Source organism: Eretmochelys imbricata, chromosome 13 (assembly GCF_965152235.1).
Source record: "Eretmochelys imbricata isolate rEreImb1 chromosome 13, rEreImb1.hap1, whole genome shotgun sequence".
Classification (NCBI taxonomy): Eukaryota; Metazoa; Chordata; order Testudines; family Cheloniidae; genus Eretmochelys; species Eretmochelys imbricata.
In genome coordinates this window covers 25004981-25076797 of record NC_135584.1, presented here as the reverse complement: position 1 = coordinate 25076797, position 71817 = coordinate 25004981, and the positions used below count along the sequence as shown (strand labels likewise).

Here is a 71817-nt window from a genome sequence, read left to right as displayed (position 1 = left end):
TTCATCTGTCTCTGCCTAATATTTGCTATAAACCCATGTATTCAACAGAGAAATAGAAAATAGGTTAGCCTCAGTGCAGCAGCTTTGATGCCTCAGCCTGCTGGCTGGCTGGAGTAATTACTTTCTTTGCAAGTGTATCACAGCCCTTTGTCTCATGCCAATAATGGTAGGGTTCTCCGTTTCCATTTCTCATTGTGAAATTAATCCTGCAGTAGAGCAGTTTTTCTATGGTAGTCAGAGCAGCTAGTCTCTCAGCCTTTACTTACAATGGGGAGGGCTAGTCAATGCTTTTTTTCTGAATGCCATGGCTGCATTTGCTTCCTTTCCATCTCAGTTTGGGAGTTGCCATTTGCTTCCATATTAATAACCAGCTTTGAAAGTGATTGGATTTTGCAGCAATTTTTTGCTGTCTTGATAAGTTACCTAAGAAGATTCTGCATTTCTATAATGACTTCCCCCGCTCACCCAAAGAGGTGCGCGCATGCTGTCTGTACAAAGGAATCGGTGCACCGACCACTGGGATAGGAGAGCAGCAGCTGGCAGACCGAAATATTACGCAGCTGTGGGGCAAAGGGAAAATATTGACACTGCAGATCTCTACTCTTAGGGAAAGTGTCATGAGATCCTGAGGGCCAAATGTTTTAGGGCCTGCTCCATCTCCATTGAAGTCAATGGGAGCTGCCGTGGACTTGAATGGGAGTTGGAGCAGACTCTCAAAAAGGGGGCCTGAGATCCAATGCAGAATGATGTACCCTGATTTGAGTACTTAGCTACTGTAAATGCACACACAGACTGGCTGCCTCATTACCCGTGTGTGTGTGTGTGTAATCACCCAAACTGCACATGCACACACAGTAAGTGCTTGTGCAAATATGGGCACGCAGAGTCTTCAGGCTGACTTTTCCTTTAAGAGTGTGGCCCTTAACAGGCACAGACAAAAGATATTTGCTTTTTAAAATCTTGACAAGAAGCGTGCTACCCCAAACAGTTGAATTGAGCTCTAGTTATGAAGACAGGCCGCGTGGGGCAGATGGGATTTGAAGCAGTGGTTCTAGCTCCAGTGCTGGAGAATGGACAGTCCAAGCCCTTGGCCACCAGGCACGGTAGGAGAAGGGTGACAATCTGCACTAATGTAAGTATAATCCAGTACCTTGCTGGAGTAAGCCATACTTTACATTGGTGCAGGAGATCATGGGGGTTAATTTTGAGCTTGCATAAGTGTAGTTACATCAGTGCAAATTTCCCCGATGTAGAAAGGACCTAAAAGTGACTTACAAGAAAAGAATATTGGAGTTGTGCCTTTTTTTTTCTTCTTTTTTTGGCTGCTTTACGAGGGATAAAAAGGCCGAATGATTTTGTATTTTAAAAAGGTTTATTCTCTGCTTATTTTTTACATTAGAAATTCATGTCTGCCTCATGCCTCCAGAAAGTCTCCTTGGACAACTGGAGAACTGCTAAGGCTATGGCATCACACACACCAAAGAAAAGAAAGCCAAGCAGCTGGGAGAAGGAAGCGATTTTTAGGCTTTTTCTATACTAGTACTTTGGTCAGCAAAACTTATATTAGTCAGGGGTGTGAAAAAAAACACATCCCGCCCGACATAAGTTTCACCGATAAAAGAGTTGGTGTGGACAGCGCTATATTGGCGGGAGAGCGTCTGCCACCGAAATAGCTACTGCCACTTGTTGGGAGTGGTTTAATTATGCCAGTGGGAGAGCTCTATCTTGCTGGCATAGAGTGGCTACACAGGTTTCAGAGTAACAGCCGTGTTAGTCTGTATTCGCAAAAAGTAAAGGAGTACTTGTGGCACCTTAGAGACTAACCAATTTATTTGAGCATGAGCTTTCATGAGCTACAGCTCACTTGAAAGCTCATGCTCAAATAAATTGGTTAGTCTCTAAGGTGCCACAAGTACTCCTTTACTTTTTAGTGGCTACACAGGAGACCTTACAGCGGCACAGCTGTGCTGCTGTTAGGTCCGTAGTGCAGACATAGGGCATAGCTACACTTGCAGACATAGAGCGCGGGGAGTTAAATCGGCCTTCGGAGACTGCAGCAGGGAAAACGCTGCTGAGTGTTTACACTTTCAGCTGGAAGCGCACTGGTGTGGCCACATTAGCAGCTCTTGCAACGCACAAAGAGTAGTGCATTGTGGAGCTATCCCAGCATTCAAGTGGCTGCAGTGTGCTTTCCAAATGCAGGGGGTGGGGTGGAGTGTGACAGGGAGTGTGTTGTGTGTATGTGGGGGGAGAGAGAGTGGGTTTTTGGGGTGCTGAGAGTGTGTCAGCATGCTGTCTTGTAAATTCAGACCCCTCTCCCCCGCCTCTCTCTCATACACTCACAGCACGCAAATTCCACACTAATGGCTTGCTTTGTCCCAGAGCAGATAAGCATGCAGGCTGTCAGAAACGGAGCTTTGAAAGGGCATATCCGCATTCCAAAGCAATGACAAGAGTGGCCACTTGACTTAAGGAGATTATGGGACATTTTCAGAGGCCAATCAAAGCACAATACTGCAACACCTCGTTCACACTGACGCTGGGGCATTTCAGCCAAGACGCAACAAGCGTTATGCTTCTCGTGGAGGTGGAATACCAGGAGCGCTCCAGCTGCAGAGTCCAGGATCTCTAAGTGCCTTGCCAGTGTGGACGGATTGGGAGTTAGGGCGCCTGGGGATGCTTTAATGCACGCTAACTTCCAAGTGTAGCCAAGCCCATAGTCAGTCTCTTTAAAGCTCTTTGTTTTCATTAACACTTACTTAACTCAAACACCCAGGAAACAGTGGAAAAGAAAGGTCTCTTTGTTAAAGAGGCAGTACTGCCGCCCTCAGCGATGGACTGAGAAATCTCCCTGGCCACTTCTTTGGTCGCCAAGGCAACGTCCAGTAAAAAAAAAAAAGAGAGAGAGAGACTCAGACTTGGTATTGCTGATACTTGTATGTTAAAAAAACCCAAAGCTGGTTTTGAAGGAGTAAAGCCCCCTTTTCAGGTCTTTTAAAATCTATCCTAAAGAAGCAACGCAGGGGGCAACCCAATTTTTTAAAGCTTTTGGAAGTCACCTTTCAAAGAGGCTGGGTGCGAAAGGCCCCAGAACTCTGTAGGGTAGAGGTTCCAGAAGGGGCTCTGTGTATCAGACAGACAATGCAAGATTCAGAATGTGGCACCATTGACAAGGGTACACCTGGGAACCAGAGCATCCACAGTGGCCAGGCATCCCAATGGGACATGGCAGCTGCAGCCAGGGGGAGAAAGGGGCCTTTGCTCTCATTCCTAAGCAGCTCGGTGGCAGGTGCCGCACACATCTTGGTCCCTACCCTGTTTTCTGTGGAAGACAAAAGCCCGCAACAAAGCACTAATTAAACAACCATGAGGCAAAAAGCCCAGCTAAATGCTTTTCCACTGCAGAACAAAGGCCGCTCCTCTGCCTAATTACGCAGAAAAAATGAAAAGAACTTAACAAGAATTATAAATCATCACACAAGCAAATTAAAAGGAGTGGGGGCGAGAGCCGATGGAAACTTGAATGTACATTTGAATACAGAAAAGGAGAACTTGTGGCACCTTAGAGACTAACAAATTTATTTGAGCGTAAGGTTTTGTGAGCTACAGCTCACTTCATCAGATGCATTCAGTAGAAAAATACAGTGGGGAGATTTATATACAAAGAGAACATGAAACAATTGTGGAAAAATACAGTGGGGAGATTTATATACATAGATGTATATAAATATATGTATATAAACAATGGGGTACCCATTGTTTCATGTTCTCTATGTATATAAATCTCCCCATTGTATTTTTCCACTGAATGCATCCGATGAAGTGGGCTGTAGCTCATGAAAGCTTATGCCCAAATAAATTTATTAGTCTCTAAGGTGCCACAAGTCCTCCTTTTCTTTTTGCGGATACAGACAAACACGGCTGCTACTCTGAAACCCATCTGAATACAGCAACTCAGGCAGCAGCTATAAAAAGGTAAAGATAATGGAAGGTATTTACGGTGACTTCCCAGCCTCAGCCCATAAAGAGAAAACTCTGCTCCTCTGACACCTTCCTCTGAGGGTCTCCAAGCACTGTGGACCTTGGAACTCATACTGAACAGGGTGTGGATCGCTTGATGATTGCCTGTTCAGTTCATTCCCTCTAAAGCACCTCACACTGGCCCCTGTCGGAAGACAGGATATTGGGCTACATGGAGTATTGGTCTGACCCAGTATGGCTGTTTTTATGTTCTTATGGCAGAGCGAACATAGCCTACAACCCCCAAGGAGGTCCCATAGGTCAGCACCATCATCCCCATTTAACAACTGGGCAAAATGAGGCACAGGGAAGGTAAATGACTTACTTACCCAAGCTGGCAGGGGCAGGAAGGAGTGAGAACCCAGGAGTCCTGAGTCCCAGTTCCCTGTTGCAGTCCCAAGACAATTCTCCTGTTCCTTTCAAGTGAGCTGTGGTCCCACACACTCTGTAGGGTTGAACTGTAAGACAAATTCACCTGTACAGTACAGATAGAAGCAACGCCTCCCCGTCGCAAAGGGACAGTGGGGAGATCCTATGGGATAGGCAAAGGACAGCCCCTCGTGTGGGTGCGGGTCTCAGGACTGGGGATGGGAGATCAAGTCCTTCACATCTACATTAGCATTGTCCCAATCCTGTGACTGTTCAGTGGCCTGTGGGAAATAAGTGGGTTGCCTCATGCTTTCTAGTACACCTCTGCCCGTGTCACCAAAGCACCATCTCAGCTAACAGCAGCTGCCAGCCCGGTAGCTGGATTGGTATGTCTGGTGACTGCCAACCCAGGCTGGATCCCTACATTCATGTTAATGGGAGCAGGGTATAAGTGAAGACTCAGGGGAGCTGAGCTTTCTCCTCTCTGTTTGCCAACGGGAATCTTAAACATGCCCCAAAGTGCACAGAGAGGACCCTAATTTCCTCTTGCATCGCTCAGTCATGCCAGCTGCCCCACTGAGTGAGGCTGTGCCATTAACGCAGTGCTGATAGTCATGGCCCCAGAGACAGACACATCACCTTCATGCCTCTGCAATATAGTTATTTTTGACACAGAAATTATAGGCTATTTATTAAGTGGGCTCTGTCTGGACAGAGCTTGTCTTGGTGAGAAGAAACACTTCAGCTGGAGAATAACCAATGGCGAAGGGAAGAGATTTGAGTGAGGGATGAACCAGCAGTGTTCACGATGGGAGACCCCATCTCATGCTACAAGAACAAAAATGGGGAGACTGCCACTATGTGAAACTAATGGCTGGGAAACAGAGAAACAATGAAGGTTAAATGCTTCTTTGCACAGCATAGAGTCAACCTGTGTAACTCCCTGCAGCAGGAGGTCACTGAGTCAAACACTGTGGCTGGATTTCAAAAGGGGCTGGCTACCCTGTGACAGAAAAGAGAAGAGGTGTGGCCACAGTCTCTGCATGGCTTTGAACATCTCAACCAGATAATTTATGGGAGTAAGGAATGCGGCAAGCAGCGGTGCCAACATCTTGGGTCACAGTGGAGAGCAAATTATACATGTGTCTGCAATGTAATGTGGGAGCAAATAGCTAATGCAATTTGGGGAATGAGTATGGAGAAGCACCACATCATGGAGCAACAAGGTTTCTTTCTATACAGCAGTGGTTCCCAAACTAGGGGTGCCGCTTGTTCAGGGAAACCCCTGGTGGGCCGGGCCAGTTTGTTTACCTGCTGCGTCCGCAGCTTCGGCTGATCGCGGCTCCCACTGGCCGCGGTTCACCACTCCAGGCCAATGGGGGCTGTGGGAAGGGCAGCCAGCACATCCCTTGGCCCACGCTGCTTCCCGCAGCCCCCACTGGGCAAGAACGGTGAACTGCGGCCAGTGGGAGCTGCGATCGGCCGAACCTGCGGACGCAGCAGGTAAACAAACCGGCCCGGCCCACCAGGGGCTTTCCCTGCACAAGTGTCGCCCCTAGTTTGGGAACCACTGCTGTACAGCCTCACTGAGACCATTCCTAATGCCTGACCCAAAGCCCACTGAAGTCAGTGGAAAGACTCCCAAGGGTTCTGGATTGGGTCCCTAGAGCGTTGCATTCATTTCTAGGTGCCACACTTTTTGGAAGACACTGACAAATTGGGAATTTTTTGGCAAAAGGGCAGCCGAGAGTGTTTTGTCTAATGGTTAAAGCACAGAATTTGGACAAGTTGTTTAACTGCTTCTTGCCTCCCTCGAGTTCCCTAATTCTCACTGGAGTAGTTTAGCACACTTCCAGATTCTGGAATGAATATGTGGGCTCAGACTACGGAACACACTCAAACAAGCATGATTGGGAAACTGCTGCTCAGCCTAAATGATCCCTGTTCAGTTCCAGACATGCCCCACATGCTCATTGTCAATCATGTCATTTAAGTCTGATTACTTCTGCTAGCTGTACAGAATCGGAGAGGGCCTCTCCTTAGAAATGTTATGAGCTCTGCATGGGACTCAGTATTTCATTTCTCTCCCTTATCAGCAGGGATTGGGGAGTGAAAGAGAAGTGACGTGAAGGAATTAAAGAAAATGGAAATGATACGGGAACCAAGCTGAAGTCGGAGTGAAGTCTGTGACATCGGTTGGGGGTCACTGAAGTGAGAGCACAGCCACACTTCAGAAAGCATGCTGAAGGGACTGGCGGGGCTCTGTCAGAGTTAGAGACGCAGGGAGATATGAAAGTAAAAAGCCTTCGGATGCCTGTTTTTGTAAATGTGCCTTTATTGTTCCAGTGAGTTAAGTGGGGACGTAGTAGCTAGTTCAGCTCTTGGTAGCTGGGGATAAGATGAACAGGCACCTGGAGACCCTTCAAAGGGGAGAGAGAAAACATCTGGCATCTTAGACTGTCTCCTGGCAGTTGTGGCAGAGCACCAGCCCCACGCAGAGGCACCCGACTGCCACCAGGAAAAGGGCAGATGTTAACACCCCAGGGGAATTGTATAGCCACTTGCTTGCTTTATTGGTGAACAGATAGTCCTGTGGTTAGGTTAAGGCACTGGAATAGACTTTAGGAGAGCTGACTTCTGCCCACAAGCTCTGCCACAGATTCCTCAGGTGATATTGGGTAAGTCTCTTAGGGCCAGATTTTCAAAAGAGCTAAACACCTATAATTGATCTCTCTGAGTCTGAGTTCCCCATCTGTCAGATGGACATCATAACACTTCCTTGGGCCTTTGAGATGCTCAATGAATGGAAATTTGTGAGACACTGTCTAATAAGGGGATGAGCCCTATAGAATAGCCTACTATACTGTTCCCCTTTTTGATCTGAGCCGTTAGACAAAATTCAGGGTCCTGCAGGTTACAGCCAATATTCAAGGTCCTGCGGACTGTTTCCGTTGGGAAGGGAAACTGAGGATGAGACAGGTATCTTTGATGCAATCCTGATAATTTACAAAGAATGTACAAAGTCCTGTTTTCCTCAACACACAGGGATGGAACAACAGGACATAGTCATAGTTCTTTGGCCATAGTTCCAAGCCTCTTTCAGCCAGCACTCAGCCCCAAAAGCTCTATCTCAAGGCTCCTTCTCAGGCTCACGCTCCCAGTTCTTGCTCTGACCGTGTCCTTGGCTTTTTGTTCCTTCTCTTTCAATCTGTTTCTGTGGTCTTTTCTCCCTGCTTCACTCTCTCTCACACACACTCCTGTAAAACTCTTTTGCCCACATGTGTCTTGCATGTGCCTTTTGGGTGGAATCTGATATTGTTTCAGTTTTCTGATTCCAAAAAGGAACTAATGGCTTCTTACAACTACCTTAAATGAAGGGCAAAGATTACATTCACCAGTTTAAATGAGGTTTAACCCAACCTATAACAATAGCAATCTTTAGTATTTTCCAGTGTCCTGGTCCATACAAGACAGCACAGGACCTTGGGTGTTACATACGTGTAATCACCTGTATGCACCTGCTGTACATACTCTGCAGGCATAAGTTAGGGGTATATGTTGACAAATTTTGCCAATTTATATTTGCAATCATTTTTTGCTTCAAGAATAATTACACTGGGCCAAATTCTCCCACCCTGACTCACACTGAGTAGCACCTTGCTCCACAAGTGGTCCCATTAAAGTCAGAACTGTGGTGAAGTGAGGTACTACAGATTGTGAATAAGGGGATTAAACTGTGACCTATTGGGCTGACCTGGGCTGATGGAGAGGGAAGGATCGTTCATACTGGCAATGAGCTGATGGGAGATTTGCGTGTGTTTTACAAATGATTTTTACGTAGGCCTCAGCCTTTGGAGGAGAGCTTTATAAAAATCTAAATAAGTCTGAGCTAATGACGGATCGCTCCAGAGTCAAAACACCTACAAATTACACTGTGCTGAGAAGCAGGCAGCATTGCAGATTCTGTCAATGGTAATTATGTGGCTCCCATCACCACCGAATCTTTGCACCCTACAATTATGAGCGTATTTAGCCTCCCCACATCCCTTGTGAGATAGGGAAATGCTGTCATCCCCATTTTACAGATGGAGAATGTAGGCCTGGATCCACAACGGTATTTAGGCTCCTCACTTGGGCGTAAGGGACTTGCCGGTACGGCGTACCGGTAAAAAGTGGCTGCCGGTACCCTCCTGTACAGCTGACTTTAAAGCGCTGCCGCGGCACGGCTTTAAAGGATCCCGCTTAAAGCGCTGCCATGGCAGCACTTTAACGTCGCTGCCTTTTCTCACCCCCCCGCCATCGGCAGCCCTGCCAGGTCCCTAGCAGCAGGGCCACTGACGGGGGGGGGGGGGCACAAAAGGGGCAGCGACATGAAAGTACTGCCGCGGCAAAGGACCCTGCTTAAAGCACTGCCGTGGTAGCACTTTTATTTTGTTGCCTCTTTTCCACCCCACTGGGCCGCCAACGGGGGGGGGAGGGAGAGGGGGAGGGGCAAAAGGAGCAGCTGCCCCGGGGCCGGCGATTTAAAAGGGAACCGCACCCCCTGTACTGGTAAGAGATCAATTTTACTTTCACCCCGACCCAAGGCCTCCTGGGGCCCATGTGGGTGTCGTAAGAACCGCTGGATCATCCTTCCTCTCTCAAGAGTTTCAAATGCCAGCTCGGACACCGGGGGTGCTGTGTGGCCCACTGCCACACCTCAGCTACGTGCAGGCAAGCGGCCTATGTGCACACCAACTAGATGGCGGTAGACCTGCCTATCTGATCCACGTGTGCTCGTGCAGCTTGGGAGACACGCGCCCCTGTGCAGCGGGCCAGCATAGGTCCTGTGCACCACTGAAACCTGACTAAGAGCTCTCTTTTGAGGGCCTAAGCCGAACTTTGCAGTTTCTATCTATGGTACCTATATGGCCCCCCATCACCGTAGTATGTGGGCACCTCACAGCAGTCATTGATGTATTTAACCTCACCCCAGCCCTGTGAGGCAGCGTAATGCTCCGTTGTCCAGTAACTCCTCACTGAAAGTTGTCCCGGTTAAAGTTGTTTAGTTATTAAGTCGCTGATCTATTAGAGAACACGATCATTGAAAATTGTGCAATGTTCTCTTATAGCACCCCCCACACCCTCCCAGCACCTCCTGCCCGCTGGCGGGCTCTGCGGATCAGCGCCTCCCCCCGCACCTCCCGCCCGCTGCAATCAGCTGTTTCGCGGCATGCTGGGAGGGAGTGGAGAGGAGCGAGGATGCGGTGCGCTCGGGGGAGGGGGCAGAACTGGGCAGGAAGAGGTGGGGCATGGGTGGGGCCTTGGGGGAAGGGGTGAAGTGGGGGCAGGCCGTGGGGCAGACACAGAGATCGAGCATCCCCCGGCAGTTTGAAAAGTCGACGCCCACGGCCCCAGAAGCCTATCGCTATCTCCAGCTCTACAGGGATCTAGATCCAGTGCCTCTGCGTTGTGTGTCCTAAGCATATCATGCAATCTGGCAGACTGGTTCCCTTAGGAGACGACTGCTCTCCCCAGCGCCCCGGGAGGTGGGGGGGCATTCAGTGACTAACTGGAGCAGGCATTTGTGTGATCTGCTACTCAGGGACCAGCAGAGACATCCCCATCGGGTGCTGGGGAAGGATGCAGCAGTGTCCCTTCCTATGTGCTGCCGCTTGCCTGCTCTGCCTGGCTCCCGTGTAGAGCCCAAACTTGCAGAGCTTGCACGGGGAAAACTCAGCAGGCCTAGGAGTGAGGGTGTTGTTGGCCCTGCTGTATCCTTTAACCCGCTATGAAAGATCTGCAGGGCACCTTTATTCAGCAATTTTAAAGGGCCCCAATTTTAAAGGGCCCCAACATTTAATTTAAGACTATTGTTGGCTGGAGCATTTGGCCTTTGGAGGAAGGTTTAATGAGCTTTTGAGTTATATAAATCCATGTCCCTTTTGCTACCTATTTAGCCACTCTGGTGGCTGATAAAGTCCATCTGGATGTTACATTTATCGCCCCCAGCCTGCGGTGGTGAACTGACTCTGTTATGCAAAGGCACAAATTACCTCAGGCCAGTGGTGGTTCTACTGCAGGGGAAGTCCCTCCTTCCCCAGTCTTTCACCCTGGTTTAGCAGGGCTTTCTCCCTCCCAGACATTTCTGTCTGGAGGGCTGGTAGGAGTAGTCTCTGTGCCCCCTTTTTAATCAGGGCTCTCTCTCCCAGACCTCTCTGTCTGGACAGCCCCAGCAGTCTCTGCCCTGAGAAGGGAGGTGTGTGATAGGGTGTGCCCAGCCCCCTGAGGCCCCTTACTGGAGGCCTCAGGGTCCTAAAAGAACAGTGGAAATAAGTCCTCCAAGCAGCCTAGAGAGGCTGTGTGGGACGCAGCCAATCAGAGCAGGACTGCAGGGAGCAGCCAATCTGGGCCCAGCAGGCCCACATAAAAGGAGCTGTTGTGCAAAGTGGAGAGTAGTTGCAGCCTAAAGCTAGAGAGGGGAAAAGGGTGCTCCTGGCTGGCTGAATGACCTGATAGAGCAGTTGCTGGAAGGGATTGGGGGCAAGAAGGAGCTGTTGGGACTCAACCAGGACAAGCCCTGAGACTGTGTGTGACTCACCTGGAGGACTAAGTTGCTGAGGGCTCATTGCACAGCAGAGAGAAAGTGTAGGCCCATGCAATCAGTCAGTAGATGTGCTATTCAGGAAATCTGGTATGTTGTGTTACGATGGAGCAGTAGATGTGCTCTAGTTAATATGCTATTTTTCTAAGCACTTCTTAAAAACTACATGCTGACTTGAATGATTTGGAAATTGCTGTGTTTCATCAGGGGCTGGAGTAGGGTTAGTGGTGCAAATTTGGGGTTGTTTGAGTATGAAGTCCTGAAGATACTGATTGGGGGTGGGGAGGGGCTGTGACAATGTTTTATACTTCATATGTACACAAATAGTGCCTGACTTCTTTTTAGCCTTGCTTCCCATACTGACTCCTTCCCAACACTCCCCCTAGTGTTCTTAGATATCAACTACACTCACTCATACCCGGTGCTAATTGAGCAGAAAACATTTCCCCAAACAAGTGGAAGGGACAATAAAACCTTTCTGACCGGCTGTGCTATCGCGTAATTTGTTTTTATGTGCTTCTTTGTTTTATGGGTTTGGACTTTTTTCTTTGTCTCTCTAATTCTTACCTTATGAAGTGCATTAGTTACTATGGAAACAAATATTTGGTTGATACGAGTGAACATAGTGACAGCCACAAAAGCTGCAAAAAAGTCAGTTTATTTACCGTTACATTCCATGTAGTTCGGTCTTTGGCTAACTGGATTTTCCATGGAATGTGATCAAAAACTCTGCAACTCTCGATGCAAAATAACACAACTTCCTTCCATCCATTATTTTGATCACTTTGTACAGGTCTTATTGGCTAATTCAGTCCCTAGCTAGAGGCAAGCTGAGTGCTTCATAAACATTAAGTTTATTTTCCCAGCGCCATTGTGAGATGAGGGGGTATAATCATCCCCAGTTTTCAGACAGGGAGCTGAGGCTGTGCGTATGTGTGATGAGTGCATCTTTAATTACATGATCGCATACTCTTTTTCCACAGGCCTCCTGTCTCATTCGGTGAACAGGGTGGACCAACTCTGGGGATGAATCAGGATAATGTAGTGAAGAAAGATGTTGGCTGTAGGACCCCTGCTTCATTTGTTCCAGACATTGGAAGGTGTGTGGCAAATGAGGCAAGGGACGTCAGAAAGAGCAAGCAAGGAATCTATCCTGGTCCACAGAGTTCCTGTGTAATGCTGGGTGAGTCACTTGAACTATAATTTTCATAGCTGGGCACCCAGAAAATGGGAACATACAATTACTGGCCAACTTGAGATCCTGGTATCCAGTTTGTGGAAATGCAGCGCACTTACATCTGCAACTGAAGTCAGTGCGAGCTGTTTGAATGTATAATGGCTAAGTATTCTGAAAGTCAGGTCTCAGGTGTCTCCAGTTGGGCATCCAAAACTAGCATGGACACTTCTGACTGTCTCTCTGTGCCTCGCTTCCCCAGCTGTAAAATGGGAATAATACCTCCCTCACCTCTCTCAGGTGTTGTGAACATACATTCATTCTTGTGATGTGTGTGAAGCACTCAGATACTATAGTGATGAGCACCGTAGTAAAGCCCATGAGGGGAAATTAATCATTCAGAGTAGGTTGGAATACTGAGCGGTAAATGAAGGCTGGGGCCACACCTTCACCAATGGATAAAAAGCAAAATATTGAAGAGCTCATTAAATGAGCACCATCCAGCCTGTACACTGAATGAGGCCAAGGTCCTATGGAAAAAATAGTATGTGATCATGTAATTAAGCTTGTATCCTAATGTAACTGCAAGAAAGGGCTGAATTAAGATTTGACTTTATAGCCTTAATTTAATAATGTTGTTTTATTAGGGGGGGAGTTAGTGAGAGTGTAATGAATATTTTTGTAGATTTAGGGATCAGATAATAAAATTTTGAAAAATGGCTTGTCAATATCCTATTTCTACACCGATGTGGTCTATCTGTTCCTAGCACAGCAGTGGTCTCAAGTGTCTGTTAAATCTGAAATGTCAGATATTTCAGGTGACTGGGTACTTCAGATCCCTGTTAATAATCCACAGTACACAGTCTGCCCTGGCTATGGTCACCAGGAAAACCTCCTCAGCATGAAAAGAGAACCAAACAAAACAGTTTCGAGGGAAATGACCTGATCTTGATTCAGTTCAGAATCAGGCCTAATCATCCAGTGATCCATCAGGCTGGAATTAGCAGAATTAAAATGCAGAGCCGCTCTGTTGCAAGCATAGACCTGGAATTCACTAGACTGTAATGTGCCCATGAAACAAAGCCTGAGGATGTGGCCGTTGGGGGTGAATATAACAATGGGATAGGTTGGGCCAGGCCTTTGTTTTTGTTTCCCATGTTTGTTGTCATATAGTGAAATTTCTTGCAGCACAGGAGATGATGACCCAGTCATCTCAATTACTTTCTGTCTGCTTTCTCATTCTGGAGACATGACGGTATCCATATCAGCCCTTTGCAAGGTTATGAATGATAACTTCCCCTCCCCCCCCATTGTCATCTCACCAAAAGAGCACAAGCACATGGAGAACCTATTCTTTATCTGTCTGTCCATCCATCTATGGTATGTGTACTGCTCCCATTGGTATCCTGGTGCTGCCAGGTAGGGGTGTTAATGGAACACTCCACTGATCTTATTTTCTTCTGCTCTGAATGTTCGCCCTGGCGAATGGTGTCAGCCTGACAGCCCTGGAGCCTAAAGGCCATTATCCATAGAGCAGGTTCCGTACGAGCAACAGCCCAGGATTCACCCCCCACACTGCATCATCAGTGCCCTGACCTGATGGAACTCCATTTTTAAGAGTGGGTAAAGTAGTTCAGCCTCCCTAGCCTACTTAGTCCATGATCTCTGTGCAGAGGCCCCTGGAAAGGGGGCTGGCTTGTTGATGTGAGCAGTCATCCACCAGGAACAGGATGGAGACATTCCCTCCTATGGAACTGGCCACCAAATAACAATCACCTGGTGGGAATGTTCCGTCACTAGCACTCTGGGCGCATTCTGAACCAATACCATAGAGGTGAGAGGCAACCCATAACCAATCCACTGTCTTCTGTCAGTGCCAGCTGTAATTATTTCTAGTGGGTAAAATTCACCCCTCTGCAGAGAACCGGTATCTGGCTTATGCATCCGTGAGAGAGTAGGTGAGAGATAAGTGGTGCATAGTCATAGAGTTGAAGGCTTGAGGGCCCATCAGATCATATGGTCTGACCTGCTGTATATCACAGGCCATCCAGCCACATGCATGCCATGCTAAACCTAACAACCAGAATTAGACCAATGTACTATAGCCCTCGGGAGACTAAACTACTGTATGGCACAGGGAAAGAACAGAAGGGACAAAGGTGCACTGAGATGGTGAAAATTACTTGGATCCTTTGCACAGGAGTGAATTTCATCCCGTGCCTTTGATTGTGCTGCTGTATTCTGGGAAATGCCCCTTGTTCAGCTTGGTGGCCTCTTGGTAACAGGCTGGGGTGGGGGGAGGGGCAGGGTCCTGTTATGTTTATAAAGGGAACTAATGGGAGTGGAACTTGGGGGATATGGTTTGCATGAAGTAGCACATGAATTCTCTCACTAAAAGGCGAATGGCAAAGGAAAGCCACAAGACTTTGGCCATTATGAAATGGCATGGCTTCACTGCCCCAATGCATGAACCCATTGTCCCACATCTGTGACAAGATTAGGGTGAACTAGCAACTTCTGCTGCAGGAATGTATAGGGTTGAGTTAGCACAAGGCCTGTGTTGAGACCCAAATGAGAATAAGGGGTCTCATCAGGCTGTGAGAGCTGATCCTGCAGACCACGCTCCCCGTGAATCAGTCTAAGACTTCAGCTTTCAGTGTGGTTAAGATAGGATCCCCTGGTTGACTGGGGAAGGACCAGTTTGCAGCAGAGTTGCTAGGCATTGCCAGGCCTTCTGTGGACTGTGCAGCCCCCTGTGAATCAGGTCAAAGCCCCATGGGAGTTATCTGTCCGGATGCTCAGAGCAGGGGCAATGTGTGGACTGGTAAGTGGCAGGGGAGAGGCCAGGGAGTCGGCCAACTGCCTGGATCATGTATGCTGCCTAGAGGGGAAGCACAAGCAAGGAGTGGATGTTGCAGCAGTCTCTAGATTGTAGCTGCAGCCTCTGCCTAACTTCATAGGTGCCCCTCACCTGGCTAACATCTAATCCATCTCTTGCACTTATACAGCACGTGAGAGCCTAAGAAAATTATCACAGTCCAAATGCAAAGGGTCTGAGTCCCTTTCTACTGCACACCATGCAGGATTCTTCTGTCAGCTCCACATGCATCTGTGTATGGGCAAGAGGGATGATTTCACCCCACAGTACCAAGTGGGAAGCTCACTTTTCCCCCTCATGACAAATCCTCACCTGCTTTGCTCTCCCAGCCAGTAATGTCCCTTCTTGTCAGCGGCAGGACTCTACAGCAATAACATACTGCACTTATATAGAATCTTCTGTCAGGGAGCTCAAAGCACTTCATATGCATTCATGAATTAAGTCTTATAATCTCCCCGGGAGGAAGGGAAGTGTTTATTATCCCTGTTTCACAGCTGGTGAAAGGCACAGAGAGATTACCTGACTTGTTCCCGATGTGAATCAGTGTCAGTGCAGGGAATCGAAACGCAGAGTCCTGATTCACACTTCTTTGATTCAACTACTTGATGTTCTTCCTCTCTTGTAAGGAACACACCACAAAGGATATCCACCAAGGGGCTGTGGTGTCAATCCGGTAATCACAAAAACACACTTAATTCTGCTTCCAGCTCTCAGTAGCAAGGGTGAGCCTAGTGTACACCTATGAAACTGGATCCTCATTGCTGAGAGGTTGACCATACAAATGAATGGAATGCAATGAGGCACCTGGTATTTCTGGCTCCCCTGAAAGATATTGGCAGGCCCCTTGGTGGGTGTATAACACACACATTGACCATTGAGTTATGTGTCCCTCTTTGTGCCCAATCCACAGAGTAGGCAAACCCCTTAAAGCTCTTAGCTACAGCGCCTGAAGCTTTAGCTCAGGCTGTAGAGACCTGGGATTCTTTTTACTCTAGAGGCCCCAGTTCAGTCCTTGGTGTCTTGGCCAAGATGGCGGCCATCAAATGTTCACAAGGAGGAAGTGCACAAAGAAAAGCTACAGTCAGTCCTCATATTCCCTGAGCACAAAAGCTGCTCTAAGCTAGTGCCCAGGTAAGGCAGGCCCATAGCTGGCTGAGCCAAACCAGCGTGGTACAGAGTGTGTTGTACCTTTCCAGTGGATAGCAGGATTCTCTTTCCAGTGGGCTCTCCTTGGCCACAGGAGTAGTGGCACTTGCAGCCATACACAATTACAGCCAGTGTGTAACATTGTCTGGGGCAGGGCTGCCAGGGACCGGGGGGGAAGCATAAAGGGGCAGTTTTCACCAGACCCCTATTTAAGAGGGCCTCCAAACGGAGTGGGCATTGCAACCTGGCATATGGGGAATGCCACTCACTTAAATTTGGCCCTGTGGCCCCTCATGACGGAGGGCCACTGGGCCAAACCTGAGTGATGCTGCAACATCTACAGTGGGCATGGTTCAATTGTGCGTCCCATGTGAAAAATTTCAGGAGGTGCCCCTGTCCAGGAGGGATTCTTGTAGAGTCAGCTGGAATTTCTCTGGGGCTCCAGTTGCAGCACATGGCCTGTGCTTTCCCTCCAACACAAGCTGGGGTTAAAGCCAGGATTTAGCTTTTAACAAAATATTGAATTCAAGGTCTCAAACCAGCCCTGCTGCCCAACCATGACTATGCATTATCGTTTCCTGAGTGCACTGTACAACTTGATGATTTGCTTGGGCAGCTACAGTGGTTAGCAGAGAGCTGCACAGCTTGCAGAAATGGCTCTGACTAAGCGCTGCCGTGCTGGCTGTTGGTTTGGCTGGAGTTTCAAATATCCTAGCCTAATCTTCCCATTGCTGCTGCTAGGTCTCTGTAGCGCTTGTATCAGCTGCCAGCTGATGTGTCCCATTGGCATTCCGATGCATGCTGAGATTCTGTGCTCCAGCCCGGCTCTGGTTAGCATGAGGAGCCCTGGTTTTCCTGGAAGTGGTGCAATTTTTATTTTTATTTATTTTTTTTAAATGAAAGTGGAAACTAACATTCAGCAGACTCCTCAGGCTCTGACTCATGTTCTGGAGTGATTAATTGCACTGCCTGGGCTGGGAGTATCTTTGACACATTCAGGTTGTGCAAAAATGAAACACACTAACTAAAATTTTGTGGGATGCAGTGTTTCTAGCAGGAGATTTTTATTAGTCTCATGATTCTCAATTTGTTTCCTAAAGTCGCTGTTCCTGGAGTCATGTGAATAAGGGAGAATTTCCGCTTTCACTAGAAAGAAAAAGTAAACTTCTAGCCCTTATGGTTGCAGAGAAAATCTTGAAAATATGCCCCTTGTGCACCCTAAAGGCTGAGAAATCCAAGGCAAATAAAACACTCAATGTATTAATTTTTTAATCTCCTGACTTTTATGCCAATATCACGATTTTTGCAGCCTAACTCATGACTTGGGTTTGGCAATACTAGGGCAGGGTGAGATGGCTCTGTTTCATCTGTTGCTTTGGGAGAGCGATTTTGGGGATGTGGAGATATTGCAGATTTTGGGCTAGTCTACACTTAAGAGTTTTACTCATATAAATATGTTGGTTGGGGTGTGTTTTTTTTTTTTTTAACCAATATAGTTATACCAGTACAATCCCTAGTGTGGACATAGTTATATCTATATAAAAGTGCCTTATATTGGGATAGTTTTTCCCCTTCCCTTATGGGAATAGTGGTATCAATTTAAAGCACCTAATTAATTATATAACTGTATCTGCTGTAGGGGCTTGTACTGCTTTAATTATCCTCTTTGAAATGATAAATACTTATAATGTAGGTGCCATTCGGCCCTTGAGGGTGCAGTTTTTGCCGTCTGTGTCAGAGTTGCCTGTGTATGTCTGAGCTTTGCCTTGTTACTCTATTTGCCTTTTCTTTAATGACTGAAATTGGTTCATCCTATCTGGTTCTTTGGGACTTGACACGCTGTATTAGCGCCACTGTAGTTAGAGAGTGGAGGTTGTTCAGTGTTTCCTGTTCAAGGCTGACTCTTCTAAGGGGACTAAAATCCCTGTGCTTATTCAGAATGTCTTGAAATTTGCTCTGCCTCCTGGGGATACTGAGTCATGGTAGTGGTAGTGACCAAATATGGGGTCAACTGAGCCAGGGGTTCCTGAGATATAGGCCCCCCCCCCAAAAAACAGCATTTTACACTCAACAGGTTCTTACGTTGGTGCTCAAACTCTGGTTCTAATTGTCTCCAACTGATCTCAGTTGGCCAACGTTTATCTCAGCTAGTGCATGGCGCCCGCTCCCCCTTTGGGGAAGCAATACTGAAACAGCTGATGTTGTCCTTTACTCACTGTTCCACACCCACCTTTTCAGGCAGTACCCTGTGCCCAGGTAGCTTTCTCTCAGGGCTGCATTAGCAGCACATCTGTCATTGTCTGCTTGTCTTTTTTGCTGCTTCTCCCACAAAAGCAGTTCTACTTATCCAAGCCCTAGCCCCCGCATTCGAAACGCCTTGGGCCACAAGGTTCAGCTTCTTCTCCAACTTTTCCATGTGCCTGTGGTTTTGGTACTAGTACTATTGTTTCAGTCACTTGATGTTTATCTGGCATGAAAGATCATTGTTACACCCAACCCTTTTAGCAATGAATTTTAACCAGCCCACAGCATTACTAAAGGAAGAGATTAGCGCTCTGCGATGGTTCATGCTAAACCTCATGAGCCAAAGAGATTGAAATGCACACGTGCAGCAAGCCTAGGCAAGGATTTTTTCCTGGCAGCCTATTGTCACAGTAGCTGGGTGGCTGAAGGGGGTACAACAAAGTCATTGAACTTAAGCTAGGCCCATGCACTGAGTCTGAACCCTGGCCCTGGCAGAAATTTACAAATGATCTGTAAACATGTTGCTACAGATCAAGGGTGAGGTTTGTTTTGTACTTTTGGCAAATGTGACCTGCTAATTTGAACGGCTCATTTAGAAAGGGCTCTAACTCTTTTCTAAAAGCTAATAAATTGCACATGGTCTGTGCCTATTTGTGAGTGGGACTTCTGGGCATGTTGCTACTTTTCCACCTGGGGGATTATCATAGCAGAGTGCTTGCACTGGTTAATCAATAAGCATTGGTTAACTAGGAGGAAGATGAACAACAATTTGGATAAAATAGTCAGCCTCCTGAACAATGGAGCTCAGTGTGATCTAAAGAGCAATTGGCTCCTGCTGCACAGCACGTGAAGTGCTCGTAACATTTTTAGATTCTTATAACCTTTTGTGGTGCAGAGATGGGGAACATGGGTGGGGAGCTTGGAACAGTCAGGAGGAATAGGGGGGCAGGGGAGTGAGCTGTGCTGTGTTAGTGGGGGTTGAGAGAGTGCAAGGAGCAGTGGGGGAATAGGGGGAGAGGAGTTTGGGGCTGTGGCAAGAGGAGGAGGACATCTGGGGGTGGGTAGCAGGGAAGGGAAGATGGGTGTGGGCCGGTGGGAAGGAGAGGGCAGAAAACGGAGAGAGGGGTGTGGGGGGGGGAGGTGGGGTGGCAGGCAGAGGTACTCGGAGGAGCCTGTCAAGGGGCCTGTTATACCCACATTCTCTCCTCCATGCATGTGCTGGGATGCAGGGGGTCTGAGCCCCTTTCCCTATTCCCCATGTGTGTGCCAGGATCTGGGGGCCCACCCCCTCTGGAGGGATCTGAGCCCCCTGTCTGTCCCCCTGTGTTTGTGCTGGGATCTGGTGGACTTGTGCTTCTGGGGTGTCTGAAACCCCCTCTTTCCATGTGAACCAATATTTGGGGAAGCCCTGCTCTGGCAGGCTGGAGAGCTGAAAACTGGCCTGCTCTGAGGGAGCATGTACCAAGCACACAGTGCTGAGACCAGGGCGAGGAACTGAGGGTGGGCATGCCTGGTGCACAGCACAAGCCCCCAAGCGCTGACACGTGGGGGATGGGGGAGCTTGAGTAAACCCACTGAAATGAGGGGAGCAATTCCTGTTTCAGGCTGTGTTCATCTACAGGCAGCATTTGCACTCAACTGAGAACGGCCCATTGAAGACGAATGGGCTGTGGGTAGATCCCATTCCCCATATGCTAGGCCCAAGGACTCTGCAACTCCACTCTCCTGTCTCTCCCTGCCTCCAGCTGGTACGTGCACTCTTCACAGTGCCACTGGAGACAATTGTTTGTGATTTTTTTTTTCTTTAAAGACCAACTCCATTAAATGTCCCCAATCTCTGCTGATGCAGAGTTCAGGTTGTCCTGTGTTGCCTTCCCAGTGTGGAGAGTGGCTACGCTTAAACCTCTGAAAACCAAGACATGAAGTTAAGGTCTATGCCACCCTGGCGATGCAGCTGTCATGCCCTCTTTGAGCCGTGCCCCAGTACACTAGTCTCACACACACACTCGCACTCTCCAGTATAGGTGCTATAGAAAACTTGGGGAACAGAGCACACGAGTGCCACAGGACAAGGTCTGACGCCTTCTCTTGGCTATGGCTGAATTCAGGTTTAGGTGTGGCATAGCAAACAGGAGCTGCTCCACACAAACCGCCCCAGACTTGCTAACTGGGACCACTCCTTCAGCCTTGTCCTGAGATTCCTCCTGAAATGTTGTCTTCACTCACCCTCCCTAAGCCCGAGAATCCACAGCCATGTCTTCCACCAGGCTGCTGGCAATTCCCAGGGCAAGCAGACACCCGCGTCCACTTCAGGAGACCCAGCCTACAAAACTTGAGGCTGATCGTTTGAAGTACACATGCCCCTCTCATCCTATCACAGTTGCAGCCTTGCCAAGATGCGCCAACTCATCCCTCCACCATTCAATTCACCGTTCCGCTCCACCTCAGACAGGAAAGGCAGCAGGAGTGTATGCAGATAAATGCGGCGATACAGATCTGCAGAGCACAACACAAACACGTTCTCAAAGAACATTTCATCCTTCTTATTAGGGCATGCCCCTTCCTGAACCATTCCTAGTGGCTATGGCCACCAGCTCAAGGCTCAGAGGTAAGGTTGCATTGTGAGGCTGGTGTGTACCTTAACTTTGTATTTCCCGATTTTTAGGGTTTTTCTTTTGTATTCCTTTAACGCTTTGCTTTCTAGTTTCAGTTTAGCCACTATCCACATTCTGGAAGGCTTCTGGGCAGCCTTAACTCTGTACTGATGATGTTCTAGGCATTTAATTTTTAGGCTGCTTTCTGAAGTTCTTACTGGGGAAAGAAAAACTGATCATATTACGCAGGATGTGAAATCCCTTTGCAGGGTTTGTGCTGATTCAGAGAACCTTGGCTTCCCCCGAGCTCCTTAGTACCAGTGCTCCCACATATCCCCCACCACCCTCATTTTGCCTACTTTTTAATTTTCCCAGTTACTCTCTGAGATCTGAAGCTGCTAATCCAACCCTTTGTCTTATGTGGAAGCTGCATTTAGGACGAGAGCCTTCCATGCTGCTGTTGAAAGCCAAATCTCTTTTGGAGCTTTCAAATCAAAATGTAAAGAGCTCATATTTAACGGGGCTTTTAATCATGTTTGACTTTCAAAGTGCCCTGGGCATTTCTGTGGTGCTCATTGCCTTATTATTTCACAGCATTATTACTACGGCTTTTTTTATTTCAGGCAATTTGGGCTAGTGGTTAGAGCACAGGTATGGGAGTCGCATATTCTGGGTTCCACTCTTGGCACTGAGTCACATAGGGTCACATGCGGCCTCCACCACTGCAGAGGCCCCCATGCTGTGGTTCTGCTGCACGAGGGAGTAGACTGGATTACAGCCCTTACACGGCACAGAGCTCTGCGCCATGGGCCTTGCCGTGTGGGCAGGTGCCATGGGCCGAACTAGGCTGGGGCTAGAGAATCCACATGTGCCTTCCTTCTGTCATTCCACTCATGGAGAGGCTGCTTTCGGGCTGTGCTGGGTTTCCTCCATCATGGGGCAAAAACAGCCTCTCGATGAGCTTGAGAAGAGGAAGCCTTCCCCCCCAGCATTCATCCCAGCTACACAGCTTGGGTGTCAGAGTAAGAATTTGCACCAACCACTCAGTGCCTCAATTTTCCAATCTGTAAAATGGGCACAATAACACCTACTTTGTTGTGGTGCTGTGAGGTTCATTTAATGAAAGTTTGGAAGGTACTCTGAGATCCACAGGTGGATGTCCCTAGAGATGTGCCGTGTATTGTGAGTCGTAATATCAGTCCTGTTCTGAGGTGTATTCCCCCCCCAGCTTGGCTGGCTCTTTGTTTTGCTAGTGTATGTCAGCTATCCCCATGTCATCAAGGGGATTATCACTGTGGACATTTTTAGATACTTTCTCACCCCAGAGGTTAGCCCAGTTTGGCTTGGACTGTAACTCTGAAGCCTTGAATGTCTGGATCAGCGTGAAGTGATAGAAAGAGCAGCAAGCATGGTTGAGAGCTCTTTTTTTTCAGAATGTAACCAGGTTCAATCAGCACTGGGATTTGCAGTCTGTTACCAGCCAGTATTTAAGTTCTCAGCCATTTAGACTTTACAAATCACACCCCTGCAGTATATAGCAACAGCAAGGCATGTATTTCCACCATGCCAGGTGTCCTAGACCACTCTGATAGCCATGGTAACTAAAACAATCACCATGCTCACTCTATAGCTAATTTGCATAAAACAATGTAATTGGCTGTAAAAGGTGTATTACCTGGGCCAGCTGCCACACAGCATGAACTTTGAGTGGCTCATTGCCAAATAGCCAGGCTCCAAAGTTATTTACCAGTGTACATCTTGTAACAGAATTAAAGGGCATTGGCCATATTAGCCTCATGCTCTGACAACGTCCGTCCCTCCCTCACTTACCCTGTGACGATTCCCATTGAAAGACTCTGTTAATGCGACTGTTGCTTATTGTCATGTGACTCTGTTTCTCTTTCTGGCTCTCAGGCATTGGCTTCCACTCTCTGTGGGTGTGTGGATGGCTTTGCAACACTGCAGGGCAGTTTAAAGATACCATGAAATTGTTCTAAGTAATGTCATGATGCCTTTAAGATGTGACACCTTGTTGGCGGCTGCAGCTCAGGTCTTCTGAATACTAGGCCTAGTACCCTAACTGCTGAGCCAGCCTTCTCTGGAATGACTCTAATTCAGGGGCAAAGGAGGAGAGACACACATGGGGGCGGGGAATATAAAACTGAGGGATGAAAAAAGGGAACAACCAATATGTAAAGCCAGGCCAAGAGATGAGAGAAGTGACAGAGAGACAGGAAGGCCCAAGAATGAGCAGGGGCTAGTGTTATATAGATTTGTGTATCAAAGATAAATCAGTGTGTTTGTGGGGCGACAGACAGGGGTAAATATGTTTTATTTGCAGAATGGAATAAAGACCCCTATAAACAGTTTTGTTGCATAACAGCCTTAAGTTTTATTCAGAGATGTAAAAAGACAGGTAAGGATTCTTCATAGGAAGCAAATATTGGACTAGTCATATTTTTTCCTAAAAGGGAAAAAAAAAATCTTTCCCCTCTCAAAGTCCCTGATCAACATTCCAGCTGTGTGACCCAATCCTTTCTGCAATTTAGAAATCTAAACCAGTGCAGAATCTGCAGTTTGGAATACCAAGTTGGAGGGGTGAAGGCTGGTAGAGCTGTCCCCATTATGGGGTGAATGATCATCCAGACTTCACAAACTGCCCAGTAATGACTGAGATTTCTGAAATAGCCAAAGGCGCCTTTCTGAGCACACTAGACACCTTCTGGAAGAGACTTAAGAAAATAAAGAAGAAACTGCAATCCCATGAAATAACCAGACAGCACAATTTTCTACCAAATGCCCTCACTTTCCTTAAATGCCCCCCCATTCTGTCCCTGATTCACCAAAGCAGTTAACCAGGTGCCCCAAACCCACTGAAGTAAAGTTAAACCCAAGCTTAATAATAACGGTTATAGAGCCCTCTCCATCAGTAGATCTCCAGGTGCTTTGCAAAAGAGGTAGATGGAGAAATTGAGGCACACTAATGTAAAGTGACTTGTGCAGTGTCCCACAGATACCAGTGGGAATAGTACCCAGTTCTTTTAAGTGCTCTAGCCGCTGGGTTGCTTAAGCATTTGGCTAAACTGCAGCCAATATTAATTTCTTCAGAATTAGCTTCTAACAGTTTTGGTAAGTAGAAATGGTCAATTTTTTTTCATTCAGAAAGACCTTTTAATGAAAAATGGGCCGGAGGGGGAACAAAAATGTTCAAGGAAAGCTTCAAATGAAACAAATTTTCCAGTTTTTTTAATTAAAAAAGCAAAACTCAATTTCTTTTTATTTGTTGCTCCCTTTCTTGCCCTTTTTCCTATTGCCCTTTTTCATGCCACAACTGGAAAAGAACAGGAAGTGGGAGAAAAAGAGGAGGACAAGAAAATGTTTTTAAAAATTCAGGTTTTGGTCATTTTTCACAGAAAATTGGGGGACTTCTGGAAAAAATGTCCCATTCTTTATTTGCAAAACTGATAAAACTCCTATAAAATTACCTTGGGTCAGATGACTAGAGATTCTGGGCATCTGTTACTCCATTTGCAGTCAATGGGAGCTGTGTATAAACAACCCCTCTGAAAAATCAGGGCGCTAATGGTTGCAAACTTTGCCCCCTGTTTAGACACCTCATAAGAAAATTTTAAAAATACTTTGTGGAAATACCCATCACTGCTTCTCTAACCCTGTAACTAGGGGATAATATGTAGCATTAATACAGATGGTCAAATAGGAGACAAATTCACTGGCAAATAATTATTTAGCTGGGGGGGGGAATACATGCCAAGACTCTGAAGTATAGAGGGCTGGGGCCGGATCCATGGGATTCTTTTCATTGACTCCAGTGGGGATTGCATCAGGACCACTATTAGGAATGAATTATTCATATAGCTCTTTCACCTTCAATTACTTGATTGCCACCCATAATGCTACAACAGACAGCGTATGGATTCCGGTTGTAAATTCTTCAAGACAATGGGGTTACAGCAGGTGCTGATTTGGCCCTACTTATATTGCACAGTTACAGGGTGATTGGGCCTTAAAGGGGAAGTGGGTCCAGCTCACCTGTTGCATAATCAGTTGCCTCCCAGCCAAGGCTGAGAGGTTAGGGGATCAGGCAGGGTTGTATGCAGTGCTCTACATAGTGACTCTTCTTAGCTCCCACATGGAGGGCTGGGGAGTGCAAGGCTACAGACAGTAGCCTGTGGGCAGAACTGTAAGGGGCTTCTGCGGGAGCTCTCTGCTCTAGGTTAGGGAAATCATAGAATCCTAGAAATGTCAGGCTGGAAGGGGCCTCCAGAGGTCATCAAGTCCAGCCCCCTGTGCTGAGGCAGGACCAAACAAACCTGGAGCATTCCTGACAGGTTTGTCCAATGTGTTCTTAAAAACCTCCAGTGATGGGGAGTCCATGACCTCCCTTGGAAGCCTGTTCCAGAGCTTAACTATCCTTATAGCTAGACAGGTTTTTTTTCTAATATCTAACCAAAATCTCCCTTGCTGCAGATTAAACCCACTGCTTCTTGTCCTGTCTTCAGTGGACATGGAGAACAATTAATCAATGTCCTGGTTATAACAGCCCTTGACATATTTGAAGGAGATTCTGCAATGGAGCTGGTTGGAACTTGGAGTTTGTTTATATAGGAAATTTTTATATTTGTTTTCATTCCAAATTGGAAAAAAACAAATATTTTTCAAATTTTCTACAAAATGGGATTTTTGAAAAATTTCAGTTTCAGAAAAATTTTGTTTAGAAACATGGTTTTTCTCTGAGAATTTGTCAGAATGAACATCGTTTCTAAATGTTTTGATTTTGTTAAAAATGGTCTGTCTCTTTTTTTTAATTAAAAAAAAAAAAGTTTAAAAAAAACCATCCCATGAGCTTTACTCTGCCACGCCCAGCAGGGATGGGAGAGTGTTTGAAGGATGGATGGTCTTTGAGGGAGCAGGGATGGTTTTGTGTTTGGTTTGGACCTCATAATACAGCAGGAGCCTTGCTGACTGCATTTTCAGCTTGCAAAAACAACATCCCTTTGGCTGAACTTCAGCTCCAGGCCTATATTAAGGGTGTCTTATCTCATGGCTGGGTAGGAGATGGCACGTTCTTTAGGCCAGATTCTACCTTGCCTTTATACCAGCATGTTGTGGTGCTGGAGTTTAGGGGTAAGATGCAACCCCCCTCTGCCTCTGCTACAGCCCATGCAAGGACAGGCAGAACAGCAGTCTCTGCCCTGCCCCACACTCTTGGGGATGCGGGCTTCAGAAAGGGCAGGGGAGGAACAAAGAGGAGGAGCCATGACTGTGATCATGTTGCACAGAGCCAGCTACTGCGTGGGATGCCAGGGGTGGGAGTAGCTAGTGGCTCTCTCTGCTCCTCCTGGGGCATCATGGCTCTGCACTACCCATTGCTAGAGCTCTGCCTAAATGGCACTTATTTCTGTGGCAGAGGGAGCAGCAGAGTCCAGGACTCCAGTCACAGTCCACATTTAACCTCCACACCATCCATGTGTGATAGTCAGTCTCAGGGAGAATAAATGGCATGATGGAGCTCTTGAACTGTGAGCTCTTTGGGGCAGGGAGCATGTACCGTTTTTACAGTCTCTAACGCCATATCATTATAGAAACATTTACTGATGATGGAAGGGAGCAGCTGGAACATTCCACAGTAAAATGGCTGATCCTTCCAGGCTTATGGTTGCCAATTTTGGTTGGACATATTCTTGGAGATTTCATCACACAACGTAATCTTTAATTAAAGATTAATCTTTAACTCCTGGAGTCTCCCAGACAATCCTGGAGGGTTGGCAACCCTGTTGACCAGGTTGTATGTTGGAAGGTTTCCTGTTCTCGCGATGAGAGGCATGCGCCCAGGTTCTCCAAAGTTACATGCGATTACAAGGGCCTAAATTTTAAATTGAGACACCGTCATGGGGCCTGATCTTCAGAACATGCACCCTTGTAATCAGGCCCCATGGAAGTGCCTCATTTTGGGCTCCCAAAACCTACAGCACCTGAAATCACTAAATACTTCAGAAAATCATGGTCTAAGGCTCAATCCAACTGGCACCGAACCCATAGCATTGACATTAAATTGGAGCAGATTGGGCAGTGGAAGCTGGGGGGTGGAACCTCACCAGATCCCCATGTCTATGAAGGTTGTAGTCAGGTAGGTCCCCTCTCTGATAATGACTGAGGATGCCTGTCATACAGCCATACTGGTGATTGAAGAAGTTAACTCAGGATCTGCAGTAGGTAACCTCCAGCTAAAACCCAGCAAGGCCTGGACAGAGACAGGCAACTTTCTGGCAGCTCTGGGGTTGCCAATTCTGACTGAAGCTGTTCTGGGAGATTTTTTCCCCCAGCATGATGTAACGTCATTAATTGTACTGTACCTATTAAAATCTCTCAGATTGCTTTCAGTAGTCACCGAGAGATCAATGCCGCCGATTCCAGATTCCCGGCCAATCCGGGATGGTTGACAACCCTACTCACCTTCCAAACTACGGTTCTTGATCCACGAAGGTCTTATTGGAGTCTCCGATGTGAGACAATTCAGGATCCATGGGGGATGTGGGGCACTCTTCCAAAAGTTATTAATGTTCTATATAACACCCACCAATGTGCTAGGACTTCTGTCTGCTCTAGCAATTGGCCACCACCCTCAGCTGACCAAAAACCACATGCACAGTTGCAAACCCATGGTTGTTCTGTGAATTCAAGAGTGGCTGGAGCATTTCACAAAAAGAAAAGGAGTACCTGTGGCACCTTAGAGACTAACCAATTTATTTGAGCATAAGCTTTCATGAGCTGCAGCTCGCTTCATTGGATGCATGCAGTGGAAAATACAATGGGGAGAATTTATATACACGGAGAACATGAAAGAATGGGTGTTACCATACACTGTAATGAGAGTGATCAGGTAAAGTGAGCCATTACCAGCAAGAGAGCGGGGGGGGGAACCTTTTTTAGTGATAATCAAGGTGGGCCATTTCCAGCAGTTGACAAGAACGTGTGAGGAACTGGGGGGGAAATAAACATGGGGAAATAGTTTTACTTTGTGCAATGTGTCTTTATTCAAGCCTAAGTTAATTGTATCCAGTTGGCAAATTAATTCCAATTCAGAAGTCTCTCGTTGGAGTCTGTTTTTGAAGGTTTTTTTGTTGAAGAATTGCCACTTTTAGGTCTGTAATCAAGTGACCAAAGAGATTGAAGTGTTCTCCAGCTGGTTTTTGAATGTTATAATTCTTGACGTCTGATTTGCAGGATTGGGCCCATACAATTATATTTAATACTATGTATCTATGGAAGGAGGTTTTGGAACAGCCTTCCAATTGGAGGTGTGGGGGCAAACAACCCAATTTGTTTTAAGATGGAGCTTGACAAATTTGTGAATGGGATTATATGAGAGGGTTTCCTGTGATATTAGGTGACTAGATATGATGACCCAGAAGGTCCCTCCCAGTCTTGTGTCCCTATATACATGTGGCATAACCCAGTGACGTTGCATTGGATTCACCAGGTTACTTTTGAAATCTGGGCACTTTAGTCTGAGGCAGAGAGAAATAAAGCCAACATTACTGACCTCTGTCCAAAGATATAGCCAGAAGATCATCCCTGTAAGGCAGTCAGCCTTGCTATACTCATGTGTAACAATCTAAGAATATATGGTTTGGTATTCTTATCCTTCATTATTCATTTGGCTTTTAGGATAATCCAATTTCTTGATAGCTGCCGTCTGCTGGTTCCTGAGCTCCATGGAATGCCATTCAGATTCTATCCCAGTGTATGAATCACTACGCCTAAATGAATGGAAAAGAACTGTTGTGCACATTCCCTTTGCTGGGGCCCAGTCCACCTCTAGGGCACTAAATTAGGACTCAAGAAACCTGATCTCTGCTTCTAGCTCTGCCACTGAGGTGGGCAAGGTGTTGTGCCTCTTTCCCCTCCCATCATTTGCTTGTCTTGCCTATTGTAATTGTAAGCAATTTGGGGCTGGGACTCTTTCACTCTGTTCTTCTAGCACCTGGCCACAATGGGATGCTGGTCTCATATGGGGCCTCTAGATGCTACCATAAGCAGCAGCATCCTCCCTGCTCAAGTCAAAGGAAAGACTCCCATTCAGTTCAGAGGGAGGTGGCTCAAGCCTTAAATTACATCAGAGCAAAATGTGACATGTGGAGCAATCTCAGTGGATGTCCCTATTAACTGCAAGGATAAGGAGGAAGCTGAACCTGCCGACTGGAGGAGGGGTTGTGGTTCGGTTCAAGGAGGCTGGGGAAGAGCTGCACAGGGCTAAACGCTCTTTCCCTCTTGGAACTACTGTAATTAAATGGCAAGCACAGTTCCTTCCCTGTGGTTTGATGGAGCCCCTGGCAGCTTGGCTCTCTCAGGGAGATGTCCTCCCTTGTGTTTCTAGCCCCAAAGGGGTTTTTTCTGCTTAAAACTCTAGGATTTCTTAAAAATTGCTAAATGAATTGTGACCCATACCAGTGAGCACAGCGCGTAGCCTGCCAGGACCCGAGGCTCTGGGACTTCATGGAAAATGAAGATTCAAAAGGAGGTTTGCAAGGTAAATAAAATCCAAGGAGGCTTAAAAAGAACTGAGATTAATTGCCTTTCTATAAACAGCATTTTCTGGGATGTCCGTTGGAGTCAGCATTTCTTCTGCCGTGCTGCCGACCCTGGCAATTCTATTGAAAACTCCAGCTCCAGGAGTCATAAGAATTTCAGCTTTCATTAAACCAAAAAAAAAAAAAAAAAAAAAAAAAGGAAGTTTACAGCCACCTGATTATGGAAAGAAACTGGAAAATGGAACTCAAGCATAACCTGAAAGCTCAAAACCAGCAAAGTAAAAGGACCTCAAATGTATTATGTATAAAGATCTGGTGATTGATTGTCTTTAAAAAAAAAAAACCAACAAAATCTCACTGTTTTGTTCTGACTCATGATTTCTAAATGCCAGCCATTGGCAGTAATGCTTCTGTTCAGTGCTGACAGCCCCAGACAATGGATAACTCTTAGCTAGCACTTTTTAGTGGTAGATTTCAAGGCACTTGACAATGGAGGCTGGTATCATTATTCTGATTTTATAGATGGGGAAACTGAGAGGCAACTTGCACAAGATCACCCATTAGGCAAGTGAAAGAGCTAGAAATAGTACCCTGGCCTCTTGGCTCCTACTGTGGGGCTCTGGCCACTTGGCTATACTGGTCTGAAGGAAAACTAGACACTGGCGGTCTCTGTTCACAGAAAGGCTCGGCACAGGCAATGAGTACAAGCTTTCCCAAGATCATCTTGCCAGCATCACCCAATCCTGATCTGTACCTCTAGCAGCTCAGTCTCCATGCCCTCAATCCTTGGCCTTTCTGCTGAGATGGTCAATGGGACTGTCGTTAGGTGCCAGGTGTAATGGGGGGTGGTTGTCTCTAGGTGCACTTGTCCTTCAGGAACTTGCCTGAGAACCAACAAGCTCATTTCACATAGTCCTCCAAATAGCCATCACTTGGTAACAAATTTCAGCCATGACTGCCCTGGACTGGATTTGAACCAATGACTTAAGAAATTACAATGATCAAAGAAACAACAAGGAGTCCAGTGGCACCTTAAAGACTAACATTTATTTGGGCATAAGCTTTTGTAGGTAAAAACCCACTTCTTCAGATGCCTGATCAGAGAGGCCTGAAAGCAGAGCTCAAATGACCAGAAGTAAATTTGGGTCTAAAATGAAGGCCCCAGAGTTCTGCAAAAAGAGGCATATTTGAGAGGTAGCCCACATGAAAGGCAGAATGATCAAACTGGTAACACAAGCAAGACGACAACCAGGGGAAGCAACATGGCCATTCAACTGGTTTGCAGACCCCTAAACCTACAACAGTGTTCCAGTCCTATGGGCTTGGGATCCAGGCTGATTTATTGATGTGTGAATATTGCAGTGAAGTTTAGAACAAGGTGCAAGGTATTGTAAAGAACCAGACCACCAAGGATTGGCACCCAAATTACCTTGGGCTCCCCAGCTCTGAACTGGCACTTTCTGCCAGTCACTGAAGGAACATGGCAATTCCATTTCAAATGCATTAAAAAAGTCAGGGCTGGAATTTCCCTGTGTTTCTGCCAGGTAAGAAGCATCAACAACTGGTTTGTGTTACAATCAGCAAGGTAGAGTTGTCCCTCAGTTCCATTAGTCACTGGGAAAAGGAATAACTTTGGCCTAGATTTTTTTTGTAGCTGCCTAGAATAGTGTGGGCTGATCCTATGCAATGGCTGGGCTTTTCTTGAATGTTTGAAGATGTTTACATGTCAAATCTATTACCTAGTGTTCTGCTGATGAAACCCTAGTGTCTACAAGGAGAAAGGCTGGCTGGTTTCTTTTATATATACTGCCACCTAGTGGCATTAGCATGAAACAGCTCCCTATCACAATACAGAATACTGACACGTTTCAGCATAGCAGCCGTGTTCGTCTGTATCCGCAAAAAGAAAAGGAGGACTTGTGGCACCTTAGAGAATAACAAATTTATTGCAGTGCTGTGTGCGATGCATTAACTCAGGGATTCTCAAACTGGGGGTTGGGACCCCTCAGGGAGTCATGAGGTTATTACATGGGGGGTCACGAGCTGTCAACCTCCACCCCAAACCCCGCTTTGCCTCCAGCATTTATAATGGTGTTAAATATATTAAAAAGTGTTCTTAATTTATAAGGGGGGTTCGCACTCAGAGGCTTGCTATGTGAAAGGGGTCACCAGTAAAAAAAAGTTTGAGAGCCCCTGCATTAAGTGCACATTGAGGGTTCAGAACCTAACCCTGCAGCTTCTGTGCAGATCACAGAAATTTGGTAGACTCGCTCCTGGGGCTAAGATGACTCCTAAAATGAGGAACAATGCTGCAGATGGAAACTGTCAGTTTTCTGCTGAATAGCCGTAAGGTGGCCTGACTTGAGATCATAGGTCACAGGACAAATGAAACTGAATTTGAAGCACGGTGTGTTGGCTTCAGCACCCTCTGCTGGGCACTCTGGGGATTAGCAGCAGCAAAATGCTGTACAAGGTGGCAAAGATTCTCAAAAGTGACAAGCAGCGGTGGCAGGTTTGTATAAATTTTGGAGGTGTCCAGAACAGATCCAAGTCCCGCCTCTCCTCCCGCCCCCCCCCACCTGCCTAAGGCTCTGGGAGGGAGTTTGGGGTGCAGGTTCTGGGCTGGGGCAAGAGGTTGGGGTGCAGGAGGGTGGCGGGGGATGGGCTCTGGGAAGAAGTTTGGGTGAGGGGTGCGGGTGTTGGCCCGGGGCAGGGGGTTGGAGTGCAGGAGGGGGTTTGAGGTTCGGGCTCTTGGAGGGAGTTTGGGTGCAGGCTCGGGGTGCTGGAGGGGATTTGGGATGCAGGCTCTAGGCTGGGGCAGGGGGTTGGGGTGTAGAAGGAGGTGTGGGGGGGTGGGTTCTGGGAGGGAGTTTGGGTATGGGATGCGGGCTTTGGGTGGGGGTTGGGGTGCGGGAGAGGGTGAGGGGCGCAGTGCTTACCTTAGGCAGCTCCCGAAAGTGACCTGCACACACCTCTGGCAGCGGCTCCTAGGCAGGGCACCAGCAGTCTCCGCGTGCTGCTGCCCGTAGGCACCACCCCCTCAGCTCCCATTGGCTGCAGTTCCAATGGCAGAGTTGGTGCTTGGGGTGGGGGCAGCTCGTGGAGACATACATCCCCAGGGGCTGCAGGGAAGTGCCAGCCACTTCCGGGAGTGGCACACGTGCCACACGGAGTAAGGGCGAGCAGGAAACCGCTTTAACCCTGCTGCACTGCCGGTGGTGGCGGTGGGGGCCCCTGGGCCCTTTTAAATCACCCGGGGGCAGCAGGTGGGGCCAGGAGACACGCTGCGGGAGACACGCTGCGGGAGGCAGATGGGTCCGGGAGAGAGACCTGACCCCGAACATTGGTGGAGCCGGGCCCCCGTGCTCTGAATATTCCTGGAGCACGGGCACCACAGGCCCATACAACTCGACACTCCTGGTGACAAGTGTTTAGAGCTGGTTGAAAAATAGGAATATTTTTAATGGAAACTTTTATTAAAATTTGTCCCTTTTTTGTCAAAGTTTGGAAAATTTCTACCAGCTTTCTAGATGGTCAAAAATAGAATGAAATATTTGCTCTCTTTTTGCAAACAATTCATCTTGTTGGAGGGTAAGAAGGGGAGAGGAGTTGGATCAAAATTTTAAAAATTGACAAAAAAGAAATTGGGGGGGAAAATGGGAAATTTTGACCAGCTCCAGTAGTGCTATAGAGTGCTGAACTTAAGATGCTTTACAGGGGCCTGGTTTTCAGAAAATGCTAAGCACCCCTCCCTAACGTCCTGAGTTGGGCATTCAAAATGGAAACACCTCTAATCAGTTCTTTTTTTAAAATCTTAGGGAATAGGTATTAGCTACATGCCTCCGTTGCATGCTGTGAAACTTACTATTCAACTGACATTCGGAAAGGTGTATATGTGGGATGAACTGAAACAGACCCAGATCAATATGTATCATCCATGAGTTATATAATCCAAGAAAGTTGGGATCTCAGAATTTATACTCCTGTCTTAGTTAGCCATAAGGGAATCCTCTGACCATATTTGGAATTCCCAGCCTTACAGGCAGCCATTCAAATCTCTACTAGAAGCCTTTATGCTTAGCTGGAGTGTTCCCAGGGAAAAACTGAATCCCTGTTTGGGAAAGCACTCAAACGTCTGTTTAACTTTAAGCATGTCGTTAAATCCCAGTGAAATGTAGGCATGTGTTTAAATATGTTCTTGAATTGGGGACCTCTGAGATTACATCCATCGAGTATCCACAGGGCATTTGAGGACACACACCCAAAAGACCAAGAGAAAAGGACATACCCTAGCTATCTTACTCACATGAGTAGTCCCATTCACTTCAATAGCTTCTCCCACAAGTAAAGAGGGCAGGATCTGGTCCAAATCCCTGGCTTTAGACACTTGTTAGTAGATCGCTGATGTTAGTAGAGTGTGATAGCTCCAAAGGAACAGTTATAGTACATCAGACGAATGAGTTCCATTGGCAACAACACTTGGGAGTTGTTAACATCTGTTGTGCCATGGCTTGTTTTGAGGCAGTTTATAGTTTGTACATCACTGATTCAGTGAAGATAACTTTTGGAGCTTTGTGCTTTACCGAGTCATGTGGCCATTGGAGTAAAAATCCTGGGAAAATAATCAATTTAAAACATATGCATGTGCAATAACCCATTTCTAAAACACTCCTATTGCCTGGCTGGGTCATTTGCTCCACTGCCTCCCTCTCCCCCCCACTGACGAAGCGAGCCTTACCCAAGATGACTCTCCGCGGTATGAGAAGAAGGTTGGGCTAACAGTGTGGTTAAGGCCCTATCCTGGGGCTTGACAGAGCTAGGGTCCGCCAGATCCTCACCATATGACCTTGTGTCTCTCAGATCACTGGCTTTCAGTTTCCCCATGTGTATAATGAGGGTGTTGATACTTTCCCATCACAGCACGCTGCTGTGAGGATAATAAATACTTTAGAGATGATGAGGCACTTAGGTGTTACAGGGGCCAGAGAAGCACCTAGGTAGATACTATCAACTCCAGTGACCCGGACAAAATCTCCAGCCTAGGTCATTGATTCCATTTTGCCTATTGGTCTAAAGTCCCTCTGCAATGTCAATGCCATTCATTTGAACAACGGTTGCGGAACCATTACAAACCAGCAGATCCTGACAGCTAGTATACCATGTTTCAACCTGTAATGTATTTGAGTCAATTGCTGGATCAGAATCTGGCTTTCTGTAATGACCTTAGTAGAAACACAACTGGAAAGCGTATGTATGGGAGAAGCATGTAGAAATACTGTCCAACTATTAACTGTAGCTGCACAAATGACTCCTTGACACTCCAGTCTCTCTACAAACAGCTAGTGCATAATAAATGCATGATATGCATATTTTATATTGTTTGCATGAGACATTCACATATGGTTATTTCCACTGCTGGCAAGGTCTGGGAAAAGACCATCAATTTCACACAGAAGGCTCCTTCGACAACAGATTATAAGGAATAATCAGTATCCAAATATTAGTTCTCAGCAGAACAGGCAAATTAGATGATGTGATATCTTTTTTTGGACTAACAATAAAGGATCTAATAAAAGGTTACCAGGCCACTGATTTTGTATCTAGCAGATTATGATTTATTACAGACTTCTCAGCCCTTAGAGCAGGATATTAGAGCTTTTCACCCTTAAGGAGGAAAGGAAAGATTGATTATAATTTTTTTTTATGATCCTCTTCATACCTTCCAATGTGCAAACTGCATTCAGCCACAGTAATTCTTATCTTTCTCTCTCTGTGAGTTTTAAGGACCCATGCGACATGCACCAAAGGTTTGCACTACAGGTCTGCAATTTATAGTTGGGCAGAGCAGCTGCTAATATTCAGTGAATCAGAATGGCAGCTAGGGTTATATAACTAATTAATGTGCTGGTGTAATTCTCTGTGGCATTCCCCATGGGGAGACGCACATGTCCCGCTGGAGAAGGGCTATTGATTCATGGGGGCTGATTCCAATTTCACTTGCACCTGGGTAAACCCACAGTAACTCCATCAAAGTCAAGGGAATGAGACAGGTGTAAAAGCAGTGGGACAGACCGAGGATATGTCTGAGATGTGACCAGAGTCTACTGCTCTACAGCTATTGTCTGCTTCCTAGGGTCTATAGGGGACTATAGGAAGCAGAGTATGTGTTAGAGAAGCCCTGAGGCTGTTCTAACTCTGGGGGCCAAGCAGGCTCCTGCATGACCCCAAAATAAGGAGAGTTCAAAGGTATCTTAAAGCCACCTTAACCATCCCTGGGTGAAGTGCACTTATGTTAACTGAGAATGAGGCCTCTCGGTTCTATTCCTAGCTCTGTGATCTTGAGCAAATCAGTCAGGCTCTCTGAGCTTCATTATTAATGGTGGCAAAGTGTTTGAAGCTGGAAGGCGCTGAAGGAGAGCAAAGCATGGTTATTACTAACGGGGAGGGTGGGGCCACACAAACACCCCAGTGGGCTGAAGACCATGCTCAGGGCAGGTCTGATCAGTGCTGATCTCCCTCTTTTTCTTCCCTAGCTGGTAGCCTGACTCACAAAAAGCATTTTCTGTGTTGTTCTGCCCTCCCTCTTCCTCTTCTCTTCTCCCTCTCTCCTTGATCCTCCTTTTGGTTGCCATGAATGGTTCTCCTTTGGGAGGTGAGATTTGTTTATTTTGTCAGTCGTATGAGGTGACTTTGAATCATAGAATCATAGAATATCAGGGTTGGAAGGGACCTCAGGAGGTCATCTAGTCCAAGCCCCTGCTCAAAAGCAGGACCAATTCCCAATTAAATCATCCCAGCCAGGGCTTTGTCAAGCCTGATCTTAAAAACTTCTAAGGAAGGAGATTCCACCACCTCCCTAGGCAACGCATTCCAGTGTTTCACCACCCTCCTAGTGAAAAAGTTTTTCCGAATATCCAACCTAAACCTCCCCCACTGCAACTTGAGACCATTACTCCTTGTCCTGTCCTCTTCTACCACTGAGAATAGTCTAGAACCATCCTCTCTGGAACCACCTCTCAGGTAGTTGAAAGCAGCTATCAAATCCCCCCTCATTCTTCTCTTCTGCAGACTAAACAATCCCAGTTCCCTCAGCCTCTCCTCATAAGTCATGTGTTCCAGACCCCTAATCATTTTTGTTGCCCTTCGCTGGACTCTTTCCAATTTATCCACATCCTTCTTGTAGTGTGGGGCCCAAAACTGGACACAGTACTCCAGATGAGGCCTCACCAATGTCGAATAGAGGGGGACGATCACGTCCCTCGATCTGCTCGCTATGCCCCTACTTATACATCCCAAAATGCCATTGGTCTTCTTGGCAACAAGGGCACACTGCTGACTCATATCCAGCTTCTCGTCCACTGTCACCCCTAGGTCCTTTTCCACAGAACTGCTGCCTAGCCATTCGGTCCCTAGTCTGTAGCTGTGCATTGGGTTCTTCCATCCTAAGTGCAGGACCCTGCACTTATCCTTATTGAACCTCATCAGATTTCTTTTGGCCCAATCCTCCAATTTGTCTAGGTCCTTCTGTATCCTATCCCTGCCCTCCAGCGTATCTACCACTCCTCCCAGTTTAGTATCATCCGCAAATTTGCTGAGGGTGCAATCCACACCATTCTCCAGATCATTTATGAAGATATTGAACAAAACCGGCCCCAGGACCGAGCCCTGGGGCACTCCACTTGACACCGGCTGCCAACTAGACATGGAGCCATTGATCACTACCCGTTGAGCCCGACAATCTAGCCAACTTTCTACCCACCTTATAGTGCATTCATCCAGCCCATACTTCTTTAACTTGCTGACAAGAATACTGTGGGAGACCATGTCAAAAGCTTTGCTAAAGTCAAGAAACAATACATCCACTGCTTTCCCTTCATCCACATGTAAGCAGTGTCAGGATGAGCTCCACCCTGACATCTGGTGGTGAGGTGTGGCAAGTTGTGGAAAAGAACTTCAGGGGCCGATCTCATTTGCATAGGCACACCCACCACGCCTAGAATGAGACCATAGCTGCTCAAATGGTCACTTTGGCTGCTGTGGGATCCCCAGCGTCTCTGTTATTGGGGCAGGAAGAATAAATTGTTATTACCCTGATTATGGGAACTGTGCTTGGAACTGTACGTGGCCTTTTGTTATGATGGAGGGATTCACCATCAATTAAGTAGCACTCGCTAGGCAAGGGTCATGGGTTCCAAAACTGTGTGAATAGAGAGAGGCTGGGGATAAGTATTAATACTTGGTGGCATGGGCCCCTTGGTGAGGGCCTTACATGCTAATTGCACTTCCTCCTCTCTCCACTGTGGAATATCAGAGCTAATTTTGATTTCATTAGACGTTTAGTTATAGGCTGCTGAGCTCACTTTGGGCTGACAGTGCACCAGCACGGGGGCTCCCCTACTACAAGCTGAATTCACCTAAGAGCTGAAATCACTGAGTGTTGTGTTAAGTAGTGGGGGAGCCTGAAGATATATTGTGGTGCAGTTTGCGGGACGGCTGGTGAAGCAGTTCGACGCAGAGCAGCGTGTGGATGGCAGGAGCTGCTTGTGGGCTGTGGAGCTGAGCGAAGGAGTTCGTGGGGCGACTGGCAGAGCGGAGCGCAGCTGAGCGAAGGAGTTCGTGGGGCGGCTGGCGGAGCGGAGCGCAGCTGAGCGAAGGAGTTTGTGGGGCGGTGAGCGGAGCGGAGCGGAGCGCCGCTATGGAGCTATGGGGCGGTCAGCCTCAGATCATGTAAGGTGCCTCTTACCCCCGTCCCATTTCCACCCAGGTTGGGAGGTAAAGCTCCGCAGATAAACTTTCGAACTCTGGGGCTGCCCTGACCAGGGACAGAGACTTTTGGGGCATTGGACTTTTGGGACTTTGGGTGATTTGGGGTTGCTGGACTCAAGAACCAAAGGGAAAAGGGCATGCCCCAATTTGCCTGGGGTGGGTTTTTTTTGCTCATGGGTTGTGTTATGAATCCTGTTGGTGGTGTTTCCCCAACATAATGCCACATTGTTTCTCTCTGTTATTAAAAGGCTTTTGCTACACTCAGACTATGTGCTTGCGAGAGGGGAAGTATTGCCTCTTGGAGGCGCCCAGCGGGGGTGGTATATATTTGTCCCAGGTCACTGGGTGGGGGCTCGAGCCGGTTTGCATTGTGTTATTGGAATGGATCCCCTAGATATTGAACCCGGCCCTTGTTGCTGCCAACTCTGACGTGCAGAAGGGTTACACACAGAACCAGTAATCTCATCATAGAAGGCGATTAGATTAGTCAGGCATGACCTTCCCTTGGTGAATCCATGCTGACTGTTCCTGATCACTTTCCTCTCATGTACGTGCTTCAGGATTCATTCTTTGAGGACCTGCTCCATGATTTTTCCGGGGACTGAGGTGAGGCTGACTGGCCTGTAGTTCCCAGGATCCTCCTTCTTCCCTTTTTTAAAGATTGGCACTACATTAGCCTTTTTCCAGTCATCCGGGACTTCCCCCATTCGCCACGAGTTTTCAAAGATAATGGCCAATGGCTCTGCAATCACAGCCGCCAATTCCTTTAGCACTCTCGGATGCAACTCGTCCGGCCCCATGGACTTGTGCACATCCAGCTTTTCTAAATAGTCCCTAACCACCTCTTTCTCCACAGAGGGCTGGCCATCTATTCCCCATGTTGTGATGCCCAGCGCAGACTTTGGTTTATCTGCTTTAGTTTGCCACGGATTGAAATTATCATGCTTAAAACAAGCATAACAAGACTACTGATCTGCTGCTCGCTCTATCTTTTCCCTCCTTGGCCTCTCTCCTCTTTTGTTTGTTTACTTCCAGATGTGTTATAACTGTCACTGTCCTGACAGAGACAAGCATATGGTCCTGAATATCCCAATATTATTTCACAGGACCCAGTGCACCTTTTTGCATCCACAAAAATAGACAGGCTGGAAAGTATCGTAATTGTCTGTGTTCACATGCTGCCAGTATGGTTATGGATCATTACCTTAATGGACCATTGCTTTTTCTTTCTTTCAAAAGAATCTTCTGGGACATCCTCCCAAAAACCAAGCCAGAAAGAGAAGACATGAACAGCAGCTGATAGCTCAGAGAGCTCATGGCCAGAGAGTCTTTTCCATTCAGAATTCATCTTCTTGTGGGAATCTGGAAGGAAATTCTATATGCCAGGGGCTAACAGTTCTTCAGAGACTGAAATGAGCATCCTTACTCACCAGAGATCCTGTACATAGCTTGCAGAGATCTTTCTGAGAAAAGCAAGGAAGCCCGTGAAGGAATCACAGTCAGGTCTGGGAGTGTGGGAAGTGATAATTATTGGCCTGATCATCAGTTAATTCAATTTAAACTAAATGGAAGGATAAACAAAAATAGGTAGAGTCTTTAATTTTCAAAGGGGAAACTTTAAAAAAATTAAGGGAATTAATTAGGGAAATGGACTGGATTGAAGAACTCAAAGATCTGAATGTGGAGGAGGCTTTGGAATGACTTTAAGTTGAAGTTGCAGAAACTATCTGAAGTCTGCATCCCGAGCAAGGGGAAAAAATTCACAAGGGAAGGGCTGCAGACCAAACTGGATGAACAAGCATCTTAAACAGGTTAATAAGAGAAAGCAGAAAGCCTACATGGAATGGAAGATGGGACAGATCAGCAAGGAAAGCTACCTCTTGGAGGTGAGAAAGTGCAGGGATAAAGTAAGAACTGGCAAAAGCCAAACAGAGTTGGACATTGCAAATAAAATTAAAACCACTAGTAACAATTTCTTTAGCTATATAAATAAAAAGAAAACAGGTAAAGAAAATGTGGGACCATTAAATACGGAGGATGGGGTGGAGATTAAAGATAATTTAAGTGTGGCCCAACACCTGAACAAATACTTTCCCTCAGTTTTTAATAAGAGTAATGAGGGACTTGTGAACAGTGGCAGGATGGCTAATAGGAAGAAGGATATGAAGGTAGAAATCATCACATCTGAGGTGGAAGTCAAACTCAAACAGCTTAGTGGGAACAAGTGAGAGGACCCTGGATAATCTTCATCCAAGAATATTAAAAGAACTGGCACATGAACTTGCAAGACCAATATTAGGATTTTTAATGACTCTGTAAACTCAGGGGTTGTACCCTTGAGACAAGACTTGCAAATATAGCACCTCTATTTAAAAAGGAAAACAAATGGGAAACTACAGACCCATTAGGCTCTCAATTTTATGCAACGTTTAGGACAAATTTTGAAAGAGAAAGCAGTTAAAGATGTAAAATTGAATGGTAATTAGGATAAATGCAGCATAGTTTTACAAAAAGTAAATCGTATCAGACCAGCCTGATCTCTTTTTTGAGAAGATAACTGATTTTCTAAAGGAAATGCACCTTGTATTTCCTTGCACTGATTACTGTATACTTTGATTACTTGCATACTTGCATTACTGGATATCGGTAAGATATCTGATACAGTTCCACATCGGAAATTATTAGTTAAATTGGAGACGATGGGGATTAATATGAGAATTCAAAGGTGGGTAGGGAACTAATTAAAGGAGAGACTACAGTGGGTCATACTGAAAGGTGTGCTGCCAGGATGGAGGGAGATTACTAGTAGAGTTCCTCATTGACTGGTCTGGGGACCAGATAACACAAAGTTTGGAGGTAGTGCCAATACGGAGGAGGACCAGAATATCATACAAGAAGATTTGGATGACCTTAAAAACTGTAGTAATAGAAAGAGGATGACATTTAATTGTGCAAAGTGCAAGGTCATGCATTTAGGGTCTAACAACAAGAATTTTTGCTATAAGCTGGGGACGAAGCAGAAGGACGTGACAGAGGAGGAGAAAGACCTGGATGTATTGGTCAATCGCAGGTTGACTATGAGCCACCAATGTGATGCGGCTGTGAAAAAGGCTAATAGAGTCATAGAATGCATCAGGCAAGGTGTTTCCAGTAGAGACAGGAGGTGTTATTACCATTATACAAGAGACTGGTGAGACCTCATCTGGAGTATTGTGTGCAGTTCTGGTCTCCCATGTTTAAGACAGATGAATTCAAACTGGAACAGGTGCAGAGAAGGGCAACTAGGATGATCCAAGGAATGGAAAACCTGCCTTACAAGAGGATACTCAAAGAGGTTGGCTTGTTTAACCTAACAAAATGAAGGCTGAGGAGAGAATGATTGCTCTCTATAAATACATCAGAGGAATAAATACCAGGAAGGAAAAGGAGTTATTTAAGTTAAGGGCCACTGTTGGCACAAGAACAATTAGATATAAACTGGTCATCAATAAGTTTAGGCCTGAAATTAGACGAAGGTTTCTAGCCTAAAATGGAATATAGCTCATCTGCGACTGGTATTAGCAGATATCTCCAACGGCCAGAGATGGGACACTAGATGGATGGGGAGGGCTTTGAGTTACTACAGAGAATTCTCCTCATGTGTCTGGCTGGTGGGTCTTGCCCACATTCTCAGAGTCTAACTGATCACCATGTTTGGGGTCAGGAAGGAATTTTCTCCCAGGTCAGATTGGCAGAGACCCTGGTGATTTCTTTTTTTTTTTTACCTTCCTTGGTAGAAGGGGGCATAGGTCACTCGCTGGTTTGAACTAGAGTAAATGGTGGATTTTCTGTAATTTAATCTTTAAATCAAGAATTAAGGATTTCAGTAACTCAGCCAGAGATGAAGCGTCTGTTACAGGAATGCCTGGGTGAAGTTCTGTGGCCAGCAATGTGCAGTAGGTCTGACTAGATTATCATGATGGGTCCTTTCTGGTTTTAAAATCTGAATCTGTGATCCTGAGAACATCCACATTCAGGAAAGCCTTTGAGCGAATGCTTAACTTTCCATTCTAAGGCTTAACTGTAAGTACGTTTAAGTGCTTTCTTGAACTGGGGCCTATGGAAGCTACAGCAGGAGGTATTTAATTGAACTGTCTCCTTTTATCTTTAGAATGTGCCTTTTCTATGCTCTAGGCACTGGCACAATTTCAGATAAACATTCATAAACATTTATAAATTTTAATTCTGATGTTGAAACCAGTGAGCAACATCTCCTCTTATTGGGTATAGCTGGTGAAATGGATCTTATGAGTTAGGTGAAACCATGTTATGGGTTGAGTTACAACCTCATTAAAACTGATGTGTGAATGCACTCTTCACTTAAGATAGTTGTTATACATAATGATCGGCTTGCTGAAGGTAGAGATCTAAAAGAGAACATGAATGACTTAAATAGAATTTCTGTAGACTGTAAACTCTATGGGGCAGGGACCATCTTTTTGTTCTGTTTTTATAAATTGCCAAGCACAATGGGTCCCTGGTCCATGACTGGGGCTCCTACAAGCTCTTACCACAGTACAAATAATAAATAGTAATAATAATACTTTGCCCAATTCCCTTTTCCGACCAACAGCAATTATTTCATAGCTTGCTGCCCAGACATGATGCCTATGTGACTGTGCACAGACATAAGACAAAAGGCCATGATACTTGGGGATAAGAGTGGGAGAACTCAGTTACCTTAGTTGTGCATGCTTGGAGGAAATCATCTACTACTTGGAAAGAATTTTATTGCAGTAACAAAATTAGAGTAACAGGGCCTCACACCAGCACAATTCCATTGACTTCAGTAGAGTTATTCCTTGTTTACGTTGGCATAAGAGAGATCACAAACACATCCATGGATGCTTTTTAAAAATGCAAGTTTAAACAGGACTCTGCCTTTTTGGTTATTTTAGCCTCTGACAACATGCTCTACCTAGACGGTCTACTGTGCCAGCTTGTGTTTTGGGTTATTTTGATGAGCTTCTGTTTATTTTGTTTCCTGAGCTGCTAATGACTTCATTCACTGCAAATGAGGAAGGTCCACATTGGTGCTGCCACAATAACCATTAGAACGAGGACTTTCCTGAACAATTATCTGCACTATTCTGTGCCTCATTTCTCACACTTCTAATGAGTGAGGAGATCCTGCTACTTCAGCTGCCACTAGATCTCATGTTTTCGTTCTCCTCCATCTCCATATATAGGAACAGATACATCCCTGTGATGGTGCAGGAGGGGAGGGAAGGGGAGGCAGCTTGCACCTCCCATATTCTGAGGTTGCTGCGGAACAAGTAGTTTTCAAAAATGTGCCAAGAAAGCCCTTAGGGCTGCTGATGAGCCACTGCAGGGAGCAGAATTGCCAGGACACATGATTGCCCTGGTCACACCACTTCTTGCCTTGGTGTGCTCCCCTCCTCCAGCCTGCTTCTAAAATTGCCCCCCTCCAATTGCCCTGGAAGATCACTTGCTCCAGGTGTGTGCGTGGGGTAGAGTTGCCAACTTTCTAATTACACAAAACCGAACACCATTGCCCCGCCCCTTCCCTGAGGCCCCACTCCTGCCCTGCCTTTTCTCTGAGGCTCCGCCCCCACTCGCTCCATTCCCCCTCCCTCTGTCACTTGCTCTCCCCTACCCTCACTCATTTGCTCATTTTCACCGGGCTGGGGGTTGCGGTGCGGGAGGGGGTGATGGCGTCGGCTGGGGATGTGGGTTCTGGGGTGGGGCTGGGTATGAGGGGTTCAGAGTGAAGGAGGGGGTTCCAAGCTGGAGCAAGGTGTTGGGGCACAGGAAGGAGTTTGGGTGCAGGAGGGGGCTCAGGGCTGGGGTTGGGATGCGGGAGGAGTCTCGGAGCAGGGGGTTGGGATACGAGAGGGGGTGTGGGCTCCAGGAGGGAGTTTGGGTGCGGGAAGGGGGTCAGGGCTGGGGTAGGGAGTTGGGGTGCAGGAGGAGTGTCGGGGTTCAGGCTCCAGGCGCCACTCACCTGGGCAGCTCCCTGCAAGCGGTGACATGTGCCTCTGCTCCTAGGCAGAGGCGCAGCCAGGCCAGGCAGCTCTGTGCGCTGTCTCAGTCTGCAGGCGCCACCTCCTCAGCTCCCATTGGCTGCGTTTCCCAATCAATGGGAGCTGCAGAGCTGGCATTTGGGGCAGAGCGGGGGCAGCACAGAGAGCTCCCATGGTCATCCCTCTGTCTAGGAGCCGAGGGACTTGTCGCCGCTTCCAGGGAGCCACAAGGAGCCAAGTAGGGAGCCTGCCAGCCCCACGCCAACCAGACTTTTAATGGCCCGGTCAGTAGTGCTGACCGGAGCCACCAGGGTCCCTTTTTGACCACGTGTTCCAGTCAAAAACCAGACACCTAGCAACTCTAGTGGGGGGCGGAGCGGAGAAGGGGTTCTGCAGATGCAGAGCAGACCTGACACAAGGCCAGACTAGGTCGTCCCTTGGTTGCTACTTTGTGAAAATTAAGCTGATACAAAGTGTTTGCTGCTCAGGGGTGAATTCTCCTAAGAGCCACGCTATTATGTAGAATACTACATGTAAGGACTTTGAGGAGGGCTGTGAAGTACTGTAGCACATGATCCAGCTAGACATCTAAATACATGTCCATTCTAAGGCTGATCTGGTAATCTAATGAAACTCGTTAAACTTCAAAGAGCTGCAGGATGGCACAGGGCATCATGCGCAGTCTCACTGAACAGCTTGGGAATAGATTGTGCCTCTCAGAGTTCTCTATAGGCAGTTTCACAGCTTCCCCTACTAAGATTGATTGCTAAATTATCCCATAAACAAATATTCCAAGTGACAATGTATGAAAAAAGACAACAAGCCTTTATGCTAACAGACAGATCTGCATAGTCACAAGTCTTTTTACAACAGAGTGAAAAATATTCATAGCATTGATAAAATCTCCTGATGCTAAATATTCCATTAAGTGGGAGAAGGATGGTTCACATGTTGCATATTAGAGTATACGAATCAGGCACTTTCTTGCATCAGAAAAATGTAGTCTTGGAGATTTCTGCCTCTCCAACACAAACTCAGCAATTAGTTTGGTACAGATTAACTGAGCACTGTGAAGGTTTGAAGGCAATTGTTGGAGCCTCTAGTTGGTTATTTTAGTGATGTTAATGTTCTCAGGAGAGTCATAATGAAGAATTAGAAGCATATGAGGCTTACATTTCATGTGGATAAAACTGGTAAATCTCAGCATAGGAGAAAATAGGTTGTTTTTTTAATATTTTAAAATTTTCTGGAAAAAGGACACGTTTCTCTTTCTTTATTGAATTTTTGGAACATGGAAGGAGGGGGACCTGAGGCAGTAACAGTGATACTTGGTATTATGAGACAACACTGCTGGGAAGAAGGCGGCAGGCTGATGTACTGGGTTTATTAGATCATGAGAAGGATGTTGTTATTATTTCAAATAGATGATAAGGGGAAATTGGGAGAGGGAGTGTGATAAGTGTACATTCTTTGGGGCTGGCACAATGACTACTTTTGTGTTTGTACAGCACCTAACACAACAGGAGCCCAATAGCACCCAGAGCTGCTAGGTGCTTTACAGACAAATTAAAAAATAAGGTCCCTGCTCTGATGGATTTGCAGTTTTAATAAATGGCTGTCCCTGTAAAGAAAGCCTGGAAGATTCCTTCAAACCTCACAAGAATTTTTGGTTGACCCCAGTACCACATGCCGTGAAAAATCACCCTCTTCTCCTACATCTGGTAATGGGGGTCACAGGAAAAAATGTACTTCTACCTAGGTCATTTTATGGCTCTCATCACCATAGTAGCTAAGGGTATAACAACTACTAATGTATTTAATCTCACAACATTCTTGTGAGGTAGGTATTTATTATCATCACCATTTTAGATGTGGAAACTAAGCCACAGAAAACTGGTGGTCCATGGTCCATGCAGCAGATCAGGAGAAAGAGTGGGAAAAGCTCCCATGAATTGCACTCTTGTGCCTTCACACAAGATCTTCTCATCCTTTCTATAAGCTATTTGGAGCAGTGAACTTTGGGCTGTATGTAATGAACAGGAGAAGGTGCAGAATATGAGATTCCAGCCATTTCTGCGGCAGCTAGATGTGACAATTGGGATCAAGCAGTTGGGAATGACAGTTGGGACTCAGGAGCTTAAGGGTGGGCATTTGAGGCTGGGTAAGCAGCTGCTGTGTAGCAGGGGTGACAGTTGGGAGTGGGCAGTTGGTTATAGTGCAGTTGAGGGTGACGGTTGGTTATTGATCAGTGGGGGCAGTGGATTATGGGTCAGTTGGAGAGCACAGGAAATTATTTAAGAAAGTGTAGTGAGAGTAGCAGTGCCCCAGTGGGGAAGAAAGTGTCAGGGAGTCTGGATCAATCAGTGTCTTGGGACCTGGGTAAAATGTGTGAAAAAACACTCTCTTGTGGAGGCAAAAGAGCTGATTACAGAAAAAGGCCTGGAGCAATGAAACCAGGAGAGCTGAGACTGAGAAAGTCTTCAGGAATGACGAGCCAGTTCCTGGTCTCTAAGGCCCTTTGCTTGGAAATGCTGACTTTTCTACGGATGGTCTGAAGTTGTGTCTACCCAGCCTTGTCTCCCCACAGGCCCAGGTGATGCAATTATCACCTGTGTACTCCAGGCCAGAGCACATCAGGAGCATGTAGCCAGCATGGGCAGCTGCTCAGGCCAGAGAGCTGCTGCTAAGGTGTGCTTGCCCTCATTGAGGTAGACGAACAGGAAAAAGCATTTCAAAAAGGTGCAGGATTTTAAGGGGGACTTCCGGTCTCCGTGACCCTGGGGCAGTGGAGTTCACAACTGTGACCAGCGCGGTCAGTGTGGAGCATTGTGGGACAGCTGCTGGACGACTGTGAGGGTCGACATAGGTAACTGGTGTCTACACTTTCACTGAGTCAACCTCAGGCCATCCTTGACCAGGGCTCAACGCCACTCCGGCCCCGAGGTTACCATGTCGGCATAACAGGGCACTTACACTGACAGGCAACCAACTGAAGTGTGGGCACGTGCATCGCTAAGTCAATGCAAGGCGGCTTCCACCCACCTAATTTTGTAGCGCTGCCCGGGCAGCAGGCACGTGGATTACCTACAGCCAGGGGAGAACCCCACCCTCGGCCTGTGACAGGGACGGCGCGCGCGCCCCGCGAGCGCGGACGCGGCCTGTGACAGGGACGGCGCGCGCGCCCCGCGAGCGCGGACGCGGCCTGTGACAGGGACGGCGCGCGCGCCCCGCGAGCGCGGACGCGGCCTGTGACAGGGACGGCGCGCGCGCCCCGCGAGCGCGGATGCGGCCTGTGACAGGGACGGCGCGCGCGCCCCGCGAGCGCGGACGCGGCCTGTGACAGGGACGGCGCGCGAGCCCGGCGAGCGCGGCCGCGGCCTGTGACAGGGAAGAAGGGCGAACGCTTTTTACAGGCACTAGTGAAAACACTACCGCTGCAGCCCCACCCCAACCTGGGCTGAGGAAATAGCTTTGCGCATGCGTATAAGAGCAGCGCTCGGTCTGCGCGGGGAAATTATGCGCACAAGAATCGCTCCCCCGAGCTATGGAAAATGTGCAAGCGCTAGGCGCATGTGCAGAGAGAGAGAGAGCTTCCCTTCTCCGCCACCTCCGGATGCGCCTCGGCGCACAGCACGTTTTCCGTGGTGACGTACGGAGCTACGCCCCGCCCCCGGTATAAAAGCGTGCGCGGGCGGCGGGCGCCATTGTGCTGTGGAGCAGGCCGCGCTTCTGGGACGGTGCGGTGCGGGCTGCGCAGCACCGAACTCTCCTTGTCCTGCCTCCCCTCTGCCCTGCGGAGATGCCGCGCGTCTACATCGGGCGTCTCAGCTACCATGTCCGGGAGAAGGACATCCAGCGCTTCTTTAGCGGATACGGCCGCCTGCTCGAGGTCGATCTCAAGAACGGGTGAGGTGGGGGGGGCGCCCTGGGCAGTCGGGTCGGCGGGGCGGAAGTTTGGGGGGAGAGCGCGGCCTCGTCCTGAGCAGGCTCCTGGCGGGGAGGGGGCAATGGCCGCGCCCTTAAGAGGCCAGTGGCGAGGCTCGCGGCTGCCGCGTGGCGCCGCGTTCAAAATGGCGGCGGTGGGGAGCGGGGGCGCTGCGGCGGGGCTGGCTCCATTGTCCCGTCGCGCGGAGCCCCGGGGCTGCTTCGTTTGCTGGGAGCGGGGCGCCGTGGGGACCGGGCCTCGCTCCCTGACGGCCGATCTCTGACCCCGCAGCTACGGGTTCGTGGAGTTCGAGGACTCCCGCGACGCCGACGATGCCGTTTACGAGCTGAACGGCAAAGATCTGTGCGGGGAGCGGGTGATAGTGGAGCATGCCCGGGGCCCCCGCCGGGACAGGGACGGGTACAGCTACAGCAGCCGCAGTGAGTACAGCTCCCTGCCCCGGATCGTAGCTGGGGGGCGGGGATGTTCGGCCAGTCACTACTGCATTGGCCGCGTGTCCCGTCTGCAGAGGGCTGCTGGGTGCGTGGGGTCGGCCCCCTGGGGTGTGGGAGGGATGGCACTGATCATCTCACCAGGCATGGTGTGCTTGGCTATTGGGGGTACTCCTTGTGCAACGCTGGCTGCAGGATGACCTGTCAAGCTTTGCTTTACTAGCCTTTTTGCTAGCACAGGCCTTGCGCTTTAGGTACCCTGGAATAGAACTGCACTCTTTGGTACCTGTAATTGCATATGAAGCAGACTAGGGGGACAATTTTACTTGCAAAGCTTAAGTGTAGTCTTAATCTAGTAAGGATTCCCTGCTCTTTATTAGAAGAGATTGGTTATAGTCACTTAAATATTTGGAAGCTTTTAAATGAAAAGTTACATATTTGGGTATGGTAGAAGCACTCAGCTGTGAACTGTAATGTTTCAATTGAATATACAGAATTTAGTGGTTGGGGAGGGAAGGGTTTACTTGAGACAGATTGTAGGAAATATGGGAAGTTTTGTAAAAAGGGGAAAACTCATTTTGTGTAGTTTTTGCTATACAGTATGAGTAATTCAGCTGACTATAGCTTAATTGGCATGGTATAGAAATTTAAGAGTAGTAAGTGTGATATATCTTTCAGTAAACTCTAGATCAATGATACTCAGACTTCCATGATTCAGGAGCCAAATTAGTGATCAGCATTACCCAAAAGAGCCACAGTAGTGTGAATTCATTGTTTCATTTTCTATAGTACTACTCATATTTAAACAGTATGATGGGAAATATTTAGTTTTTATGTATATAATTCTCACCACAAAGTGAGTGACCAAGTATTATTTTTAACAACTATAATTGGTTAGTAACATAGTAAAAGTATCCAGATTGGCTAATAATGAAATCAGTGTTTTAATATCATGTACTGCAAACAGCTGCAAGAGACACATTAAAGAGCCACTTGTGGCTCGTGAGCCTCAGTCTGAGTATCACTGTTCTAGATGCTTGTGTTATTGGGTGGGTGGGAGTCTGTTTTTTACAAGTTTTTAAAAATTCAAATGTATGTTGTTTAAAATTGTTGCATGTCCAATTCAAACTTTTTAACAAGTCCTTGATGTTTCAATTTAAAAGTGACCAGTGGGGCTGAGGCTGTGTCCACTGAGGCTAAGATGACTGCCTTTCCTGATTGGCCATGGCTTTTCCATACATTGTGTGACCCTTGCCCTATGACCCTTTGGCTGACCTTACCGGAAGCCATGACGACAGCAGCCTTTTGCCATTAGACGCAGGGTGATGGTGAGGATTCCAAGGGTTAGACAAAACTGGTTAAACTGAACTAGGTGACTGTTACCTTGCGTGTTTTGTGGCCAACCACCAAAAACCTCATACTGTGATGTAAGTACTTAGTGTAACTAGTAAACGTTTTTGTAAAATGTAGAAATGCATGTAATCAGTTAAGTTTTATATTTTACAATGTTCTGTAAAATAAAACTTAGCAAGGTAAATCTAATAAAGGAGCAGTCACTCTCTAACAGATCTTAGGAGCACAGACGTGTAGGATTTTAGTCTGTTTGATTTGCCATTAATATAGATCATGGCAAAATTGCAGCTTTGTTGGAGGTTTAGAAAGATAAAGTCCTACTGCAGTAAATATAATCTGTGTTTAACTAACTTTTTCAGAACATTTAGCTGCCTTCAAAATTGTGAGAATCTAACTTTCTTTCTTTGCACAATAAAGGTGGGGGTGGTGGAGGCGGTGGATATAGCAGTCGGAGACAATCAGGAAGAGATAAATATGGACCACCTGTTCGTACAGAATACAGACTGATTGTTGAAAACCTTTCCAGTCGTTGTAGTTGGCAGGATTTGAAAGTATGTATTAATGTGAAATCCTTTAATAGAGCCGCTTGTGACTAGCAGAAAGCAATAAAATATTTCATTTTAGTTTGAATGTTCTTCTTTATTTAGCAGAAATGTTTTTAAATGTATTCAGGCATGGCAGTTTAGACTGTTAGAGCTCTTTGCATCTCTTCAGATTTGACTTAGTGACCTAGTTGCACGCATAAAGTGAAATGGTTATGTAACTCCATCTACTTTCTAAGGATTTCATGAGGCAAGCTGGTGAGGTAACCTATGCGGATGCTCACAAAGAACGCACAAATGAAGGGGTAATTGAATTCCGGTCTTACTCTGACATGAAGCGTGCTCTGGACAAATTGGATGGCACAGAGATAAATGGCAGGAAAATCAGGCTGGTTGAAGACAAGCCCCGGACAAGCCATAGACGATCTTACTCTGGCAGCAGGTCAAGGTAACTTTGAAACTCTGGAGCTTTATAGCAAAGACTATTAGCTCTAATAAGAGAGGGCCTATTATATGTACTCTTAATGTTAAGAGTAATCATTACCTTTATAATTTGTTGATACTTCAGGGATAAGATGACTCCCAGGGGTCTGGAAGGAATGTTTTTCCATGATGTAACATTGCATAGTTGACCAGGTGCATTATGGGGAAGACCTTTCACCTTCCTCTGAAACATCAAGTATAGGCTACTGTGACAGATGGTATTCTGGACCTAGATGGACCAATGATCTGCTCTGGTATGGCCACTCCTGTTGCTAAAAATTCTACGTTGTAAGACACTTTGGCTTTGCTAAAGTAAGGGGGGAGCAGGACATACCAGGCTAAAAAAAAAATCCCTGAAATTGTTATAGAATGTCATAGGTACCTTTTGAAATGTCACCAGGTCACGATCTAGAAGAAGGTCACGAAGCAGAAGTCGTAGGAGTAGCCGCAGCAGATCCCGTAGTGCCTCAAAAAGTCGCTCGCGGTGAGTAATTTGTCTGTTTAATGGTGCTTTCTGTTAATCCATCAATTATTACCTTTAGTTGGTAACTGCATGTATGTAGAACTGACATGGATACATATCAGTTCATGTCGAATAAAGATTGTGTTCTTTTAAAGATCTAAATCCAGGTCACGAAGCAAAGATCGTTCACGTTCCAGATCTAAAAGCAGGAAGTCTAGATCAAAGAGCAAATCTAAACCCAAGTCTGACCGGGGCTCCCGCAGCAGATCCAAGGAGAAATCTGAGAAGTCTCGCAGCAGGTCTAGGTCTATGTCTCGCTCTCCCAAAGAGAATGGTAAAGGAGAGGCTAAGTCTAAATCCAGGTCAAGGAGTAGGTCTCGTTCCAAAACGCCACAGCAGCAACCACCTGCCAAGGCTCACTCTGAGTCACCACCCAAAAGAGCTGCGTCAAGGTCCCGCTCCAGATCTCGCTCAAAATCTCGCTCACGGTCAAGATCTAGTTCAAGAGATTAAGACTAGAACTCTCCTCTTACGTTGCACACTATTATGGAACATTTTCCTACTTGCCAGGCCATTAATCTTTTATGTTAATACTTAAGAAGTTGGTTTCTTCTCTTGCAGAAGGGAATGGCCTGAGAACCAAGTAATGAGGCATAAAGATTTGATTCGTATCTAAATTTGATGAAAATATGAGGTTGTACAGAAATGTACAAAGCAGGAAAAGCCCCCCTTTTTGTAGAGATTAAGCTAAACTTTTAATTTTATAGCATTTCAGCAGGAATAATCTATCTGCTGTTGGGTGGAAAGTGGTTTTTTATATTAAAAATACTTTTGAGTATGAGGCTTAAGTTCAGGCATTTTGAGAACATTATTATTCCTAATTTTTTCCACTGTTTTAAAATTATGGACTTCAGTAGTTTAATGGGTTATGGCTTGCTACCAGAGGCATTACAGACGGCCTTGTTGAACAGGTCAGTATAGATGATGTGGCTATATTAATTTGTGGAAGCAGAATGTGAACTGGACATATGGTTAACATAAAACTAGACAAATTTCAGACCAGCAATAAACACAATTTGGAGCACTTCAGTTGTGCTGTATCTTAATTCAGCTTGCCAAAAGTTTCTTCTTTCCCCCTTCCCTATAGTGATTGTATTAAAAAGCTAATAAAGGTACTACTCTGTAGCTTGACATGATGCAGGATTTGCCTACACTCATAAGTAACTAAGTTCACATAATGGAAGTAATGTGACTTTTTTTTAGTTTGCTTGAATTCCAGGAGACACTCCAATTCTCAGACATAATGGTGTCTTTCTGGATATGGTCCATGTCGTTAGTGTCTTGTCTTGTTTGCAGGCCTCTAAATATTTACTTATTGGGTATGTAAAACTGAGTAAAGCTGCCTTCCTTCCCCTATAATTCATTTAACACCCACTTTGCTTCAAAATATGAGAACCACAATCCTATTATGTATGAATCTAAACCTATGGGATCTTAATGTATCGGAGCTAGAGTTCTAGTCTTAACAGAAGGCTTTGCTAAACCAGAGTTGCCAATTCACTTAAATTGTGGAGTAGAATCCATCCCAAAAGCCCCCTTTCTAGCTAAATTGATTTTTGTAACATGCATTAGCAAACATTAGAACTGCCTTGTAATCTTTATACAATGTGTAGTTTTACTTGTATAAAATTAAATCAGTGACTCAAACTCTTGTGCTTTTATTACAGTATAGCTTAATTCTTTTCTGGCTATATTGTGTTGGATCCACCTCCATGACAAATTGTGGCTTCTTCTGGGGTAGATACTTGCTGTGTAGAGAATTCATCAGGTCTCTTGATAAAACAAATGAGATGTGGCAGGAAATACTGTAGTTTTTTTACATGTGGTATTGATCTTACACCAACGTAACATTTGGTCTCTAAATTCCTTGACTGAGAATATTTTAATTGTGGGCAGGGATAAGCATTCAGAAAGCTTCCCTTATGTGGGTGCATCTTGCACCTGTATATCTGTCCCTGGTGTTTATTTTGAAGGCATAAGCGACACCTGCAGACAAGGTAGATTTCAGCTTGGTTGAAAGTATATCCCTTAAAGAAAACCATTTGCTTGATCGGCCTTGAAATAGTATTTCCATTCTTTAGTAAGACACCAGTGTATGTCAGTGAGGCAAATTATTTCTTCTAGTGCATTGAGTCTCAGCTGAGGCGTGAGACTTTCATGGGCCGGGGAGAGGGATAGTGTTGAGCCTCCTTGCTCACAGGGTCGCAATGGTGGGGTTGCTGGGCCAAGTTTCAGTCAATGGCATTGCAACCAAGAGCATCGGTTTGCAGTGCTTCCTAGCATTATTTGCTGCTGAAAATGAGAGAGATAGCTCTGAAAACTTTGGATCTTTGTGGTTAAGATATGTGCTTTTAAAAGGTTTCCTAGCTCCTGGGTGTTCTGAACAAATTTTTGGGTGGCCTCATTGTGTGGCCACCAACTCTTGCTGGTGGCTGCTCTATTTTTCCTAAAATACTTAATTGACTTTAAGAAAAACAAATGTACATATGTGTCCAAAACATTGTAATTTATTTATGTAGGGTTTTTTTGCAGACTCCGTAATAAAAATGTGCGTTGTCTCTCTTCTTTATTGGACTTAAACAGAATAGAAACACAAGTAAGGTGCTATGCATGGTTTGGTGGTTTGATTGCTTTTTTAAGATTTGCTAGCTAGTAAGTCTACTGTGAAAAGTGATTATTTGTATATTTAATATCACATTTCACAGCCGACTTGTTAGGGACAATGAGGTGCTAAAGGAAGCAGCAAGAGACAGGCGTGACAGGGGTGGGTGAGCCCAGGGCTGGAGCCTGGGGTTCCGCTGCATGGGTTGGGGACTGGGGGAGTCAGTGGGGGCCAGGGATGATGTGTGGGGGGTGAGCCCAGGGCTGCATCCCTGGGGTCAGATCTCAAAGCCCTGTGGCTGGGGGAAGGATCCTGCCGCCCATCCCCCCAGGGATGAAGCCCGAGTCCCCACCATCCCCAGGAAGGTGGGGAACTCACACTTCCTGCCTGCTCCTGCAGTGTTCTTGGCTCCAGAAGGGGGCAGGGACCAGACCCTAGTGGCAGCCCTGCGGGAGGAGTGCTACTTCCCACCCCAGTCACTGCCTAGGATGCTGTGGTCTCAAGAAAAGCCCCTACGGGCCGCATTTGGGAAACAGTGTCGGCCTATATGCACCATTAGACAGCAGGATCAAAGGGCTGATTTATTTAAAGTAGAATCTCCTTTATTGGAATCAGTGGCCCAAGTTCCATTTAGATAACATTGGAAACATTTTGTAAAAGGAGCTGAGCATAGCTCAATTTAAAAAAAAAAAAAAGTTGAGAACTCCTGTTCTAGTATAATGTTGCCTCATGCCTTTGCCAGTCAGTCTGAAGCAGAGGCACATCTACTGACTCATTATTTAGTACTAAATTCTTTTGGAATTTCAGATGGGCAGGAAAAGTGTCAAGTTCAATTTGGCTGTAGGCAGTACCCCAAGTTATTTTGGGATACAGCAGAATTTGCTGCCATATTCACATACCGCTCACAGAATTGTTCCATGATTTCAACTTGTAATGAACATGTGTGTTTCCTCCTTTTGGTTGTAAGGAGAATATTGGAAAGATGGGGCATCTTTACTAGAAAGCCTTAAAAATGTTGAAGGGTGCTGTATGCTAGCAGTCCTACCATTGTACGAGCCACTGCACCTATCCACAGGCTGTCAGCACATTGCTTAGATTGTCCATGTGTACAAGTTCTTAGTCTGCCAACAGCCTGACATTTGGGTGTTCGTGGTAGACCCTGAAGATGACATACACGCACTTGAACTATTTCACAGCTCGATATTTTGGCAGAAATGTCCACCTAGTATGCTTGTCCCACAAACACTCCCACATATCCCCCAGCCATCTAGCTGCCAACCCTAGTTTCCCCATGGACTACAACTCCATTTATGCATCCTCAGTATGAACGCACAACGTGAGAATCATGAGGTTAAATGTGATATCAAAGAATAATCCAAGGGCTAGTGAAGCTGCCGTGGAACTTCCATTCTGAACTGCAGAATCCGGAGTCCTTGCCATAGAATTTAGTTCTAGCATGCCGTGAAGTACCTGGAAGGCCTTGATAAATGACCAGATGTTACTGCATAAATTTATGCTGGTGTCCTTTCTCTGTGTTTTAACTTAGTGGAAATTTCTAATTCCTACCGAAACTGTCACCTCATAGCTAAATGGGAATTGTGCTACAGTATTGTAATTAGTGTTCTAGAGCAAGTTTTTGATCACTGATTATGATAGATGGTGCTCTATAATACATGCCAGAAAAGATGTGATTTTTCATGTGTGTATCTGGACTTTAAAAGTTGAGTGAAGATGCTCAAATGACAGAAATCTGTGCCCCTGTTTTTGAAGGGTCATCTTAGCTTTGATATATTTGGAATTCATACGACTAAGGAAACGTTAGTTGCAAGCACAGTTCGTTAACAAACACTTGAAATAGTTTGGTATGCCGATTCTAGATTGAAATCTCTTATGGAATCATCTCACAGTTTCTCTGTCAGGAGAGAATAACCCTCATGAATGAAACAAAACTGAATTAAAAATATTCTGAATCTTGCAGATTAACCAATTGAGGTTACCTGCAATAGCAGGGAAACTAGACTTGATGACCAAGGAGGTCTCTTTCAGTCCTATCTTCCTATGAACTTTTTACTATTTAAAAAAAACTCTTGGTGCTTGCTGTTTAAGGTGGTGGTGTTGCAGCTCACATGAGGGAGACTATAAATTCAGTGATATTTGGATCTGGGTATTTCTATAGCCCCAGCCTCCCTCCATCTCCCTATAACCAAGGTATCCAGATGCTAAGTGGGAGGGTAACACTACTACTGCAGGTTTCAGAGTAGCAGGCGTGTTTGTCTGTATCCGCAAAAAGAAAAGGAGGACTTGTGGCACCTTAGAGACTAACCAATTTATTTGAGCATAAGCTTTCTGATGAAGTGAGCTGCAGCTCTCGAAAGCTTATGCTCAGATTTGTTAGTCTCTAAGGTGCCACAAGTCGTCCTTCTTACTACTACTGCACTCGCTCAATTGTACTGTGGAGTGCCCTTTTGATTTTTGTTACGTAAACACAGCTCATCTGTATAATTGGGTTGTCTGAGAGTATATTAAAAGCCTTAACACTGCTTCTTCATGTTGAAATAGCTACATAAGCATTAAATTGTTAATGCTAATGGGTAAGTCTGGAGGAATGTAGTAGTTCCATGCTTCTCATGTGCTGGAGGTAGCAATTGTTGCATTTGTAAAAGGCCTTTTCTTAAAGGTGATATACTGTGGAGAGAGGCATCAGTCTGATGTCCTTTGTATACAGCAGCATTGAAATGTTTGTCAAGTTTCGTTACATTTATTTTGCAATGCTATGGCAACTGGAGAACTATTCAAACTTTTAGCTATAGAACTTCAGTACTTAGCATTTGGGAGAAGAGAGATCTTTTGTTAAAGAATGAATACTTCCCTCTCTGACCCTTCACATAGGGTGTTAGGGTCATGATATTCTTTCTATATTGCCAAGATATCCTTCAGCAAAACAGCCTTACAATTCCTGATTTTTTGCAAACAAAAAGCCAGGATTTCTTTGGGTATTGTAAAAGTGGCTGAAATGTCACAAGCCTGCCTCTTACATTCTTTGCCCATTGCATTTAGGTATTAAGGCAATATTCTTTTTAATCTCTTGTTTTAGTATAGGCGCCAGCCAGATGCTGTTAGCAGTTTGCTCTTGCAATTATTCTTTGGAATGTCTGCCTGATACCATTACAACTTGGTCTTAGTAATTGATCAAACAGCCAACCTCTCACTTCTTACCTTGGTTGCTAACCGTTCTTAACAGCGTATGCCTCTTTGGTGGCCTGTGCAAAATGGAGGTTGCTGTTCTAGTCTTAAAGAATCACTACCTTCACCACCTTATCTCTACAAAGAGAGCCTAGCTCAAGAGACTGGATTTTACTACATACTATGTTGGTAGATAAAAGGAAATGTAAGTGGGGAAGCTACTTCTGTTTGTATCTTACATGTTCTGTAAATAAACAGAAGAATTCTTCAGGCTCTAAGGTTTACAGCTGCCTAAAAAAAGTTAAGAAAATAAAGTACTTCAGGCTGCTTGCATTTAGCATTACTGTTAACCCAATTAAATGAGTTTTCCTAGAAATGATTCTTATAACTGTAAATGCTCTTTGAGGGCCATCGTCAGTAGGTTGTCACATGTTTTGCTTTTCCAGGAAGTCTTGAAATCTTCATGGGAAGAGAACTAGAGCTGTACCATATCGGTAGCACAGATTTTGAGCAAGTGCAACTTGATCATGTGAAAAGTTGAAGTAGCTTTTACTTGAGTTGTTCTGGTCTAGCTAAAGCTACGCTTGCTGGTCTGATCTAAACATTTCACCTTGCCTCCAAACAAGATAAACGTGAGTTCATGAGTTTTAAAGAATGATGCTTTAGGTAAACCCTATTTGTCAGGTGCTGTAATACTGATGGAAAGGTGCAGTCAGGTGCATGGAGGGGGAAACACATTAAATCAACCTTACATTTCTACACGTGAGGCTATCTCCTCTCCTTCCCCTGCCCTCCCTCCCGAACTAGTGAAACTTGTCCTAGAGTGGTATCTAATCAAGGATAGTTAATTGTATATAGTAAGGCACAAACCTGTTTGGGAATGTGGCACAGTGGACTAGGTCCGGAGTCCCTGTGCTGGGGGCCTCATGGCTCTGCCTCACCCTGCCCCAGAATAAGAGCAGCAAGAAGTCCTCCAGACAGCCTAGAGTGGCAGTAGAGGAACAGCCAATCAGGCTGCTGGAGCGATCGATCAGGGTCCAGAAAGGCCCTATATAAGGTAAGCAGCAGAGAGCTGGGAGCTCAGTTGCTGTGTGGAGCTTGAGAAGTGAAGACCAGATGACTGGCTGGTGGGAAGAGAAGCAGTACTTTGGATAGCTGACTGGAGAGCTCACTGCAAGTAGGACTGAAGCCCAGGGAAGGCTGCTGAAGACCGGGTGCCTGGCTGCTGGGAAGAGCAGCAGGACCAGTGGAAGGCCAGTGCGGGTAGGCTATGAGGCCCAAGGGGACTGGGCACAGAACATGGCCAGGCCCACGAGGGTACCAAGATGGGTCCTGCTGGTCTGGTTGCAGACTGAGCCCAGGGAGGCCTGCTGAAATACCACCAGCTGCAGGTACCAAGATGAGCCCCAGCTGAGTGTTTGAAGAAGGCAGTGCCTCTGGGAGAACCCTTAGAGCTACGTCCCCATACCAGGGCCGTGATAACTTGCATACCCCAGAAAGGGGGACTGTGTGTGTGCCTTGGCCAGAAGCCGGAGTTGCTGAAGACCTACCAGAGAACATCAGCTGAGGGGAGGGGTGTGCTTATGGTTGTGGAATCTCCATCATTGGGGATTTAAGAGCAGGCTGGACAAACACCTGTCAGGGATGGTCTAGATAATACTTAGCCCTGCCCTGAGTGCAGGGGACTGGACTAGATTACCTCTTGAATCCCTTCACGTTCTATGATGCATGACTGAAAAACAAAAGCAAGTTCGCATTCAACCAAGAAAAGGGGGCTGTCCACAAGAGGTGGGTGCTGCCCTGTGAAAAACAACTGTTTGCAGGCACTATGGACCAGAGAAAGGGTGCACTCACAAGAGGCAGGAATTGACCCTGTTACAGAGACCTACCAATCCTGATTCTCAGCTGCGTATTAAAGACTTTAATTATAGTCATTTTGGGTCTAAGAGTAACATAAATGCTTTGTAAGCTCTTTGTGGCAAGGTTTCTTTTTTACGTGTGTGCAGTGTCTACTGCAAGAGGGCCCCTCTTATCCAAGTGCTACCCTAAGGTAAATAATTCCAAAACACTACAGTACAAGTCCTAAAAGTTCCACAGTGGATGGATGGGTAGTATGTCAAATTAAGGCTCTGGAACAGATCAACAATTTGTGCCAGCCTCAATAACAATATCCTGCTTTAGGTGCACCCTGGTGAATTGCCTTATGAAGCATGTGGTGGACTGAGCATGCTGCTGGCTTACCGGCAAACTGAACAATGACTAGTTGGATGTTCTGCAATTTTTGCATAGAAAAGCACAGAAAAATGTACTGGGCCAGAGCAAATTCTGCTACTCTAAAGCAAAAGTTTACTGTTTTAAAGTGCTGTTTACATTATACAACTCTACTGTATTGGTGCATTTATTACAAAACAGTTTTTTAAAAAACATCTAGGTATGCTTCTGTAGCTTCTTATTGTGCACACATCAAAGCCTTTCACTCAGGGAACATGAAGCCGTGGTATTACAACTGGCATGGAACAGGGAGTAGCTTGAAAATCTAATAGAAATATATAAACTGTTTATGAAAAAAGATCCATCTACAAACTTTGCATATGAAGACTTCATTTCTGAATGGAAGTCAGCTGTTACCCAGTCCTTGCAAGTGTCCTTGAATCCCGAATGGAGACTGGGGATGTGTGTGAGGTACCTACTTGAATTAATATTTCATACACCGAGTAGCTTTTTGTTGAACTGTTTCCAGTTTCTGCTTCTCCGAAGTCCAATTGTTATTGCCAACATTCATGAAATCTCTGCATGCTTGTAAATCAAAGAGCTAAAGATGAAAAAGTGGGAATTTGGCTCAGTGGTCTAGAAGCACTCAAAAGTCAGAAGTCCTTACATTCAGGATGTCCTTGAGGGGAGAGTTATGGTGGTAATAAATGCAGAAAGCTATGGTAATAAAATGGCATGGGTGCAGTTGAAATTACAATACTTTGAGCAACAAGAAAGGTCAGGCTCCCACCAGAAAGCCAATTTAACCATGTTGCATTTCCTGTCTGGTTTATGGTGTATATTTAATAGTAAGAGGAATATATTAAGCTGCACATTTAGGGGGAAAACCAGACTATAAATATTACTGGGTGTAGTGCTAGGTGTTAATCATGCTGTGGGAACTTTTCCATGGCCTGACTTCTTGTGATTTTTTTTTAATTATACCTGTTAACATGGCCACGACAAACTTTTCTTTCATTTTTATTTGAAGAGGGAGATGAGTAAAAATGATCAGAGCAGAATTAGCACTTCTTAACTCTTAAAGAAGGCCATGTCTACACACACATTTGCATTGTTGTAACTAACAGTGTTTGCTTAAATCGATTAGGTTGAAGGGGTGCACCTTTGTGTGTGGACACTTTCAATTGCCTGGCTCATTTGGATTTAGCTTAATCCAGTAAAATAAGAGGTTAACCTAACAACAATAAATCCCTTTTAAACTGAAATCAGTTTGCGCTGGTTTTGTTTGTAAACAATCTTGTGTAAACAAGCTAGGTGCACTGACCTATCTAAGAGGCAGTAGACCATAGCAATCAGAACAGTATGCCTCACCCAAAAGGTAGTGTGTGGTTGATGCATTGTGGAGGGATTGTATGTATACAATGGAAGTATGAAGATTTTTATGGATGTACTCCATAACTTGGTCCACTTACAGGTTCTGAAATGCAGCCGGAGGTGAAAGTAAGCCGGTATGCCCTGGTACGGGGTACTGGCAAGCATATATTGATGGCCCCAGGGGCTCGGCTCCACCAGTGTTGGGGGCTGGGTCTCCCCCATGGTCCTACCTGCTGCCCCCTCCCCTGAGTGTCCCCTGGCCCGCGCTGCTGATCTCACGCCTCCCTGGGTCCTGGAGCAGAGTGTCCCTGTCTCTCCCCTGCAGCTCCATGCTGCCTCTTTGCATCAACTGCCTCCGCAGGGTCCTAGTGCCCCCCTATCACTACTGCCAGGGCAGGCTGCCCTTCCCCTGCCCTTCCCCCTCAGACCCTTTCATTTTCTGGCGGGACCCTCCACCAGTACAGCTGGTCTCCACATGCACACAGGTGCTGCTCCTGCGCCACGCTAGGCAAAGGGCAGCCACATCCCTCACCCCCAGTGAGGCTACAGTGAGGGGCAGCAGCAGGGGACGAGGTGCACATGTGATGGCAGCCCACGGCACCCACCACAGGGGAGTGGAGGGAGATTCCTGGACTTGAAAGGGGCCCTAGGAGTACATGCAGTGACAATGGTGGGAGTAAGTGTGCTGCTGGGGAGGAGAGGGGGCCCCAACCCCAGAGCTCGCTGCTGCCAGGGGGGAGAGGGCTGGGGGGAGTTCTCCTCTCTGGCTCCAGTCCCGGGGCAGCCTGCCTGCACCCCAAACTCGTCCCCAGCCCTGCCCCACCTTACAGCCCATACCCCCAGTCAGAGCCCTCATCCCTCCAACCCTCTGCCTTAGCGCTGAGCCTCTCCAACACCCTCATCTCCAACCCCAGCCAGAGCCCTCATCCCCCCCCGCACCCTAACCCTCTGCCTCAACCCTGAGCCCCTTCCCACACCCCAAACCCCTCATCCCCAGCCACTCCCCATAGCTCTCACCCCTGCATCCCCTCCCATCCCCAAACTCCCTCCCAGAGCCTTGTGCAGGTGGGGGTGGGGTTTGGGAGTGGGCAGAGTTTGGGCAGAGGCAGGTTCTGGGCACCACCAAAATTTCTACAAACCTGCCGGCAAGAGCCGGTGTGCCGTACCAGAGCGGACTGGCTTCCCCAGCTGGCAATTTAAAGGACCCGGGGCTCGCTCCCAGCAGCAGCTGGAGCCCCAGGCCCTTTAAATTGCTGCCAGAGCCCTGGGGTAGCAGCGGCGGGCTCGAGTGGCTATTTAAAGGGCCCAGGGCTGCCGCTACTGCCCAGGGACCTTTAAATTGCCGCTGTACTCTGGCAGGCTCCGGGGATGATTTAAAGGGCCCAGGGTGATAGAAGCAGCGGGAGCCCTGGGTCCTTTAAATGGCCCCCGGGGCTCCGCTGGCAATTTAAAGGGTCCAGGGCTCTGCTGCTGTAGCAACAGCTAGAGCCCTGGGTCCTTAAAATCGCCCAAGGGCTCTCGGCCACCTCTGAAACTGGGAGCTCAGGGGGTGATTTAAAGGGCCTGGGGCTCCTAGCTGCTGTTACCACAGCCCTAGCCCCAAGCCTTTAAAGGTCCCGCCTCTTCTGGTAGAGGCCACGCCCCCACCTCAGGACTTGGGAGTACCGGCAAGTCCTTTAAGTTACTTTCACCCCTGAATGCAGCCATTATTCAGTTATGTGTGTGTGACTCCTCAGGCCAAGAACTGCATCATCATCTATTCATGGAAAGTGTTTTTTTTTTACATATTGGTGCGACTATAATGTAAATAATTATTTGCAATAGGAAATTTTTGTAATGACTTCATGAAATAGGCTTAAATATTTGTCAAACATTTGCCTTTGGGCAGGACTCAAGCGCAGAGGATTTCAGCCCAAAATTAGTTATTGGAAAATTCTGAGCAAGTGAAGAGTGTGCTGGGTGAGTGAAGACTTCTGGAGAGGGGTGGGGCAAATTTAGTAAGGCACATTAGTATCCCAATTCTGGCCTCAAATGCATGCATTTCTGATTTCTCCTATGAAAGGTAGGGGTAGAATTTTGTATGTGCGCACGCGCTATTGACCAAGTAGGAATGTGTGGAAGCAGAAGAAGAGAAAAAGGAGGATCTGGGGGTAGATGTCTTAGTCAATTTAAGGATAGAGTGAAAGGTAACCCTAACCCTTACCCTAATAACGCAAGAGTTGTAAGAGATGCTGTTTTCGCCTTGCTTTTAGTTTTTAAAGGTGGAATGCTGACTTAAGCAGAAGCCTTGAGATAAGGTAGCGTCTGGAGAGAATTTGCATAAACAAAGGCTAAAACAAAGGAATTTGAAAGAACCTAACAAAACATATAGTCTGGATCTGTTAGTTGGTAATGGAAGACTGCTTCCTCTTGGGGTGATAGTGTAATTGCAATGTGTAGATATTTTGGACATCACGTTCCACCATTTTTGATGCCCAAGAGGGAAGAAATTTTGTAATAATGTCTGTCTTATATATAACTTTTTATGCATATATCTCAGTGCTTTGTAAAGGAAGTATTGTTTTCCCTGTGTTACAGATGGGGAAACTGAGGCACTGAGTGAGACGACTCAGTAATATACCTGACTCTAAGCTAGAGCTTTTTCCTCCGTAGTTTTCCAAGTGCTTTCCAATAGAGGTCAGTAGCATCATCCACATTTTACAGCTGCGGAAACAGGCAGCTGGTGGGAAAAGTCATCTAGTGAATCAGTGGCAGAGCCAGGAATAGAACCTAGGGCTCTTGAGTCCCACTCCAGACCAGAATCCTATTGCTTCACTTCTAGTATACCTCCATGTCATCCCCCGTTCTCTAACAAGAGAGGAAGTGACTGGCGGGGGTGGTGGGGTGAGCATGGCAAAGGCAGACACTTAGGGGATGGAATGTTCAGTTTTACACTTTTCCTGTGCCACCAACATTTCGCCATAGGTCACATCTCCCTCTGTCTCCCAGCAGCTTGTGGGCAGAAAGGAAACAGCATGTGAGCTAATTGAAATGGAGCCCCAGACTTGGTGGCTAACAGGAGGAGTGATCAAACAAGTGTCTTCCCAGGAGGGGAAGAATGAATGAGCAGGGCATTCTGCTGTCCCCAGAGAAAAGAGAGGAAGGAAAGATATCCCACGCAGAGCTCTCTGTGGCTCTGGGGTAGTAGCTGACCAGCACCTTTGTGTCTGATAGCTCAATGTTTTGTGTGCATAGCAGTTGGACAGTCTACACAGAGAGGGTGTGTTCTTACGATGTGTTAGCAGGTGGAAATAAGGAGTGTGGGGGAGTCTAGGGCTTACCTTGTGTTTAAACTACAACAGCTTGGTCTTTGCTAGGATTTTACGACCTCATGTTAGCTAGTATGAGGTAAGAACATTCCTGTTTTCCTGGTGAAGACAAGGCCAGAGAGAACTAGGCTTAGCATGTTTCTTTGAGTGTCCCTCATCAACAATTTTTTAGCAGGATCACATCACTATGTACAGCTGCTCAGACACTGCAGTCAATATCATATGAATGTCTAGAGGCAAATGCAATGTTCTTAAAAGCCCATTAAAAGGCTAACTTTCACTGTGTTTACCAACATTTTAAGACATTTTCCAAGGATCAGGTAAGCTGAGAAATGAAATATGATTGAAATGAAGCCTTGGAATAAAGATGAAAACAATTTGTCTCTTCAGAGGGTGGTGGGAGGGCAACCAAATTGTAAATATGAATATTATATTCAGTTTTGCATCTCATGTGAAAATATCCCCTACTGTACAGTCAGTCCTTAGCCATTCAGAAGGCTCTGAGGGCCCCATGCCACTCCCACTTCAGTCAATGAGATTTGTACCCTTGTCTTCAGTGGCAACAGGCTCAGGTCCTATTTAGGGTCATCATGTTAAATTAAAACACACACTCTAGAATTCTGTGTTACATCCATGTCAGTAAGAGAAGAATGCGTTGAGGTTAATGTCTTGGCCCATCCCAGAGGAATTCTTACTAAACATTGCCCCATCTGTTTGCAGACTGGTCTGCCCAATTAGGTCCAGTAGCACTGAGTTGGGGGTGTGTGTGTGTATGTATATAAAAACAAGCAAAAGTCCCTAGAAATCTTATATACTGTTTTTGATCCATAAATCTCAAGGCATTTTACCAAGGAGGTCAGTATGACTATCTCTATTTTAAAGAAGGTGAAACAAGCACATACCAAGGTGAAGTAACTGGCCCAAGGTAATCCAGCAGGCCAGTGGCAGAGCATGGAACAGACCTCAGGTCTCCTGAGTCCTGTGCTGTATTCACTAGGCCTCACTGCTTCCTGTTCTTAAGTGTCTGAAATTTTGATTGTTCACAGTAAACTGCATTCAAGGAACATGATGCTTTTTGCACGTCTTGCTAGCAGTGAGGGTGGAACGTTCTGTCTGTCCATGAGTCAGCTTCTCTCAAAGTGACTGAATTGACTCTTTCTCCCTGAGTTGAAGCTACATGTGAATTTGTAAAGCTGGCAGAACAAGCAGCCATTGCTACAAATAATTTCCCCCGTGACACTGAAAGAAGGAAAAAAAGGAAGAGAAAGAGCTCATTTAAAGCCCTGAGTGCATTAAGCCAACTCCAATGATCAGCTCTGATTAGTTCATCAAAATCCCTGAACTGGATATCTTGTTCTTTTTATGAACAGATGAAAATGTTGGAGTGTGTAAGAGGAGCTGTGTGATTCTGTGCTCCTGGAGATGCAAGGCTGACAGGATTACCAGAGCCACGGGCTTGGGTCTGCTCTCCTTGAAGTGAGTGGGAATGTTGCCGTCGACTTCAATGAAGCAGGATTTGGCCCAGCATGGGGGAAGACAGTGCAAGCTTTCCTCTCTTGTTCTGCGAAGGCACCTCCGTGCTGGTCTCTGTGCCAGGCCTGGTCTCCCAGATAGGTCTGCCAAAGCACCTTGGGCCCTGCTACTCCTTTCGCAGGCGGACGTCCAGTTCTGCCTAAGCAATTGGAGTCAGTGTTTTATAATGGTACCAGCCAAGGACTTGCTCCTGCACAGTTCTGGGAGCAGTCCCATAATGCTCAAGCGCTGGAAGTTAAAGCATGTGCTGAAGCAGGACCAGCATGCTCAGCACTTCGCAGGTCACACCCCAAGTTCCTCCGAAGATTGAGTTAAGCCGAACAGACTCAGCCCACCCAATTTCCCCCCGGGATTTTTGGTATGTTTATTTTAAAATTTTGAAGTGATTGGAGAGCTGCTTCAAGGTGTCAGCTTGACGGCCGCAGGGAGTGGAGTTCTCTCTCTCTATTTCCATCCCCAGCACAGGAAACAGAAGCAATACGGTCTCTTTGCTTCAGCCTGGACCTGGAGTGACCACATCTGAAGTTCAATGTCCATGGTCCTTTCCCATTCAGCTGCCAACCTGAGTGTCCAATGCTTTCCGTAATGCAGACACACCTGCCCAAGAGGAACTGCACTGAAACCACAGGTCACCATCAGATCGGAATGACTTTCAGTTACTATTGACATGGGCTGGATTTGAATTGGTGACCTAGAGAGAAAACATTCTGTTCTTCAAGCCCTTTTGCCACCCACTTCTTCACCTAAGTCACATTTGAGCCTGAGTCTTAGGAGATTTAAAGAGTAAATATTTTATTTGTCACAGGGACACTTGCAGCGTATGAAGCATACAGAACTCCCTGATACCTACTTAAGCAAAGCTATATGAAGTAGAGACCTATACCAACCAAATGTCCAGCACTGGACAGAATGCAGAAGCTTCACAGTTTGGCAGCTAGGAAGATGTTTGTTCCTTGTCCTTTACAATGACTTTCAAGCACATCGGTTTCAGCTACTTCTTTCAGCAGCAGCAAGGAAGGTAGAGCAGACTGGCTCTGGAGTCTGTGCAAGTACATAAAAGAGGGAATCTCTGCATGCTACTGCACACAGGGCAAAAGGAATAAAAAAGCAAAGCACGAAAGCCTGGGTTCTGATATTTTTGTAACACATTGTCAAAGAACACTGGGCGACTGGTTAATTGCATTCCATTTTGGTACAAAAATGGGTCACAGTCCTTACCACTCAGTGCTGTTCCCCAATGGCTTTTAGGTAAGCATGAAGGTAGAGACAATTTTTTAGCAGAGGGATCCAGTCACTAGGATGTCCCTTGGTGGATGAATATATCTAGGTCACTGGGTCTGAGCTTTGCTGTTATGTTCTGCAATAAAGATGTAATTTCCAGCTCACATAGATGTACATGTGCTAGCTTTGAGCTAATCCTTTTGTGATTCCCACAGAGGCCTTGGCTTTGATGCCTTTTGGCAGTGAGTTCCACAGGTTAATTATGTGTTGTGTAGTATTTCTTTTCCTCAATTTTAAATTTCATTTTCAATGTGCTTTGTCTTCTTCCTGAATTATAGGACAGGAGTGTCTTATTCCCATTCTCTCTACCATTTAATTGGTCTATATATCTCCATAATGTCCCTTCTTAATTGTTTCCTGACTATGTTAAACTGTCCCTATTTTTTTCAGTCTCTCTTCATATAAGTCTTTTCATGTCGCTAATAATTTTTATCTTCCATTTCTGGACTCCTAATATCTCATAGCAAGATAGGACTGGAAGAGACCTTAAGAGGTCCTCTAGGTCACCCCGCCCATGCTGAGGTGGGATTAAGTGTGCACAACCATCCCTGGCAGATGTTTATCTAATGTGTTCTTAAAAACCTACAATGATGGGGATTCCACAACCTCCCTTGGAAGCCTGTTTCAGTGCTTATAGTTAGAATGTTTTCCCTGATATCTGACCTAAATCTCCCTTGCTGCAAATTAAGCAAATTGCTTTTTGCCCTACCATGGGTGGATGGAGCGCTGTCCTCTTTTTTAGCAACCTTTTATGTATTTGAAGACTGTTACTGTGTCTCTGCTCATTCTTCTCTCACGGATAGGTGTGAATAAAATCTGAGTAAAAATTTAACATTTCAAAATTGCGATTGCAATAGCTGACACACTCAGAAAATTTGTGATGAAAAGCCCCCCACCTCCCTTTTTCCCTTTTTTTAAACCAACTATAGAATTAGTTGAAATTTTCATTAATTTAAATATTTTGAAAAATTTGATTCTTTGTTACTAATTTAAAAACAAAAGGTATGAGAGGGGTGTAAAAATGTGAGTATCCATCTATCTATCTAATATTAGATTGGGTGCCCAAGACTGAACACATTATTCTAGGTAAGGATGCACCATTGATTTATATATACCATTATAATATTTTTTCAGTAAGATATTTTCCATCTCACTCCTTATGCACCCTAACATTTGTTTTGCTGTTTTTGTTAAATTGGTTAGTCTCTAAGGTGCCACAAGTCCTCCTTTTCTTTTTGCGAATACAGACTAACAGGGCTGCTACTCTGAAACTTGACCACTACTGTGCAATATAATCCTATTATTTAAAGACACCTATTTACTCCAAACACAAGATCTAAAAAACAAAACAAAACCCTTAGTTGCTGCCTTTGTCTAAATTCCCAAGCTACCCCAAACAAGACCCATTCAAACTGAGAAACCAGGTTAATATTTTCTCTTACACAAGCAGGGTCAATAATTTTTGACAGGTTGATTTTATTTTAAAACACTTTCCCAGGGGCTTCCAGTCCCCCACTTCAGTTTAAAACAAATCACGTCACTAAATGAATAAAACAGTTTGGGTTTTTTTACAATAACCGTGCTTATTTGGGAGTCGTGTCTTTTTAATTCTTATTGAAAGGATCTTATTAATAAAGGACAACCACTTAAGCATTAATGTTGGAATGTTCAAACGGATCTTAAAAGTCTGTGATCGCTAGCGTGTGTGTGAGAGAGTCCGAGAGATGTCTCTGTGGAGGGGTGATCTCGCCATTTCACTCCAATTTCCGAATATTCCCCTGCCCTCGGTTCAAAGGGGGGGAAAAAAATCCCCGAGCCAAAAGCAAATGTAAACTGGCTACCATATGTATTTTTATCTGCACAGTTGTTATAGCAACCAAAGTTCTAAACCGAGGCAATCACATTCCAAAATAATGTGATGTGATTAAAAATTGACACGGCCGCGTCGAAGAATAAACGTATTGCGTTGTTATGGCAACCGGAAGAGTTAAATTCTGCCTGCATAAATTTAAATCTGCCAAATTATCTGAAAAATCTAGAGAATTTGCTGACGCGGCCATGGAGATTCACCTCCCCGCCGGAGTCTATTTAGTGAAAAGCCAGCCGCGCGGTTACGGGTAGAATCGCTTTCTCGTTTGCAGTGTAAACCTAGTCAGCCTCGTTATTCCGATTACACTCTGCTTTCCAGTGCAGACGGGATTCGGGCAGGGGCAGTTGCGAATTTGCATTGCCTTCATCGCTGCCTTTCAGCCTCGCCCCGATGCTCCTGCCCTACATAAGCTATAGGGGCTCGTACATTTCACTCTACCGCTGCTTCCGAAGGTGAGGGGAAGCAGGCGAGACTGCAGAAGAACACAGGGAAGGGCCGTTTGGTGCGATGGACGCCAAGTCTGTAAAGCCAGAGACCGCCTCTGTTTCTGACTTCTCCACCGCCCCTGTACCAAGCCCGTCCCTAGCAAAAACTCCAGGACCCCATCCATGATGATTCTGCAGCATGTACGACTAAGCATGGTCGCCGCTATACTGAGGGCACGGTCAGGGCAGAGTGCGTGTGATACTTGTCCACGGCAATCCTTGCAGTTGAAAGGTCGGAGCTCTTTACTCGCGGTGACAATTGGAGACCTCTTTCTTCCCCTTCCACCCAAGGCGGCTGTTGATCAGTCACGCACAGTCCAGGGAGTCAGCATGGGCATTGTTTTGAAAACAACAGAACTTCAGTGGTGACCTCACCGCCCTGGATGCAAGTGTGACATCGGCTGCATTTCACACTTCGCTCAGAGGGGGAAATTCCCCCGTGTCCTATGCGCCTATCAACCAGTTAGGCAAGTTTTTTAAAAATAGTATGTTCCTTCTGGGGCCAGGGTTGCTGCCTGCTAGCACGGACTCCAGCAAGAAGCCAGCCAGGACAGCGTTTGCTTTCCCACTCTGGACATTTATTCTTTTCAAAAGGTGGGGAGGGATTCTGGAAAGTTATCGCCACTTGCCATCCAATCCAAGGGGCCAAACTTTGCTCTCAGATATGTCAGTCTAACCCCACTAGCTTCACTGGGCTTTGCCTGGTGTATCTAAGAGCAGACCATGACCCCAGATACCTGATGTACAAAACACATACAGTTAATGTATGACTGTCAGTCACACTTAAAATGCGGATAAATAGTTATAAACCCAATCCCCTTTTTTAGTGGCTAACCTCTGCGGCTGGCGCTCACCACCCAGGTGTCTCTCACAAGCTCCTTGCAGCTTCCAAAGGGTTCTAGAAGAGTTAGAAATCCTGCTATCCACTGCCAACAGATAATATAATGGAGTTCACCAAGTGGTGGCTTGCTGGATACAGCTAGATCAGGGTGGGCAAACTACAGCCTGGGGGCTGCTTCCGGCCCTTCAGACATTTTAATCCGGCCCTCAAGCTCCTGCCAGGGAGCAGGATGTGGGCTTGCCCTGCTCCATGCATGCCGTGGCTCTGTGCAGCTCCCGAAAGCAGCGGCATGTCCCCCTCTGGCTCCTATGTGTAGGGGCAGTCAGGGGGCTTCGCATGCTGCCCCCGCCCCAAGTGCCACCCCCGCAGCTCCCATTGGCTGGGAACCATTGCCAATGGGAGCTGCAGGGGCAGCGCCTGCAGATGGGGCAGAGTGCAGAGCCACCTGGCTGCACCTCTGCATAGGAGTCTGAGGGGGGACATGCCACTGTTTCTGGGAGCTGCTTGAGGTAAGTGCCACCTGGAACCTGCACCCCTGACCCCCTCCTGTGCCCCAACCCCCTTCCCTAGCCCTGATCCCCCTCCCACCCTCCGAACCCTTCGGTCCCAGCCCGGAGCACTCTCCTGGACCCCCCAACCCCTCATCCCCACCCCAGAGCCCGCACCCCCCGCTGAAGCCATCACCCCGTCCTCTACCCCAACCCCCAATTTCATGAGCATTCAGGGCCCACCATACAATTTTCATACCTAGATGTGGCCCTCGGCCAAAAAGTTTGCCCACCCCGATCTAGATGGTACTCTCCACTTTGCCATGGAAGAGCAATCCATTTGAGATAGCCCTCCCATGTCAATCAGAAACCAAATAGATTGGAGGTCAAAAATATAACTGGGTTCAAAAAAGAACTAGATACATTCAGGTAGGATAGGTCTATCAGCGTCTATTAGCCTAGGTGGTCAGGGATGCAACTTTATGCTCTGGGTGTCCCTAAACCTCTGACAGCCAGAAGCTGGGACTGGACAACAGGGGCTGGCTCAGTGGATAATTGCCCTGTTCTGTTCATTCCCTCTGAAACATCTATCTAGCACTGGCCACTGTCAGAAAACAGGACATCAGCCAGATGGGTGATTGGTCTGACCCAGTATCGCTGTTCTGATGGATCCAGAATGGGTTTGGGTGGGGTTATTTTAAATGCAGGCTACATAGGCTCCCTGGCTTTAAAAACCTGCACCTTTCAGGCAGCGTATTTTGACTCTCCTGTCTTCTTGCTGCAAACTATCACCCTCAACAGCAGCACGAAATACACTGCTGACGATCACGGAGCAAACAGAGCCTAGGGTGCCTTTGATAAGAAACATGCACTTAAAAAAGGAAGAAGCGGGGCGGGGGGGGGGGGAGATGGAGCTGATACATTTATAATTCTAATTAATTAATGAGTTCTAAATTTAACCCTGATCTTTAAAAAAAAAACCCCAACCAAACAACAACCACCACCCATCAAAAT

At 46.4% G+C, this 71817-nt stretch overlaps 1 protein-coding gene across 1 annotated transcript; it reads left to right on the top strand.

The window, feature by feature from the left end:
* Positions 1-48045: 48045 nt before the first annotated feature.
* Positions 48046-53274, top strand: SRSF6 (serine and arginine rich splicing factor 6). Its single transcript, XM_077831809.1, has 6 exons — positions 48046-48255; positions 48566-48714; positions 50497-50630; positions 50861-51069; positions 51505-51588; positions 51723-53274. The coding sequence occupies exons 1-6, from the start codon at positions 48149-48151 to the stop codon at positions 52078-52080; spliced, it is 1041 nt and encodes a 346-aa protein (XP_077687935.1). The 5' UTR covers positions 48046-48148; the 3' UTR covers positions 52081-53274.
* The last annotated feature ends 18543 nt before the right edge of the window (positions 53275-71817 follow it).

Coding starts and splice junctions, on each gene's coding strand:
- SRSF6 (XM_077831809.1), top strand. CDS start 48,149: ATGCCGCGCGTCTACATCGGGCGTCTCAGCTACCATGTCCGGGAGAAG. Junction 48,256..48,565: donor GAGGTCGATCTCAAGAACGG/GTGAGGTGGGGG, acceptor CTGACCCCGCAG/CTACGGGTTCGTGGAGTTCG. Junction 48,715..50,496: donor GTACAGCTACAGCAGCCGCA/GTGAGTACAGCT, acceptor TGCACAATAAAG/GTGGGGGTGGTGGAGGCGGT.